At 45.1% G+C, this 64596-nt stretch overlaps 4 protein-coding genes across 4 annotated transcripts; 3 read left to right on the top strand and 1 right to left on the bottom strand.

Annotated features, from left to right (window-relative positions):
* The first annotated feature begins 6120 nt into the window (after nucleotides 1-6120).
* Nucleotides 6121-8468, top strand: LOC120935956 (E3 ubiquitin-protein ligase TRIM11-like). The gene has a single exon (XM_040347989.1). The coding sequence runs from the start codon at nucleotides 6621-6623 to the stop codon at nucleotides 8190-8192; it is 1572 nt and encodes a 523-aa protein (XP_040203923.1). The 5' UTR covers nucleotides 6121-6620; the 3' UTR covers nucleotides 8193-8468.
* A 10131-nt stretch (nucleotides 8469-18599) lies between these two features.
* On the top strand, nucleotides 18600-20301 carry LOC120935264 (E3 ubiquitin-protein ligase TRIM41-like). Its single transcript, XM_040347417.1, has one exon. It carries the CDS (start codon nucleotides 18656-18658, stop codon nucleotides 20222-20224), a length of 1569 nt encoding a protein of 522 aa, XP_040203351.1. The 5' UTR covers nucleotides 18600-18655; the 3' UTR covers nucleotides 20225-20301.
* Nucleotides 20302-34496: 14195 nt separating this feature from the next.
* Nucleotides 34497-36159, top strand: LOC120935263 (E3 ubiquitin-protein ligase TRIM41-like). The gene has a single exon (XM_040347416.1). It carries the CDS (start codon nucleotides 34534-34536, stop codon nucleotides 36082-36084), a length of 1551 nt encoding a protein of 516 aa, XP_040203350.1. The 5' UTR covers nucleotides 34497-34533; the 3' UTR covers nucleotides 36085-36159.
* Nucleotides 36160-56609: 20450 nt separating this feature from the next.
* Nucleotides 56610-58178, bottom strand: LOC120935545 (E3 ubiquitin-protein ligase TRIM41-like). The gene has a single exon (XM_040347595.1). It carries the CDS (start codon nucleotides 58176-58178, stop codon nucleotides 56610-56612), a length of 1569 nt encoding a protein of 522 aa, XP_040203529.1.
* Nucleotides 58179-64596: the final 6418 nt, after the last annotated feature.

Here is a 64596-nt window from a genome sequence, read left to right as displayed (position 1 = left end):
GCAGATCTTGTATTCTAGGTAGTGGATGTCTATCTGGAATAGTCTTCCGGTTTAACTCCCTAAAGTCCACACATAGTCGTAGGCTTCTGTCCTTCTTCCGAACACAAACAACTGGTGACGAGTATGCGGAAGAAGATTTCGTTACCCAACCTTGGTCAAGAAGGTTTTGGACATATTCTTTCACTTCCTGATATAGGGGTTTCGGTATCGAATTGTAGCGTTTCTGGACAGGAGTTTCATCTTTTAGATTTATCTTCAGTTTCAGGTTTGGAATGCTTCCTATGTCTCCCTCATCTTGAGCAAAGACATCTGATTCGTCATATAACATTTGTCTCGCTATCTCTTGTTCTTCTTCTGAGAGATTATCCAAATTGACAGGTGGGTGCCACTTAACAAATTCGTTAGTGGGTAGCTGATTTTCAGCGTCCACTTGATTCAACTGGTTTACATGTAACATTCTTTTCTTCTGGTCAATTCCCTTTTCATTGTCTTTATTTGGAGAAAACGGTAGAATCTCAGCTGCTGGAGAAATGGTACCCAATACTGTTCTGGGTGGAAGGTAGATATCATGTTCAGCACGGTTCAGTATGGGTATCTTCACTAGTTTAGAGAAACCGTTTGGTACATCTACCACTGAAGGAAATAGTTCAAGTCCTTCTTCAACTGGATATTCTGGAAGTGGTTCAAATGGCATGATTCCTCCTTTCGGCCATGCTCTAATTCTGCATTTGACTTCACCAAGCTCGCCTCCTTTGATCTGGAGTCCTTTCTTCCCCACTTTGACCACACGACTATCGGATATTTCTCCTGGGTTAGTTGCTTGACTGACAGCATTGACAATGTTATTCGCTACACTCTGTCTTACTTTCATGGCTTCACTTAGCAAGATAGTCAGGTTTTGGGTGCTGTTTGATCGGTCACGGTTTTCTCTAATCAATTCTTCGATAACATTAAATCCAAGAAGTGGATTGTCGTTACAGCAGTCGCTCACCAGTATTGGCACATGGATGGCTGAGTTTCCATGTCCACTACTTTCGAATTCCAGGAGGACTTCAATCCATCCAATGAATGGAATGATAGAACCATTTGCAGCTGTAATGGATAAGTTGTCATCACAAAGTAAATCTTGTATGTGTCTAATAGTGACACCGGGTAGAAACTTTTCTAACCAGGCCTTCCCGACAATGCTGACCTGAGCTCCTGTGTCCATCAACATGTCAACCGGAACACCATTCATCCGACAAGACAATAGGCATTTTCCTCCAATTAATTGTGCTACGCGTTGTTTGGAGCATCCATTCTCTTTTGGGAGTGTTCTAGTTGATTGGTGGGTGAATACCCTATTTATCTTAGCATGGGACAGATTATTTGAGGTGGTCACTGGTTGTCCCTTTCCCAGTGACCGTCTGTCGTTTCCCGACTGCCTTCTTTTCTTCAAGCAATCAACTGCTCTGTGTCCTGTCCAACCACAGTAGAAACAATGGTAGCAGTTCTGACTCTCTCGTTTGATGCAATCATCACACCTGGGCTTGCAGTGAGCTGTATCTGGAACTTGAACATTGGTTAGTGGCTTAGTCATTCGGTTTTCAACAACAGGAGTTTGCTTCATCATCTTCTCGAGGTTCTTCGTGAGAGCCGAAACCTGTGTTGTTAGTTCCATTAGTGCAGTGTGATTTGCTCTAGCATCTCCCTCAACTCTCTTTTGCACTGTTTCTTTTTCACTATTCCCTGGTGTCTGTGACGAATGAACAGTAAGATGTTTATGTTTAAGTGCACTGTTTAAGCGTCTCTGCCTTTCTGTTTCTTCATCAACTGATCTGGTGACCTGCTCTATGACAAAGTCATCGGTTACTGTCAAATCAGACACGTAAGGCTTGATATCTTGTCTGACATTAGAATTTTTCTCGTTTAGTCCCTGATACAGTGTATGAAGGAATACGCCTTGCACTAGTTTTTTGTCATAGTTAAACTCCAGCCTATCATGTTGTGATGTAGACAGAATTTTTTGTTTTAACCCTGCTAGCCTGTAAACAAATTGTTGTGCTGTCTCTTTTTCTTGCTGTGTAGCATTGCTAAGTTCCTGAAATAACTCAGTACCACTTCGTTCTCTCATATGTGACTTCAAAAACTTTTTCAATTCAACAACAGTAAGATCTTCTTTGTCAGTCAACATATCTTTAAAATGACCAGGTTTGATTATCCTCAACACTGTGCGTATAATTTCAGATTCAGGGAATTTTTCACTTAGACCCTCGTCAATCTGACGGCACACGCTACTGTAACTCATGTCCGAACCATGATCTGAAATTACACCACCATGCATTTTGAATTCCCTACGTGGCAATAAAGCAACAACATCAGTTAATCTCACCACCTCCGATCCCTGTTCAGTCCTTGCAGTCCCACTACTCATTTCTTTAGCAGTGGCTGCAATGTTCACAGTTGGTGTACTTTCCTTATTGAGTTTTAGTTCATCGATCTTGTCTTGGATGATGAGCAGGTAAGACATGCCTTGATCTTCTAACTTCGCCAGCTGATCACTTCTCATGTAGTCTACAATAAATTCAACGAATTCCATTTCGCTTGCACCAGTCACTGATGGAATGTCCACGTCTCTTTCATCATCCAGCGTAATAGCGAGGCTATACAGCTGTTCTTTACTCAGCAGATGAATTTGTTTCCGGATATCCCACATCAGCGCACGACGAGGGGACGCCATCTCTGTTGCACTCTGACAACTTGCACTCACACGGCAGACGACAATCGCGACTCTCCTTGTAGCTCTGCAGTCGACTCACACTCGTCTCGCGTTTCCCTCTCACTGGTACACAGCGAATCCCGGACGAGCCCCCAAAATGTTACCGGTCCCAAAATATAGATTAAGGGAACCGATGATTGTAGACGTACTGATGTGATGTGATCATCTCGGCGGGTACTACAAAAATACACGAACAGGAAAATATATGACCATGCTTCTTTATAATGTGAAATGTGTTTCACTTTTACATAACAATACATACAGTTTTTTATAGTTACATGTTCATAATTGCCAACATAACAGTACAGATTGGACTGAAATACTTTGAAATATAGCTGCAACAATGAATACCATTATATTTTAATAAACATGCATTTTCCTTCTATTTCGTGTTATAGACACTTATCTTTATCTCTATAGCACACTTTAGCTGTGTCATAATGAGAATTATACTGCATTGCTTTATAAATATAAATCCTGAAGCAATTCTCTCTTTTGACCACTAGATGGCGCATCTTGCATAAATGAACAAGCAGTGTATAACCTTTCCATGTGGCTAATAATATAATTTTAACATGTGCTTCTAATATATGTAATTTTGCATAAATCAGGTTGAAATATACCCATATATAACAGTCTAGTGCTTATAATAAACAGTTACTCCGACCAGTACAATAGTCCTAGGGTTTTTCGCTATTTTCACTGCTCTCAACACATGCTGCTTTGAAAGTCTAATTACAACAAAACTATTGCACAAAATCTACTAAAACTTTCTCCTGCAACTGCTCTAGATGTTTAGGAATCTTTCTAGTACAGTTAAGTAAGAATGAGAATGGTTTAAAGTACATACCTACAAAAATACACGAACAGGAAAATATATGACCATGCTTCTTTATGACTAAAATGAGTTTCACTTAGTCACATGGTGCATGTGGCCTTATATAGACTCTGTTCGGGTACCCTCTCTGCCATCTACTGGTTGTTTTATAGAATAGCAGGATATCAAAAAAATAACGATAAAATAAATGAATGTAGGCTATGAGGTGCCTGTTTTGTCTTTCATGTGATACCCCAGCCCGTCACACTGGCCTCAAGGCGGTGATTGGTTTTCGGGGTCCCGTACGCGGCTAGGCTCCCAAAAAGTCTCACACATGTGGTATCCCCGTACTCAGGAGAAGCAGCAGAATGTATTTGGGGTGCAATTCCACATATAACCATGGCAGGTTTGAGCAATATATCATTTAGTGACAACTTTGTGCAAAAAAAAAAAAAAAGTTTGCAATTTTCCTGCAACTTGTGGCAAAATATAAAATATTCCATGGACTCGACATGCCTCTCAGAAAATAGTTTGGAGTGTCTACTTTCCAAAATGGGGTCATTTTGGGGGGTTTGTGCTATCTTGGCATTTTATGGCCTTCGAAACTGTGATAGGTAGTGAGGAGTGAAATGAAAAATTTACGCCATTAGAAATCCTGAAGACGGTGCTTGGTTTTTGGTGTCCTGTACGCGGCTAGGCTCCCAAAAAGTCTCACACATGTGGTATCCCCGTACTCAGGAGAAGCAGCAGAATGCATTTTGGGGTGTAATTCCACATATGCCCATGGCATGTTTGAGAAAACCACAGAGTACTAAAATCCCCCCCCCCCCACCCTAGTCTTCCTACCATCCGGGTCCCCCTGTGTGCCCGGGACCCCTACTACAAGAGGACCAGTGGTACCCCCATATCAGCAATCCTGCTCACACGGAAATGGGAAAGCACACAACGGTCATGCACGTTTATGTAAACGGTGATCCCACCACACATGTGAGGTACCCCCGCGAATGTCAAAGCGAGTGCAGTAGTGTCAGACCTCCTGTGTAACACTAAACTGGTAACCTGTCAAGACTTTTAAATCATTACCTATGGAGATTTTTAGGTACCATATTTTGGTGGCGTTGCATGGGCGTGCGCACTTTTACACTTTTAAAGTGTGACAGGTTCAGAACTTATTTACTCTGCATAACATCATCTTTTATGTTTTTTTTTTTTTAATTGGGTATTATATTGTGTTTGTGTGCACTGAAACTCATTGAAGTGCAAATATAAAAAAAATGCAACAACTACTTGATTCTCTGGGTTCTCTGCTTAAAAATATATATATGTTTGGGGGTTCCAAGTATTTTTCTAGAAAAAAAAAGCAGATTTGTAAAGGTATGAGGCCCCGTACACACGAGAGGATTTATCCGCGGGAACGGTCCTCCGGACCGTTTCCGCGGATAAATCCTCTGGCGGATTTTGATCTGATGGTTGTACTAACCATCAGATCAAAATCCGTGCGGAATTCCCTCCGCGGTGACGTGTCGCGCCGTCACCGCGATGATGACGCGGCGACGTGCGCGACGCTGTAATATAAGGACTTCCATGCATGCGTCGAATCATTACGACGCATGCGAGGGATGGAATCGGACGGATTGATCCGGTGAGTCTGTACAGACCACCGGATCAATCCGCTGGACTGGATTCCAGCGGATCGATTTCTTAGCATGCTAAGAAATTTTTATCCGCTGGAAATCCATCGGCCCGAAAAATATCCGCTGATAAATATCCGCTGGGTTGTACACACCAGCGGATCTATCCGCTGAAACTGATCCGTGGATAAATTCCAGCGGATAGATCCTCTCGTGTGTACGGGGCCTGAGGCCCCATACACACGAGAGGATCCATCTGCTGAAAAATCTCAGCGGATCGGTTTCAGCGGATAGATCCCCTGGTGTGTACGTTCCAGCGGATATTTATCCGCGGATATTTCCGATTTCCAGCAGATAAAAATTTGTAGACATGCTAACAAATCTATCTGCTGGAATCGGCTCCAGCGGATCGATCCGGTGGTCTGTACAGACTCACCGGATCGATCCGTCCGAACCCATCCCTCGCATGCGTCGTAATGATTCGACGCATGCGTGGATATCCTTATATGACAGCGTCGCGCACGTCGCCGCGTCATCATCGCGGCGACGGCGCGACACGTCACCACGATGGGAATTCGGCGCGGATTTTGATCCGATGGTGTGTACACTCCATCGGATCAAAATCCTCAGAGGATTTATCCGTGGATATGGTCCGGCGGACCGTATCCGCGGATCAATCCTATTGTGTGTACCAGGCCTGAGAGAAATGTCAGAACTGGCCTGGACTGGAACTGGTTAAAAGAAAAAAAGTACCAACCCTTATGTACCGCTTCTCACCCGGGTGCCACATGTGGACCTTATGGGGCCTGGGCTCAGGTAGGGGGGGGGCGAGCTGAAGTCTTTTGGGGGGCGCAACTGAAATCTGGAGGGACACAGCCCACCCCAACTATTTTTCTTACTGTTTTGGCAAATATTACACCGCTTGATTGTAGATCTCTTCATCTGCAGAGGGAACAAACAGTATCATGGAAACAATGCTGAAGACCTCACCCACCAGGAAGGTATATATCCTCCCGAACACAAACACAATACTGCGTATATGAATATTCATTACTCACATGAATGCCAAAGGTTCTCGTGCCGCCTACTGGCAGAAGAGAGAACTGACAGCTGGGTTGAATTTCCGAGTAACTGAACAAAGCCACACTACAATCCGCATTGACTGTCTACAGCAAATTAGTTTAAAATTGCCGAGACAATCCTGGTTATGATAGGGCAGTTACAATTTTTTGTTTTGGGGGGGGTTTGCTGACTTTTTCGTTCCTGTTTCAGCCGTGTTGGTGACCTTTGATCTCCTTTCTGCAAATACTGCACACATTCCCAGCCCCACCTTATGCAGGAAATTGCCTAACCAGAGTGACTGGTTTTGGAGAAAAAGAAACTTAGATATTCATTTCCTTCTCTGCTATCAGCGATGGCGTCTTCAGACCTGAGAGCGGAGCTGGATTGTTCCATCTGTCTGAACATTTATACGGATCCCGTCATGTTAAAATGTGGACACAACTTCTGCCAGGTCTGCATTGACCGCGTGTTTGATACCCAGGAGGGGTCTGGAGATTATTCCTGTCCTCAGTGCAGGGAAGAGTTCCAGGAACGACCTTCAATGCAAAGAAATATCACTCTGCGGAACATCACTCAACGTTTCTTGTCTGCTCCGCAAGATTCAGAGAAGTCCGGGATCTTCTGCACTTACTGTATTCACTCCTCTGTACCCGCTGTGAAGTCCTGTCTACTTTGTGAGGCTTCTCTATGTGATGACCATCTGAGAGTCCACAGCAAGTCACCAGAACACGTGATATGTGTCCCCACCAGCACCCCGGAGAACAGGAAGTGCCCCGTCCATAAGAAGATCCTGGAGTATTACTGCACTGAGGACTCTACTTGTATCTGTGTCTCCTGCAGTTTAACTGGAGAACATCGAGGACACCAGGTGGAGACCCTACAAGAGGCCTCTATAAAGAAGAAGAAGAAACTGATTAATAATCTTCAAAAAATTATTACTAAGAGAGAGAAGACAGAAGAAAGAGTCCGGAGTCTGCAGGAACACCGAGGAAAAGTACAAGGAAAAGCAGATGGTGAAACAGAGAGATTTACTGTCCAGTTCAGAGACCTCAGGAGACGTCTGGAAGATCTGGAGGAGAAAGTCCTGGGTGAGATCTCCAGGCAGGCAGAGCAGATTTTAAGTCCAGTCAATGATCTGATTCAGCAGTTGGAATTAAAGATGGAGGATCTGTCCAGGAAGATTGATCACTTAGAAGAGTTGTGCGCCATGACGGATCCATTGACCGTCCTACAGGAACCAGACTCCGGTGACTTGGATGATACTGAGGATGAAAATTTGTGGATTTTTATGTCCCATTACATCCTCATCAGTGGTCTGGATGTGACTAAGGCCACAGATATGTTCCGCACAGGTTTATCTGATATAATACCTGCTATTATTGGGGTAACTGAAGGGATCTACATACAGAAAGCTGTAGACATATTATTGGATGAGGACACAGCTAATAATGATGTATTTATATCATATGATAAGAAGACTGCATCAAGGTCGGGTGGACTCCAGAATCGCCCACATAGTTGGAAGAGATTTAGAGATTATAATCAAGTCTTAGGCAGTCAGAGTTTCTCCTCAGGGAGACATTATTGGGAAGTAGATGTTCAGAGATCCAATAACTGGATCATTGGGATGTGCTACGCAAATATACACAGGTATGGGAAGAATTCTTACATAGGAGACAATAACAAGTCCTGGGGTTTGGACAGGAAGGGTAAAAAGTATAGAGCAGCGCATGACGAGGAAGTGACCGAGCTCCCTTACAATATTCCCACTAACCGAATCCGGGTATACCTGGACTATGAGGCCGGACAGCTCTCCTTCTATGTGTGTGACCCCCTCTGCCACCTCCACACCTTCACCGCCACCTTCACCAAACCCCTCTATGCTGTGTTAGGGGTGTGGCATTCAGATATATCATTATCTTGAAGGGAGGTGCCAAGACAAATAATTCTGACATTTCTCCATCTCCCCCCCCCTTCCTGATCACAGTGATTGGCTGTACTCACCATCCTAAGCCCTGAGGCCACAAATCCATATAGCTCTGCTCAGGGCGCCCGCAGAACTTATTCCAGAGGGGCATCATTTAAAGGTCACTCATGCTCTGCCCTTTTTCAACAATGTCATGGAGGGGAGGGGCTTAGTCTTTATCACTGAGCCCATCACTTGCAGCCTCACTGTGCCCATCCAATGCGGCCTCACTGTGCCCATCAAATGCGGACTCACTGTGCCCATCAAATGCAGCCTCACTGTGTCAATCAATTTCAATCTCCCTGTGCCCATCAATTTCAGCCTTACTGTGCTCATCAAATGCAGCCTTACTGTGCCCGTCAAATGCAGCCTCACTGTGCCCATCAAATGCGGCCTCACTGTGCCCATCAAATGCGGCCTCACTGTGCCCATCAAATGCGGCCTCACTGTGTCAATCAATTTCAATCTCACTGTGCCTATCAATTTCAGCCTCTCTACATTCATCAAATGTAGCCTCACTGTGTCAATCAATTTCAACCTCACTGTGCCCATCAAATGCAGCCTTACTGTGCCCATTAAATGCGGCCTCACTGTATTCATCAAATGGAGCCTCACTGTGACAATCAATTTCAGCCTCACTGTGCCCATCAAAAGCAGCCTTACTGTGCCCATCAAATGCGGCCTTACTGTGCCCATCAAATGCGGACTTACTGTGCCCAACAAATGCAGCCTCACTGTGCCCATCAAATGCGGCCTCACTGTGCCCATCAAATGCGGCCTCACTGTGCCCATCAAATGCAGCCTCACTGTGTCAATCAATTTCAACCTCACTGTGCACATCAAATTCAGCCTCACTGCGCCCATCAAATGCAGCCTTATTGTGCCCATCAAATGTGGCCTCACTGTGCCCATCAAATGCAGCCTCACTGTGCCCATTAAATGCAGCCTCACTGTGCCCATCAATTGCAGCCTCACTATGCCTATCAAATGCAGCCTTACTGTGCCCATCAAATGCAGCCTGAACAGTATGGAGGTGCACAGTAGTGTATATAAAGGGAGTGGATGGTATTAGTATACACAGGAAGGAAGGTGGGTGTATATATAGCTGTATACAGGACAGAGGATGTATATCTGCAGTTACTGATGATGGAGGAAGGTCTCTATATACAGGAAGGAAGATGGGTGTATACAGCTATATATACACCAACCTTCCTTTCTGTATATAGATACCTTCCTCCATCATCAGTAACTGCAGATATGCATCATCTGTCCTGTATACAGCTATATACACCCACCTACCCTCCTGTATATAGAGACCTTCCTCCATCATCAGTGACTGCAGATATACATCATCATCTGCCCTGTATACAGCTATATATACCCACCTTCCCTCCTGTATATAGAGACCTTCCTCCATCATCAGTGACTGCAGATATACATCATCATCTGCCCTGTATACAGCTATATATACCCACCTTCCCTCCTGTATATAGAGACCTTCCTCCATCATCAGTGACTGCAGATATACATCTTCTGTCCTGTATACAGCTATATACACCCACCTACCCTCCTGTATATAGAGACCTTCCTCTAACATCATTGACTGCAGATATGCATCATCTGTCCTGTATACAGCTATATATATACAGGACAGATGATGTATATTTGCAGTCAGTGATGATGGAGGAACACAGGAATATATATATATGTGTGTGTGTGGTGTATATAGCTGTCTACAAGAGGAGGACAGGACAGTTGATATGACCGTTGCAGAGTTCCAGCAATAGCTTCCACTTAGTTTCAACTTTCCAATATGTTCCTAACTTGTCATTACCTGTGGTTCCTCCCTCAGCCACTGCTGATGCCATGCCAGGCCAGGGTGGCACTTGACGTCACTTCAGGGTTTTTTCCTGTGACAAGGGCGTCCCGGGCCTAGGCAGAAACGAGACCTCCTTGCTTCCTCGGACCTCTTCCTCCAGTCCTCTCCTCTGTAAGTGTTTCCTACACGACTCCAGCGCTGGCCGGATCTATATCTCGATTCTCACAGTGACAGTCTGCACACTGGCTCTGCACTGCACAGTAGGAGGGCAGTGACTCACTGGAGGCTGGAGGTGAGCGGAGCCATAGCATCAGATCAGAACATCAGCACCAGCCAACAGACAGCAGTCACTCAGCTCAGCAGAAGTCAGAAAAAAGTCAGGGGCGGCCGCGGCAGACCCTTGCCGATTCGAGGGGGGCAAGTTCCCCCCCTTGCCCCCCCTTGTGGATGCCCATGACCATATTTAGCAGCTTTAGACTTTTGGTCCCAGTAAACTCTTAGGCCCAGATTCTCGTAGAATTACGTTGCTCCTGGGCAGCGTAACGTATGTGATTTACGTTACACCGCCGCAGGTTTACAGCGTTAGTGCCTGATTCTCAGAACACTTAGGCCCCGTACACACGAGAGGATCCATCCGCTGGAATTGATCCGCGGACCGGCTCCAGCGGATAGATCCCCTGGTGTGTACAATCCAGCGGATCTGTTTCCGCGGATTTTTATCCCCTGGGATGGATTTCAAGCGGATAAAAATTTGAAGACATGCTTTAAAATCTATCCGCTTGAATCCATCCCAACGGATTGATCCGCTGGTCTGTACAGACTCACCGGATCAATCCGTCCGAAAGGGATCCCCCGCATGTGTCGTAATGATTCGACGCATGCGTGGAATTCCTTATATGACAGCGTCGCGCATGTCGCCGCGTCATCATCGCGGCGACGGCACGACACGTCATCGCGATGGGATTTCGGCGCGGATTTCGATCCTATGGTGAGTACAGTCCATCGTATCCAAATCCGCGGAAATCCTCGAGAGGATTTATCCGTGGAAACGGTCCGTTGGACCGTATCAGCGGATAAATCCTCTCGTGTGTACTAGGCCTTACCTGTAAACTTGCGGCGGTGTATCGTAAAAGCGCTCGGCGCAAGCCCGCCCAATTCAAATGGGGCGGGCACCATTTAAATTAGGCGCGTTCCCACGCCGAGCGTACTGCGCATGCTCCGTAGGGTAAATTACCCGACGTGCATTGCGCTAAATGACGTCGCACCGATGTCATTTGCTTAGACGTTAACGTAAATAGTGTCCAGCGCCATTCACGGACGTCTTACGCAAACGACGTAGATTTTTTAAATTTCGACGCGGGAACGACGGCCATACTTAACATTGGCTGCGCCTCATAGACCCCAGGGGCAACTTTACGCGTCGGAAAGGCTACGGAAACTACGTAAATTCTCTGCGTCGAGCGCGCGTACATTCGGGAATCGCTGTAATTTGCTAATTTACATAAGCGACGGGGAAAACGACGTCGGCAACACCTAGCGTCGGGAAAAAATATTACATTTAAGATCTGACATCTGATGTCATTTGCGCCTGTCAGATCTAATGGTTATCTATGCGTAACTCATTCTAAGAATCAGTCGCATAGATACCCGGGGCCAGATTAGGACTTACGACGGCGCAAATGGTGTTGCGCCGTCGTAACGCCTTTGAGAATCTGGGCCTTAAGCTTTACAGGTAATGCAATTTTTTGCAGATCCTGCTCGGCTAAATCCCTCTCTGGCAGGTTTCTTGTTGACTCCAACAGTTAGCTCTCTGAACTGTTCATTTGCTATGGACATAATGAGGAAGATCTATTGTCTATTTTATTTTGTATTTCATAATATGGAGCTTACAACCAGAGGAGTGAGCGTATCACCATTTCAATCTATTAGTAGCATCAATTGTCTCTTTTATAATGTATCTTTGATTCTAAAAGATCGCTAATCGAATTTTTTATTATTGTCACTATCTGAATCTAGCAATAATATAATGTATTTCAATGTGTCACAATTTGAATATGTCATTAATAGAATGTATAACAAAGTTTCAGTACTTGAATCTATCAATAATAAAATATATTTACACTTATAAAGAATTGTTATTATAGAGGATCGCTACTTTATTGTATCCCTTATATAAAGTGTGATGATTACAATGTATCACTGTTATAAGTAGGGTTGTCTCGATACCACTTTTTTAGGACTGAGTACAAGTACCAATACTTTTTTTTTATGTACTCGCCGATACCGAATACCGATACTTTTTTTTAAATGTGTCCCCAAATGCAGCCATGTCCCCCGTATAACATCCATGTCCCCAGTATAGCAGCCATGTCCCCCGTATAACAGCCATGTCCCCCGTATAGCAGCCATGTCCCCCGTATAGCAGCCATGTCCCTCGTATAGCAGCCATGTCCCTCGTATAGCAGCCATGTCCCCAGTATAGCAGCCATGTCCCCAGTATAGCAGCCATGTCCCCAGTATAGCAGCCATGTCCCCCGTACAGCAGCCATGTCCCCCGTACAGCAGCCATGTCCCCCGTACAGCAGCCATGTCCCCCGTACAGCAGCCATGTCCCCCGTACAGCAGCCATGTCCCCCGTACAGCAGCCATGTCCCCAGTACAGCAGCCATGTCGCCAGTATAGCAGCCATGTCCCCCGTACAGCAGCCATGTCCCCAGTACAGCAGCCATGTCCCCAGTATAGCAGCCATGTCCCCAGTACATCAGCCATTGTCCCCCTTACAGCAGCCATTGTCCCCCTTACAGCAGCCATTGTCCCCTGTACAGCAGCCATTGTCCCCCGTACAGCAGCCATTGTCCCCCGTACAGCAGCCATTGTCCCCCGTACAGCAGCCATTGTCCCCCGTACCTACTGTTATCACCGCGGTGGGGAACATTACAGACAGCGTTCGTTTGAACAGCTGTTTTCCCCGCTGCGCATAGACACTCCCCCTTGGACGGATCTGTCCAATCGCGAGCAAGGGGGAGTGTCTATGTGCAGAGTCTGTCCTCTATGTATGGAGGACGCTAACCAAGACTTCCTGGTTATCTGTTTATACAATTATGGTATGGCATTTTCCAATTGACCACTAGATGTCACCCTTCACTAGAGAACGCCACATATACATATAATCTGCTGCAAATCCACATAACTAAGAAAGAATCACCGTTCCGGGATAGGCAATATAATAAAACCCCATTTAGAGACCAGAAACCAGAGGAAAAGCATTTTCAAGCTGGGGAAAAGAAAGCCCATATCACATAGGACCAATGTTGTCAAGCATATAAGTTTTCTTTATAATATTTATCCCGTCAGAGACAAAGTCTATATATATTAGATGTTTCACTGTCACAACAGATACATATATATAATTGAACAAGTCACTGCAGCCTCTACTCTATGGAGTGAACCATGTCTACTTCATCTATCGTTTAAGGAAAAGAAAAACTACACTCGGTGTTGAACCCTAGAGGTACAAGTGTTTTTAAGTTTAAAAATCCACATTGTTTCTTTTTGAAGCAGGGTGGTTTCAAAATCACATCTCCACGAAGGCAGGTGATTTCCAAAAGCTCAAAAATGAACTCATTTTGGGCCCCAAACCCCCGGGATGAGCTCCAAAATATAGATACCCTTGACCCCAATACCATCTGTGCTGCCTCCATGAAGCTCTGCAAAATGTATCGCCAGTGGGGACATATCCTCCTTTTTCTTCTTGTATGCCTCATTATTAATGTTTTTAATACTTCTAGACGGGGTTGTCTTTTTGTTTTTCTAATATAGTACTTCTTGCATGGACACCCCAGCATATAAATTACTTTGGAGGTCAAGCAGTTTATAAAAATCATTAATTCGGAATTCCACAAGCAGATTCGGATCATTGAAGGTCGCCGTCCTATCCACAAACTTGCACACCTGACAATGCCCACGGGCAAACATGCCTTTGAGAGGAGGCAAGTCAGTTAACCAATTTTTTGTCCTCTACCTGGTATATTTAGGGTGTACCAGGGTGTCCTTCAAGTTGTGAGCCCGTCTGGAAACCAGTTGGGGGGCGTAGGCCTATGTCGTCAACCAAAGCAAGGGAATTTGGTTAAGATCCCCCAATATTTCATAAAAATACTCCTCACCTGTTCCCATTGGGCCCCATATGTCGTAATTATTCTTAGATCCTCCTTACATCAGGGTCCCCAGAGCCCCCGTCCTTACATCAGAGTCCCCAGAGAGCCTCCCAAGAGCCTCCCCTTACATCAGGGTCCCCAGAGAGCCCCCCTTACATCAGGGTCCCCAGAGGGCCCCCTTTACATTAGGGTCCCCAGAGGCCCCCTCGTTACATTCGGATCCCCCCATACATCAGGGCCCCCAGAGAGCCCCCCATACATACATCAGGGTCCACAGAGCCCCCCCTTACATCACGCTCCCCAGAGAGCCCCCTTTACATCGGGGTCCCCAGAGAGCCCCCCTTACATCAGGGTCCCCAGAGGCCCCCTCCTTATATCAGGATGCCCAGAGATCCCCCCATACATCAGGGCCCCCAGAGAGCCCTCCATACATCAGGGTCCCCAGAGGGCCCCTCCTTACTTCAGGCTCCCCAGAGAGCCCCCCGTACATCAGGGTCTCCAGAGAGCCCCCCTTACATCAGGGTCCCCAGAGAGCCCCCCTTACATCAGGGTCCCCAGAGAGCCCCCTTACATTAGGCTCCCCAGAGAGCCCCCCGTACATCAGGGTCCCCAGAGAGCCTCCCCTACACCAGGGTCCCTAGAGAGCCTCCCCTTACATTAGGGTCCCCAGAGAGCCTCCCTACTTAAATCAAGGTCCCCAGAGAGCCTCCCTTACATCAGGGTCCCCAGAGAGCTCCCCTTACATCAGGGTCCCCAGACTTAAACACTCCCCCCAGAGGTTCCCCTTTACCTGGCTGTCTGTGCACCTCCAACCCCCAGCACAGGGGACGTGGGAGGTGGCGATCGGCAGCTCTATGGTGCCTGTTTAACCGTGGGATCTCCCTGGGGCTTGTAGTTCTCTTCCTGAGTCTGTACAGTGGTGAGGGGAGGGGCCTCTGACCCGGGCACCTATCGGCAACAGTGTACAAAGCAGAGCGACTCACTTATACACTGAAGAGTGAAACTTCAGAGGCCCCTCCCCTCTCCACTGTATACACCCTGGAGGAGAACTACAAGCCCCAGGGAGATCCCGCGCCATAGAGCTGCCGACTCCCACCTCCCCCCACTTCATCCCAAACTGAAGGTGCAGGGGAAGATGTCTGGTCTTGACCCCCCCCCCCCCCCCACAGCGGCAGAACAGCAGGGCCCAGCCACAAATGCGACTGCAGCGACCCTGGAAGTTCTGCCAGCATCCCCTTAGATCTGGACGTGATGAGAAAGAGGAGAAGGAAGAAAGACACAGTGGGGGTTATTTACGAAAGGCAAATACACTTGGCACTGGGGTGATCACATGTCCCGGATTGCCCGGGACAGTCCCGCATTTTGCAGGTCTGTCCCAGGTCCCGGAACACCTTTATTCCAGGACAATATAGTGTCCCGAAATACAGTGGGGATCCGAGCTGTCACTGGAGATGAGGCTGAGGGGCCGCCCGCTGTGTGTTAACTCCCCCAAAAGTGAAGGACTACAGGTCCCAGCATGAACCCCTCAGAGCTGAAGATGTGATACCCCCCTTCCGCCCCAACTAGTGAAGAACTCTGGTCCCAGCATGAACCCCTCAGAGCTGAGGATGTGATACCCCCCTTCCGCCCCAACTAGTGAAGAACTCTGTTCCCAGCATGAACCCCTCAGAGCTGAGGATGTGATACCCCCCTTCCGCCCCAACTAGTGAAGAACTACAGGTCCCAGCATCAATCCGTGAAATCTATGGGGGTCACACCCTTAAATCTCAGGGGTTCATGCTGGGAATTGTCATCCTTCAATTTCTTTTGGGGGGGGGGGTCACATCCTTAGATATTAGGGGTTCATGCTGGGACTTGTAATAGATTTTTTTGGGGGGGGGGGAGTCACATCCTTAGATATCAGAGGTTCATGCTGGAACTTGCAGTCCTTCACTTTGGGGTATATAACCCCCCCCCCCAAAGTGAAGGACTAGAGGTTCCAGCATGAACCCCACAGAGATGAAGATGTGACACCCCGCGCCCTCCAACTAATGAAGTACTACAGGTGCCAGCATGAACCCGTGAAATCTGTGGGGGTCACACCCTTAAATCTCAGGGGTTCATGCTGGGACTTGTAGTCCTTAAATTTGGGGGCATGTGACCCCCCCCCCTAAAGTGAAGGACTACAGGTCCCAGCATGTACCCCTCATAGCTAAAGATATTACGCCCCCTCCAACTAGTGAAGAACTACAGGTTCCAGCATGAACCCCACAGAGCTGAAGATATGACACACACACACACAACTAGTGAAGAACTACAGGTCCCAGCATGAACCATGAAATCTGTGGGGTCACACCCTTAAACCTCAGGGGTTCATGCTGGGACTTGTAGTCCTTAAATTTTGGGGCATGTGCCCCCCCCCCCCCCAAAGTGAAGGACTACAGGTCCCAGCATGTACCCCTCATAGCTAAAGATATGACACCCCCTCCAACTAGTGAAGAACTACAGGTCCCAGCATAAACCTGTGAAATCTATGGGGGTCACACCCTCAAATCTCAGGGGTTCATGCTGGGACTTGTAGTCCTTAAATTTGGGGCATGTGACCCCCCCAAAGTGAAGGACTACAGGTTCCAGCATGTACCCCTCATAGCTAAAGATATGACACCCCCGCCCCCTCCAACTAGTAAAGAACTACAGGTTCCAGCACGAACCCCACAGAGCTGAAGATATGACACACACACACACACACACCCCCAACTAGTGAAGAACTACAGGTCCCAGCATGAACCGTGCAATCTGTGGGGTCACATCCTTAAACCTCAGGGGTTCACGCTGGGACTTGTAGTCTATAAATTTTGGGGCATGTTATCCCCCCAAAGAGAAGGACTATTGGTTCCAGCATGTACCCCTCATAGCTAAAGATATGACACCCCCGCCCCCTCCAACTAGTGAAGAACTACAGGTGCCAGCATGACCCCGTGAAATCTATGGGGGTCACACCCTTAAATCTCAGGGGTTCACCTTGGGAATTGTCATCCTTCAATTTTATTTTTGGGGGGAGGGGTCACATCCTTAGATATCAGAGGTTCATGCTGGGACTTGCAGTCCTTCACTTTGGGGTATATAACCCCCCCAAAGTGCAAAGTGAAGGACTACAGGTTCCACCATGAACCCCACAGAGCTGAAGATGTGACACCCTGCGCCCTCCAACTAGTGAAGAACTACAGGTGCCAGCATGACCCCGTGAAATCTATGGGTGTCACACCCTTAAATCTCAGGGGTTCACGTTGGGAATTGTCATCCTTCAATTTTGTTGGGGGGGGGGGAGTCACATCCTTAGATATTAGGGGTTCATGCTGGGATTTGTAATCCATCTTTTTTGGGGGGGGGGGGGTCACATCCTTAGATATTAGGGGATTAGGGGTTCATGCTGGGACTTGTAATCCATCTTTTTTTTGGGGGGGGGTCACATCCTTAGATATTAGGGGATTAGGGGTTCATGCTGGGACTTGTAATCCATCTTTTGGGGGGGGGGGGTCACATCCTTAGATATTAGGGGATTAGGGGTTCATGCTGGGACTTGTAATCCATCTTTTTTGGGGGGGGGGGGGGTCACATTCTTAGATATTAAGGGATTAGGGGTTCATGCTGGGACTTGTAATCCATCTTTTGGGGGGGAGTCACATCCTTAGATATTAGGGGTTCATGCTGGGACTTGTAATCCATCTTTTTTGGGGGGGGGGTCACATCCTTAGATATCAGAGGTTCATGCTGGGACTTGCAGTCCTTCCCTTTGGGGTATATAACCCCCCCAAAGTGAAGGACTAGAGGTTCCAGCATGAACCCCACAGAGATGAAGATGTGACACCCCGCGCCCTCCAACTAGTGAAGAACTAGTATTTAGTATATTTATATACTATATAACTATATTTATTAATTAAAAAACAAATCAACAACACAGAGATACACAAACAAACAATTTTCTAACTGTTGTGTCTAACAAAGCAAATATCACGCCGCCTTCTTGTAGATCTCTTCATCTGCAGAGGGAACAAAAGAGAGACCAGCATTATCACGGAAACAATGCTGAAGACCTCACCCACCAGGAAGGGGTTAATCCTCCTGAACACAAACACAATACAGTACTGCGTATAGGAATATTCATTGCTGAACATGTCATAGGCACCGGCGCCACCTACTGGCAGGAGGGAGAACTGACAGCCGGGATTCACTTCCGGGTCACTGAATAAAGCTTGACTACGAATTTGCATTGCCTTGGTTACAGTTTATGATAGGGAGGCTACATTTGTTTTGTTTTTGGTGGGAAGAGTGCTGTTTTTTCTCACTTCTGTTTCAGCCCTGTTGCTCTCCTTTGTGCAAGCACTGAGCACATTCCCAGCCTCCCCAAATGCAGGAAATTGCCTGAGAAAAAGGAACTTTGATATTCATTTCTCTCTCTGCTGTCAGCGATGGCGTCCTCAGACCTGAGAGAGGAGCTGGATTGTTCCATCTGCCTGAACATGTATACGGATCCCGTCATGTTGAAATGCGGACACAACTTCTGCCGGGTCTGCATTGACCGCGTGTTTGATTCCCAAGAGGGGTCCGGAGATTATTTCTGCCCTCAGTGCCGGAAAGAGTTCCAGGAGAGACCTTCACCGCACAGAAATATCACTCTGCGGAACATCACAGAGCGTTTCCTGTCTTCTCCACCACCAGAACCAGAGAAGTCCGGGATCTTCTGCACTTACTGTATTCACTCCTCTGTACCCGCTGTGAAGTCCTGTCTACTTTGTGAGGCTTCTCTATGTGATGACCATCTGAGAGTCCACAGCAAGTCACCAGAACACGTCATATGTGTCCCCACCAGCACCCCGGAGAACAGGAAGTGCCCCGTCCATAAGAAGATCCTGGAGTTATACTGCACCGAGGACTCTACTTGTATCTGTATCTCCTGCAGTTTAACTGGAGAACATCGAGGACACCAGGTGGAGACCCTACAAGAGGCCTCTATAAAGAAGAAGAAGAAACTGATCAATAATCTTCAGAAACTGATTACTAAGAGAGGGAAGAAAGAAGATAGAGTCCGGAGGCTCCAGAAATATCTGGGAAAAGTACAAGGAAAAGTGGAAGGAGAAACAGAGAGAGTCACTGGCCTGTTCAGAGAGCTCAGGAAACGTCTGGAAGATCTGGAGGAGAAAGTCCTGAGTGAGATCTCCAGGCAGGCAGAGCGGATCCTACCCCCAATCAATGATCTGATTCAGCAGTTCGAATTAAAGACGGAGGATCTGTCCCGGAAATTACGTCACTTTGAGGAGCTGTGCGCCATGGCCGATCCGTTGACTGTCCTTCAGGAACCAGACTCAGGTGACTTGGGTGATACCGAGGATGGAGATGACGAGGACAAAGAGAAACATCACAAACTCTGCCGTGAGGGAGGGGCTCTGGATGGGATCTCGCATGTACTCCACTCTGGTTTCCCGGATGTAATAAGTGGTGTCATTGAGGGGATCTTTATACCGAAAGCCGTAAACATGTTATTGGATGAGGACACGGCTCATAATTTTGTATCTATCTCCGATGATAAGAAGTCCGCATCCAAGGCGACAAATAATCAGAATCGGCCAGATACCGAGGAGAGATTTGTGGATTTTTATCAAGTTTTAGGCAACCGGAGCTTCTCCTCAGGGAGACATTATTGGGAGGTGGATGTCCGTTATTCCAATAACTGGATCATCGGGATGTGTTATGACTGTATCTACAGGGACAAGAATGACTCCATTATTGGAAGGAATGACGTGTCCTGGGGTTTGGACAGGAAGGGTGAAAAGTATATAGCATCGCATGACGATAATGGGACCAAAATTTCTGTTGATGTTCCAGTGAAAAGAGTCCAGGTATACCTGGATTATGAGGCCGGGCAGATCTCCTTCTATATGTGTGACCCCCTCTGCCACCTCCACACCTTCACCACCACCTTCACCGAGCCCCTCTATGCTGTGTTGGGTGTTTGCGATTCACGTATAACATTGGTTTGAAGGAAGATGTGATAAATCCTGCTTAGAACAGGGTCCCCAGAGAGCCCCCTCCTTACATCAGGGTCCCCAGCGAGGCCCCTCCTTACATCAGGGTCCCCAGAGAGGCCCCTCCTTACATCAGGGTCCCCAGAGAGCCCCTTCCTTACATCAGGGTCCCCAGAGAGGCCCCCTCCTTACATCAGGGTCCCAAGAGAGGCCCCTCCTTACATCAGGGTCCCCAGAGAGGCCCCTCCTTACATCGGGGTCCCCAGCGAGGCCCCTCCTTACATCAGGGTCCCAAGAGAGGCCCCTCCTTACACCAGGGTCCCCAGAGAGGCCCCTCCTTACATCAGGGTCCCCAGAGAGGCCCCTCCTTACATCAGGGTCCCCAGCAAGGCCCCTCCGTACATCAGGGTCCCCAGCGAGGCCCCTCCTTACATCAGGGTCCCAAGAGAGGCCCCTCCTTACATCAGGGTCCCAAGAGAGGCCCCTCCTTACATCAGGGTCCCCAGAGAGGCCCCTCCTTACATCAGGGTCCCCAGCGAGGCCCCTCCTTACATCAGGGTCCCCAGCGAGGCCCCTCCTTACATCAGGGTCCCAAGAGAGGCCCCTCCTTACATCAAGGTCCCCAGAGAGCCCCCTCCTTACATCAGGGTCCCCAGAGTGCCTCCCTACATACAATACATCAAGGTCCCCAGAGAGTCTCCCTACTTACATCAAGGTCCCAAGAGAGCCCCCTATTTACAAGAGGGTCCCCAGAGAGCCTCACTACTTACATCAAGGTCCCCAGAGGGCCCCCCCTTTACATTAGTGTCCCCAGAGAGCCCCTCCCTTACATTAGTGTCCCCAGAGGGCCCCCCTCTTACATTAGTGTCCCCAGAGAAACTCCCCCTTACATTGGTGTCCCCGAGAAACTCCCCCTTACATTGGTGTCCCCAGAGGGCCCTTCCTTACATTAGTGTCCCCAGGCACTGGAGACATCATTCGGAATGGGAGACATAGGCCTGCGCACAGGGTGTGCCAGATGTGCCCAGGCACACCCTAATCACCCTGTGCAGCATAAATTCCCCCTACTGCCCTGGGGGCCACCAACCCATAGAGCTCTGCCCACTGACACAACGCTTAGCCGTTGGCTCCCATCAAACCCATAAGCATAGTAATACAATTTTGTGTGGATCCTGCTTGGCTAAATCCCTCTCTGGTAGTTTTCTCATTGAGTTCCCAGCTCCGCCCACCCCCTGCACATATAAGAAGGAAGATCCATTGTCTCTTTTTAATTTATATTAAGGAGTTTGCAACAGGAGGAGTGAGACTGTCGCCATTTGCTGAAAAAGGAACACTAGTATAAAGTGTTTCTGTTATGCATTTTTTATTATAAAGGGTTTTCTCCCTTTAATTTTTTTTACTATTACAATGTTTCTGTAGTTACTTTAGTTGCCTGGCTGCGGGTGCAGGAATAGCGGCGGTTCCTGCACCAGAGATGCCACTCATTCTTAATGGCACCTCCATGCATCTAAACCTGCACGTGAAAATCGCATGGTACTATGGCACTGCAGCTTCTTTTTGAAAATGGTGCAAAAAACTTTTTTATTTGTTTTGTGTGTGACATGCGGGCACAGCAGCCAAATGAGGGGGTGGGGTGAGTATAGGACTAAGCCCACCAATAGAAACAGAGGAAACGCACCCTCCTCTAGCACAATGATTGCTGATCTCATAGAGCAGTGATGGCGAACCTTGGCACCCCAGATGTTTTGGAACTACATTTCCCATGATGCTCATGTACTCTGCAGTGCAGTGGAGCATTGTGGGATATGTAGTTCCAAAACATCTGGGGTGCCAAGGTTCACCATCACTGTCATAGACGTTACAACTTATATATCAGGGCTCATCGCAATCAATGTCCAGGCCCAGCCCACCCTATAGAACCCCTTCCATGGAGAAGAGCAATTTTTTACTAGGGGTCGGTTTATTCAAGACTATCTTTCTCTATAGTTAAGATAAAAAAGTAACAAATACAGTGGAACCTCGGATTACGAGTATAATCCATTCCAAGAGAATGCTCGTAATCCAAAGTACTCGCATATCAAAGCGAGTTTCCCCATAGAAGTCAATGGAAACCAAAATAATTTGTTCCGCATTGACTTCTATGGCATGCAATACTGCATGTGGCCAGAAGTGGGGGGCGCCAGAGAGCCTTGGAAATACCCGGGACAGCTAGGCTCGGGAATGGAGTATTTCCGAACGGCTCTGATTGGCTCTGGCGCCCCCGCACCTCTGGCCAAATGCGGTAATGCACACCGCAGAGGCCTGAATCCTGCTCTTTGTGTGAGACTGAACTGAGTCAGGATTTTAGGAAAAAAAAAATGCTTGTATTGCGAAACGCTCGTTAAACGCGTTACTCGCAATCTGTATGGAATTTTAGGACAAACAAGGCTTTTTTTTTTTGGTGATATTGTTCTGCAAAAATGATTTTATGTTTTAATGTAATCCATAGACTAAAAAGTAACAAAACTGGACAAAAAAAAAAACACGCTGTTTTTCTATTTTGATTAGTTTAGTTTTAAAAATATATATATATATTGGTATTGTACATAAAAAGATGTACATTTTATTCTATTATTTTTTTTTAAAGTTCCTATCTGAACAATGATAATAAACAATGTTACTTTGTATCTCTCCGTCTCACGTCTGATCAATGTTTATAAACAATGTTACTTTGTACATTGGCGGAACTATAGGGGTCGCTGCAGTCGCACTTGCCGTTCTGCCGCTGTGGCATCTCCCCCAGCACCTCTGGCTGGTGGTTTAGAATGCAGTGGGGGGAGGTGGCGATCGGCAGCTCTATGGTGCCTGTGGGTGAGGGGATCTCCCTGGGGCTTGTAGTTCTCTCTTCCCGAGTGTCAGTGTAAACAGTGGAGAGGGGAGGGGCCTCTGACCCGGGCGGGTATCAGTTTCTCTTTCAGTGAGTTGCTCTGCTTGTACACTGTTGCTGATACATTCCGGGTCAGAGACCCCTCCCCTCTCCACTGTATACACTCGGGAGAAGAACTACAAGCCCCAGGAAGATCCCCCTGCTAGAGCTGCCGATTGTCGCATCCCACCTCCACCAGACAGGTACACGGAAACCTCTGAAAATGGTGGAGGCTGTCTGGGACCCTGATGTAAGAGGGTGGGCTCTTTGGGGACACTAATGTAGGTTGAGGTTCTCTGGGGACCCTGATGTAAAGGGGGCTCTCTGGGGACTCTGATGTAAGGGGGAATCTCTGGGGACTCTGATGTAAGTAGGGAGGCTCTCTGGGGACCCTGATGTAAGGGGGGCTCTCTGGGGACCCTGATGTAAGGGGGGCTCTCTGGGGACCCTGATGTAAGGGGGAGGCTCTCTGGGGACCCTGATGTAAGGGAAGGCTCTCTGGGGACCCTGATGTAAGGGGGAATCTCTGGGGACCCTGATGTAAGTAAGGAGGCTCTCTGGGGACCCTAATGTAAGTAGGGAGGCTCTCTGGGGACCCTGATGTAAGGAGGGGCTCTCTGGGGACCCTAATATAAGTAGGACGGCTCTCTGGGGACCCTGATGTAAGGGAAGGCTCTCTGGGGACCCTGATGTAAGGGGGAATCTCTGGGGACCCTGATGTAAGTAGGGAGGCTCTCTGGGGACCCTAATGTAAGTAGGGAGGCTCTCTGGGGACCCTGATGTAAGGAGGGGCTCTCTGGGGACCCTAATATAAGTAGGACGGCTCTCTGGGTGCCCTGATGTAAGTAGGGAGGCTCTCTGGGGACCCTGATGTAAGGGGGGGCTCTCTGGGGACCCTAATGTAAGGGGGGACTCTCTGGGGACCCTAATGTAAGGGGGGACTCTCTGGGGACCCTAATGTAAGGGGGGCTCTCTGGGACCCTGATGTAAGTAGGGAGGCTCTCTGGGGACCCTGATGTAAGGGGGGGCTCTCTGGGGACCCTGATGTAAGTAAGGAGGCTCTCTGGGGACCCTGATGTAAGGGGGGGCTCTCTGGGGACCCTGATGTAAGTAGGGAGGCTCTCTGGGGACCCTGATGTAAGGGGGGCTCTCTGGGGACCCTAATATAAGTAGGGAGGCTCTCTGGGGACCCTGATATAAGTAGGGAGGCTCTCTGGGGACCCTGATATAAGTAGGGAGGCTCTCTGGGGACCCTGATATAAGTAGGGGCTCTCTGGGGACCCTGATGTAAAGGGGCTCTCTGGGGACCCTGATGTAAGGGGGGCTCTCTGGGGACCCTGATGTAAGGGGGGCTCTCTGGGGACCCTGACGTTGGGATTTTTTTGTGTGGAAACAAATGATTTTTGAAGCGTGAGAAGTCGGGAATAACACAAAAAATTAAACTGCGCATGAGCGTGTGGAAACGTAACCCCGGAAGAACAACAAAGATCTTTCCTCTGGAACCTTCCTCCATAAATGGTACTTGATAAAGAGGAATGGCAGGAAGGAGCAGTGGACGGGGGGTCATTGTAGAGTAGATACCACTTGGCACCCAATATACTTTTATATAATAGAATTATGGGGGAAAGAACGGGAACCGTATTGTAGAAGACACCTGAGGTCACCGCATGGAGAGACAAGGTGCCGGGAAGACTTTAAAATGAATTCCCTTTAATGCCAGAAACCAGGAATGCCGTAGAATATGCAAATTTCCTAGATACGCCGATTCACAAACGTACGTACGGCCGGTGCAATTTATTTACGTCGTTTACGTTAAGCTTTTTCGGCGTAAGGTTGCTCCTGCTTTTAGGAGGCGCAGCCAATGTTAAGTATGGACGTCGTTCCCGCTTCGAAATTTTTTACGTCGTTTGCGTAAGTCGTTCGCGAATAGGGCTGGACGTAATTTACGTTCACGTCAAAACCAATACGTCGTTGCGCCGTACTTGGGAGCAATGCACACTGGGATATGTACACAGACGGCCCATGCGCCGTTCGTAAAACACGTCAATCACGTCAGGTCATCACACATTAACATAAAACACGCCCCCCTTCCACATTTGAATTACGCGGGCTTATGGCGGCCCCATTTACGCTACGCCGCCGCAACTTACGGAGCAAGTGCTTTGTGAATACTGCACTTGCTCCTGTAAGTTACGGCGGCGTAGCGTCAATACGATACGCTGCGCCGCTGTAAGAAGAAGCGCAGGTACCTGAATCTACCCCACTACGGACACTTTGGGTTGGATGGAAACCAGTGATTGGAATGGTAATGGGTTTTTCAGGTAGAAAGGTGTGCAGATCAAATCACTTATCATCCAAAAGCAGCAAAAAAAAAAAAAAAAAAGTTCTTTCTAGAATGAAAAGTCATCATCATTCGTTACTCTAAAGCACTATTTAACCACGTGAAGACCGGGACCTTTTCTGACAACTTTTGTTTCATGTAAAAATAATTTTTTTTTTTTTGCTAAAAAAAAAAAAAATCACTTACACCCCTAAACTTCTAAAATGATATATTTTTATTTTAGCAGAGACCCTTTTTTAGCAGAGACAATTTTTTATGTCACACAGTATTTGCACAGTGGTTTTTCAAACACAGTTTTTTTTATGAGCCTCCCTACTTATATCGGGGTCCCCAGAGAGCCCCCCCTACATTAGGGTCCCCAGAGAGCCTCCCCTTACATCAGGGTCCCCAGAGAGCCTCCCCTTACATCAGGGTCCCAGGGAGCTTCCCCTCACATCAGGGTCCCCAGAGAGCCCCCCCTACATTAGGGTCCCCAGAGAGCCTCCCCTTACATCAGGGTCCCCAGAGAGCCTCCCCTTACATCAGGGTCCCAGGGAGCTTCCCCTTACATCAGGGTCCCCAGAGAGCCCCTCCTTACATCAGGGTCCCCAGAGAGCCTCCCCTTACATCAGGGTCCCAGGGAGCTTCCCCTTACATCAGGGTCCCCAGAGAGCCTCCCTACTTACATCAAGGTCCCCAGAGAGCCCCTCATTACATCAGGGATCCCCCTTAAATCAGGGTCCCCAGAGCCCCCATTACATCAGGGTCCCCAGAGAGCCACCCCCTACATCAGGGTCCCCAGAGCCCCGCTCAATACATGAGGGTCCCCAGAGAGCCCCTCCTTACATCAGGTGGATCCCTAGGGACCCTGATGTAAGGAGGGGCTCTCTGGGGACCCTGATGTAAGGAGGGGCTCTCTGGGGACCCTGATGTAAGGGGGGATCCCTAGGGACCCTGATGTAAGAAGGGGCTTTCTGGGGACCCTGATGTAAGGAGGGGCTCTCTGGGGACCCTGTTGTAAGGAGGGGCTCTCTGGGGACCCTGATGTAAGTAGGGAGGCTCTCTGGGGACCTTGATGTAAGTAGGGGGGCTCTCTGGGGATCCTAATGTACTGGGGACCCTGATGTAAGGGTGGCTCTCTGGGGACCTTGGTGTAGGGGGAGGCTCTCTGGGGACCCTAATATAAGTGCGGGATCTCGGGGGACCCTGATGTGAGTAGGGAGGCTCTCTGGAGACCCTGATGTAAGGAGGGGCTCTCTGGGCACCCTGATGTAAGGAGGGGACTTTCTGGGGACCCTGATGTAAGGAGGGGCTCTCTGGGCACCCTGATGTAAGGAGGGGACTTTCTGGGGACCCTGATGTAAGGAGGGGACTTTCTGGGGACCCTGATGTAAGTATGGAGGCTCTCTGGGGACCATGATGTAAGGAGGGGACTTTCTGGGGACCCTGATGTAAGTATGGAGGCTCTCTGGGGACCCTGATGTAAGGGGGCTCTCTGGGGACCCTGATGTAAGGAGAGGCTCTCTGGGGATGCTAATTTAAGTAGGGAGGCTTGAAAAAAAAATTGTGTTTGAAAAACCACTGCGCAAATACTGTGTGACATAAAAAACTGCAGCGATCGCCATTTTATTCTCTAGGGTTTCTGCTAAAATACAAATATATAATTTTATAAGTTTAGGGGTGTAAGTGATTTTTTTTTTTAGCAATAAAAAAAAATGTATTTTTACATGAAGCAAAAGTGTCAGAACAAGTCCCGGTCTTCACGTGGTTAAATAGTGCTTTAGAGTAATGAATGATGATGACTTCTCATTCTACTATAGAAAGAACTTTTTTTCTTTTTTTTTTTGCTGCTTTTGGATGATAATTGATTTGATCTGCACACCTTTCTACCTGAAAACCCATTACCATTCCAATCACTGGTTTCCATCCAACCCAAAGTGTCCGTATTGTCTGCAGGTCCCCTGTGGTGAGATATTAGAAGACAATTTGTATGCAGGTTCCTCCAATCTGAATCTGTGTAGGGGCCCTATTGTACAAACCATCCCAGGGGCCCCCCGTGTCCCCCCCACAATCTAGTTTCTAGACAGACCCGTGTATTTCATCTCATTCCTGGTTTCTGGCATTAAAGGGAATTCATTTTAAACTCTTCCCGGCACCTTGTCTCTCCATGCGGTGACCTCAGGTGTCTTCTACAATACGGTTCCCGTTCTTTCCCTATAATTCTATTATATAAACGTATATTGGGTGCCAAGTGGTATCTACTCTACAATGACCACCCCCCCCCTCCCCTGTCCACTCCTCCTTCCTGCCATTCCTCTTTATCAAGTACCATTTATGGAGGAAGGTTCCAGAGGAAAGATCTTTGTTGTTCTTCCGGGGGTTACGTTTCCACAATTTTTTTGTGTTATTCCCGACTTTCTCGCGCTTCAAAAATCATTTGTTTCCACCAAAAAATTCCCAACGTTACTCTTTGAGATGTATTTGCCATAAATCTCTGCATTTCAAGAATCCATATGAGCCCACCAACATTCAGAAAGTCGAACGATCAAGAGTTATGATCAAATATTTGAGCAATTTTTCTACCCATCTACGGCCCCTCCCTGCCACCTTTATTAGGCTTTCTGGAGAGATCGGAGAATGAAGGATCACCGCCGATCAATATACGGATGTACCTCCAGTGGCGGCTGGTGCTCAAAATTTTTGAAAAAAAACAAAAAAACATCAAAGCGCAGCCACTGTGCCCATCAAACGCAGCCACTGTACCCATAAATTGCTGCCAGTGTGCTCTTCAATTGCCACCACTGTGCCCATCAATTGCTGCCAGTGTGCCCAATCAATTTCTGCCAGTGTGCCCATCAACTGCGACCACTGTGCCCAATCAATTTCTGCCAGTGTGGAACCCTTCAGGTATAACACAGTGTGTCCATCAATTGCCACCAATGTGCCCAATCAATTGCAGCCAGTGTGCCCCATCAATTGCCGCCAGTGTGCCCATCTATTGCCGCCAGTGTGCCCCATCACTTGCCGCCAGTGTGCCCCATCACTTGCCGCCAGTGTGCCCCATCAGTTGCCTCCAGTGTGCCCCATCAATTGCCGCTACTGTGCCCCATAAATTGCTGCCAGTGTGCCCATAAATTGCTGCCAGTGTGCCCCATCAATTGCCACCAGTGTGCCCCATCACTTGCCGCCAGTGTGCCCATCAATTGCTGCCAGTGTGCCCCATCAATTGCCGATACTGTGCCCCATCAATTGCTGCCAGTGTGCCCCATCACTTGCCGCCAGTGTGCCCCATCAATTGCCGCTACTGTGCCCCATAAATTGCTGCCAGTGTGCCCAATAATTGCTGCCAGTGTTCCCCATCAATTGCCGCTACTGTGCCCCATAAATTGCTGCCAGTGTGCCCATAAATTGCTGCCAGTGTGCCCCATCACTTGCCGCCAGTGTGCCCAATAATTGCCGCCAGTGTGCCCAATAATTGTCGCCAGTGTCCCCCATCAATTGCCGCTACTGTGCCCCATCAAATGCTGCCAGTGTGCCCCCCTGCCCGGAACTTACTTGTCTCGGCACTCTGGGGACCCTGATGTAAGTAGGGAGGCTCTCTGGGGACCCTGATGTAAAGGGGCTCTCTGGGGGCCCTGATGTAAGGGGGCTCTCTGGGGGCCCTAATGTAAGGGGGCTCTCTGGGGGCCCTGATGTAAGGGGGCTCTCTGGGGACCCTCATGTAAGGAGAGGCTCTCTGTGGACCCTGATGTAAGGAGAGGCTCTCTGGGGACCCTGATGTAAGGGGGCTCTCTGGGGGCCCTGATGTAAGGGGGCTCTCTGGGGGCCCTGATGTAAGGGGGCTCTCTGGGGACCCTCATGTAAGGGGGGCTCTCTGGGGACCCTCATGTAAGGAGAGGCTCTCTGTGGACCCTGATGTATTGAGAGGGGCTCTTGGGACCCTAATATAAGTAGGGAGGCTCTCTGGGGACTCTGTTGTAAGGGGGCTCTCTGGGGGCCCTGATGTAAGGAGGGGCTTTCTGGGGACCCTGGTGTAAGGGGGCTCTCTGGGGGCCCTGATGTAAGGGAGGCTCTCTGGGGGCCCTGATGTAAGGAGGGGCTGTCTGGGGACCCTGATGTAAGGGAGGCTCTCTGGGGGCCCTGATGTAAGGAGGGGCTGTCTGGGGACCCTGATGTAAGGGAGGCTCTCTGGGGACCCTGATGTAGGGGGAGGCTCTCTGATGTATTGAGAGGGGCTCTTGGGACCCTAATATAAATAGGGAGGCTCTCTGGGGACCCTGATGTAAGGGGGGATCTCTGAGGATCCTGATATAAGGAGGGGCTCTCTGGGGACCCTGATGTAAGGGGGGCACTCTGGGGACCCTGATGTAAGGGGAGGCTCTCTGGGGAACCTAATGTAAGGGGGAATCTCTGGGGACCCTGATGTAAGTATTTTGAAAAACCACTGCACAAATACTGTGTGACATAAAAAACTGCAGCGATCGCCATTTTATTCTTAGGGTCTTTGCTAAAATAAAAATATATAATTTTATAAGTTTAGGGGTGTAAGTGATTTTTTTTTTAGCAAAAAAAAAAATGTATTTTTCCACGAAGCAAACGTGTCAGAACAAGTCCCGGTCCTCACGTGGTTAAATAGTGCTTTAGAGTAATGAATGATGATGACTTTTCATTCTAGAAGGAACTTCTTTTTTTTTTGTGCTGCATTTGGATGATAAGTGATTTGATCTGCACACCTTTCTACCTGAAAACCCATTACCATTCCAATCACTGGTTTCCATCCAACCCAAAGTGTCCGTATTGTCTGCAGGTCCCCTGTGGTGAGACATTAGAAGACAATTTGCATGCTTCTTATACCTGTGTAGGGCCCTATTGTACAAACCATCCCAGGGGCCCCTTGTCCACCAATTACCGCCAGTGTGCCAATCAATTGCTGCCAGTGTGCCCTATCAATTGCCGCCAGTGTGCCCCATTACTTGCTTGCCGCCAGTGTGCCCCATCACTTGAGAACAGTGTGCCCATCAATTGCCGCCAGTGTGCCCCATCACTTGCCGCCAGTGTGCCCATCAATTTCCGCCAGTGTGCCCATCAATTGCCACCACTGTGCCCATCAATTGCCACCACTGTGCCCAATCAATTGCCACCACTGTGCCCAATCAATTGCTGCCAGTGTGCCCCATCAATTGCCGCCAGTGTGCCCCATCAATTTCTGCTAGTGTGCAACATCACTTGCCACCACTGTGCCCATCAATTGCCACCACCGTGCCCAATCAATTGTCACCACTATGCCCAATCAATTGCTGCCAGTGTACCCCATCAATTGCCGCCACTGTGCCCCATCACTTGCCGCCAGTGTGCCCCATCAATTGCCGCTACTGTGCCCCATTAAATGCCGGTGCACCTGATTGGATGAGAGGTGGGTCAGTGTTAGGGAAGCAATTTATTCGCTCCCCTAACACAACGCTGTGTAAACAGGGAACGCACAGCATTGCGCCCGCTGTTTACCAATTTGGAGGCCTATTATGCCTAGTACACACGATAGGATTTATCCGCGGATACGGTCCTCCGGACCGTTTCCGCGGATAAATCCTCGGAGGATTTTGATCCGATGGAGTGTACACACCATCGGATCGAAATCCGCGCCAAATTCCCATCGCGATGACGTGTCGCGCCGTCGCCGCGATGATGACGCGGCAACGTGCGCGACGCTGTCATATAAGGAATTCCACGCATGCGTCGAATCATTACGACGCATGCGAGGGATGGGTTCGGACGGATCGATCCGGTGAGTCTGTACAGACCACCGGATCGATCCGCTGGAGCCGATTCCAGCGGATAGATTTCTTAGCATGCTAAGAAATTTTTATCCGCTGGAAATCGGTCGGCCCGAAATATATCCGCGGATAAATATCCGCTGGATCGTACACACCAGCGGATCTATCCGCTGAAACCGATCCGCGGATCAATTTCAGCGGATCGATCCTCTCGTGTGTACGGGGCCTCAGAGTCAACGGCTCTAATCAGGCGCTGCCAAAAACACCCCCGCCGCTGTAATTCAGATGCCCGGCGCCCCACAAGGGGGCGGACGCCTGAATAGGGGGCGGCAGCGGTGACAATAGATAGATTCATGCAATGCATGAATCTATCTATGGTGATAGACAGGTGCAGGAGAGATGTAATAAATAAATTATAATATAGAAAATATATAAATATATATATATATATATATATATATATAAAAATGTAAAGTACTACCATGCTCACGCACAAATGGGAACGCTCGTGTAGGTCCCGCAAGCATATGTCAACGGCGATCACACCGAGCGCAATACTTCTAGCATCAGACCTCTGGGCAGTGTAACGCTGAACTGGTAACCTGTAACGTTTTTAAATTATCACCTATGGAGATTTTTAAGTTGATTAAAAAAATAAAAATAAAAAGGACAGTGTAATTTTTCTTCAAATTAAATAATAAAATATTAAATAAATGAATAAATATTAATGAAATAAAATTAAAAAATTTAATAAATTATAATATAAAAAATGTATATAAAAAAAATGTAAAGCACTACCATGCTCAAGTACAAATGGGAACGCTGGTGTGGGTCAACGGCGATCGCATTGAGCGCGATACTACTAGCATCAGACCTCCTGTGTAACGCTGAACTGGTAACCTGTAAAAGTTTTTAAATTGTCACCTATGGGGATTTTTAGGTTCCTGTAGTTTCTCGACCCTTCCACAGGCGCGCGCAATTTTAAAGAGTGACATAACATCATCTTTCATATTTTAAATATATAAAGTGATCTGGCGCAATAATATATTAACACAAAAAAAAAAAAATATTAGAACTTCCAAAAAGATTAATAAATATCCAAAATGTGTGTTATAAAAGTGGATATAAAAAATTATTAATTTAACGTGTATAATCAAAAAACTGTATATCAAAAAAAAATTATATATATATATATATATATATATATATATATATATATATACACACAAAACTCTTCGAGCAAAAGTCCAAGGGGCAGATCCACAACAGGATTACGCCGGCGTATATATTGCATTTTTTTACGTCGTTTTCGTTCGGCTTTTTCCGGCGTATAGTTAAAGGTGCTGTTATGAGGCGTACTCAATGTTAAGTATGGCCGTCGTTCCCGCGTACAATTTTGAAATTTTGATGTTGTTTGCGTAAGTCGTTCGCGAATAGGGATTTGCGTAGAATGACGTCACCGTCGGAAGCATTGGCTTTTTCCGGGTTAATTTCGAGCATGCGCACTGGGATACCCCCACGGACGGCGCATGCGCAGTTAAAAAAAACGTTGCTTACGTCGGGTCACCACGTATTAACATAAAACACGCCCCCATTGCATCCATTTGAATTCCGCGCCCTTACGCCGCCAGAGATACACTACGCCGCCGTAACTTAAGGCGCAAATTCTTTGTGAATTCGAAATAAAAAAATAAGTTGCGGTGGCGTAGTGTATCTTAGATACGCTGCGTCCCGGCGGAAGATTACGCCCAGGTACGTGGATCTGCCCCCAAATCTATATTTGCTTGAAGAGTTTTGTGTATATATATATATATATTTTATATATATATATATATATATATATATATACAGTTTTTGCATTATACACGATAATTATTATTTATCTTTTTATACCCACTTTTATAACACACATTTTGGATTTTTATTCATATTTTTGGAATATTTAGTGTTTTTACTGTTAATATCCCTTTATATATTTATACTTATTTTGTGTATTGTGAACACTACTAGATTTTCCTGCATGTTTTGAGTCATTATTATTTTATTTTTTTTCTGTTACTTTGTAACATTATAAACATTTACTCCTAGTAGCGTGAAGGACACCTTTATTTTTTCTTTTATTTTTTACCCAGAAAGTTGGGTATTATATTGTGTTTGTATGCAATTAAATTCATTTAAAGTGCATTTGTATTTATTTTATTTTATTTATTTAATTTTTTTCTAAAAATCTGCACAAATATCCTGCGACTTTCAAAAAAATATAGGGCCAGATCCACGTAGCGCATCGTAATTTTAGTCCGGCGTAGCGTATCGTAGTAACGCTATGCCGCCGCAACTTTGAGAGGCAAGTGCTGTATTCATAAAGCACTTGCCTCTAAAGTTACGGCGGCGTAGCGTAAATCTGCCGGCGTAAGGGCGCGGAATTCAAATGATAAAGATGTGGGCGTGTTTTATGTTAATTTTACTTGACCCAATGTAAATTACGTTTTTTCTGAACGGCGCATGCGCCGTCCGTGGGGGTATCTCAGTGCGCATGCTCCAAATTAACCCGCAACAAGCCAATGCTTTCGACGTGAACGTCATTCTATGCAAAGCCCTATTCGCAAACGTTTTACGCAAACCACGTACACGACGGAAAATTTGACGCTGGCCCGACGTCCATACTTAACATTGCGTACGCCACCATATAGCAGCTTTAACTATACGCCGGAAAAAGCCGAACGCAAACGACGTAAAAAAAATGCGCCGGCCGGATGTACGTTCGTGGATCGCCGTAACTAGCTAATTTGCATACTCTACGCGGAATTCTACGGAAACGACACCTAGCGTCCCGCAGAAAAAATGCACCTAAGATCCGACGGCGTACTAAGACGTACGTCAGTCGGATCGAGCCCCCATTCAGTCGTATCTTGTTTTGTGGATACAAAACAAAGATACGTCGGAGCATCCTAGAAGTTACGCGGCGTATCAATAGATACGCCGACGTAACTTCTTTGTGGATCTGGGCCATAATGTTTAGGGGTTCTTAGTAATTTTATAGCAAAAAATAACAAATAAAAAAATGCAGATTTTTACACGTAACTGAGACGTGTCAGACTTGGCCTGGGGGGGTTTAAAGAGGACCACTCCTGGCTCCATTGTTTTGTTTGTTTTTGGGTGGGACCTTTGATTTATTTTTTTCAATGGTCTTTCAGCTGTGTTTTGTTACATTTACATCTCCTTTGTGCTCTCATTGGCCACATTCTTGTCCTGTGGAGGAACCTCCCTCACTTGACAACTGGTTTTGGAGTATAAGGAACTTGGTTCATTTCTGTCTCCTCTATCAGCGATGGCGTCCTCAGACCTGAGAGCGGAGCTGGATTGCACCGTCTGCCTGAACCTTTATATGGATCCCGTCATGTTGAAATGTGGACACAACTTCTGCCGGGTCTGCATTGATCGTGTGTTTGATACCCAAGAGGAGTCCGAAGATTATTCCTGTCCTCAGTGCAGGGAAGAGTTCCGGGAGAGACCTCCACTGCAAAGAAATATCACTCTGCGGAACATCACTCAACATTTCCTGTCTGCTCCACCACCAGATCCAGAGAAGTCCGGGATCTTCTGCACTTATTGTATTCACTCTCCTGTACCCGCTGTGAAGTCCTGTCTACTTTGTGAGGCTTCTCTATGTGATGACCATCTGAGAGTCCACAGCAAGTCACCAGAACACGTGTTATGTGTCCCCACCAGCACCCCGGAGAACAGGAAGTGCCCCGTCCATAAGAAGATCCTGGAGTATTACTGCCCCGAGGACTCTACTGCTATCTGTGCCTCCTGTGCTATAACTGGAGAACATCGGGGACACCAGGTGGAGACATTGGAAGAGGCCTTCATAAAGAAGAAGAAGAAACTGACATATAATCTGGAGAAACTGATTACTAAGAGAGAGAAGACAGAAGAAAGAGTCCGGAGTCTGCAGGAACACAAGAGAAGAATACCAAGAGAAATAGAGAGAGCCACTGCCCTGTTCAGAGAGCTCAGGAGACATCTGGGAGACCTGGAGAAGGAAGTCCTGGGTGAGATCTCCATGGCGGAGCAGATCTTAAGCCCAGTCAATGATCTGATCCAGCAGTTGGAGGTAAAGATGGAGGAGCTGTCCCGAAAGCTGCATCCTTTACAAGAGATGTGGCCCATGACGGATCCATTGACCGTCCTACAGGAACCAGACACAAGTGACTTGTGTGATACCGAGGATGGAGAAGATGAGGACAGAGAGATAGATGAGAAACTCCTTCATGGTGGAAGGGATCTGGATGGGGTCTCACATATGATCAGCACAGGATTATCAGATATAATAAGTCGTTTAACTGGGGGTATCGTTCTACAGAAAGCTGACATTTTATTGGATGAGGACACGGCCCATACTGATCTATCTATCTCATATGACAAGAAGACCGCAACCAAGGCAGGTCCATACCAGCCTCTCCGATATACAGAGGCGAGATTTGTGGATTGTAATCAAGTTTTAGGCAGTCAGAGTTTCTCCTCGGGGAGACATTACTGGGAAGTAGATCTCCAGAGATCCAAAAACTGGATGATCGGGATGTGTTACGCCAGTATAGAGAGGAGTGGCGTAAACTCCTTGGTTGGAAGGAATGACGTGTCCTGGGGTTTGGGCAGCAAGGGTACAAAATATAAAGCAGTACATGATAAAAAGGAGACCTTGCTCAGTTATATTGTTCCTGGTAAGAGAGTCCGGGTATATCTGGATTATGAGGCCGGACAGATCTCCTTCTATATGGGGGCCCCCCTCCGCCACCTCCACACCTTCACCGCCACCTTCACCGAGCCCCTCTATGCTGTGTTGGGTGTATGCCATTCATATATATCATTGGACTGAAGGGGGATGTGATAATCTGTCTAGACACCAATCACATTATTCTGAATGGGGGAATATTGGGAATGTATCATTCTAACCAGCGTGATTATGATTGTTATTGTCATTAGCACTATTATTATTATTAGTAATAGGAATAAGTAATATTATTATTATTACTACTACTACAACTATTATTATTACTATTATGCTATTATTTTTTCTATTTTGTTTATTTACTGTTTTTTTTTTAATGTTTTAATACATTTTATGCTTTAAAAAAATCATAATTTTTTTGTTATTGTCTTTAGTACTATCATTATTATTAGTAATAGTAATTCGTAGTATTATTATTATGACTTTTATTACTGATTATTATTACTATTATGCTATTATTTTTTCTATTTTGTTTATTTACTGTGCTTTTGTTTTATGTTTTAATACATTTTATGATTTAAAAAATCAAAGCATAAGTTTATTGTTATTGTCTTTAGTACTATCATTATTATTAGTAATAGTAATTAGTAATATTATTATTACTACTATTATTATTTCTATTATGCTATTGTTTTTTTTTTTTTTTGTTTATTTACTGATTTAAAAAAAAAATGTTTTAATACATTTTATGATTTAAAAAATCACAAGGTATGGTATGGTTCAATATATACACATACCAGTTTCGAGCGTTTTTACCCATTGTTTTTTAAAATGTTTTAATACATTTTATGATTTTAAAAAATCATACGTTTATTGTTATTATCATTAGTACTATCAATATTATTAGTAATAGTAATTAGTAATATTATTATTATTACGACTACTACCACTACTACTATTTTTATTATTTTTATTATGCTATTATTTTTTTCTATTTTGTTTATTTACTGATTTTTTTAAAAAATGTTTTAATACATTTTATGATTTAAAAAATCATAAGGTGTGGTATGGTTCAATATATACACTTACCAGTTTCGAGCGTTTTTACCCATTGTTTTTTAAAATGTTTTAATACATTTTATGATTAAAAAAATCATAAGTTTATTGTTATTATCATTAGTACTATCATTATTATCAGTAATAGCAATTAGTAATATTATTATTATTACGACTATTACCACTACTACTATTTTTATTATGCTATTATTTTTTTCTATTTTGTTTATTTACTGATTTTTTTAAAAAATGTTTTAATACATTTTATGATTTAAAAAATCACAAGGTATGGTATGGTTCAATATATACACATACCAGTTTCGAGCGTTTTTACCCATTTAAATTTTTTTTTTAATACATTTTATGATTTAAAAAATCCTAAGTTTATTGTTATTGTCAGTACTATCATTATTATTAGTAATAGTAATTAGTAATATTATTACTACTACTACTACTATTATTATTATGATATTATTTTTTTCTACTTTATTTACAGATTTTTAAAAAAATGTTTTAATACATTTTATGATTTAAAAAAAATCACAATTACTAGATATAGGCATAGATTACTATGTCACCCACAATCCATCATTTCAATAATAGTGATGATGAGATTATTATTATTATTATTATTATTATTATTACAAATTTTATGCCATTATTCTTTCTATTTTTTTATTTACTTATTTATAAAAAAATTAAATCCATTTTACGATTGTACAATCAGAGATTGTATAAAAAATGGTTTAATATATACACATAATAGTTTTGAGAGTCTTTACCCAATTTTTTATTTTCTCATTCTAATTAGGTCAGCATATTACCCACAATGTATAATTTCAATAATGGTGATGCTGATGATGATTATTATTATTATTATTATTATTATTATTATTATTATTATTCTGTATACTTTTCATGAGCCCTAACGAAGCAAATGTCGAAATGCATTAACACATGAAGATTTACCATACCAATATTTAATTATTGGTGTATGATTATGCACAGTGCACTGGTTGTGTTTATTTGCTGTTGTTGTTTTTACTAATTTAGAGACGTACATGTTGTATGATCTTTTTAAACAATTGTTGCCAAATAAAACTATTTTTTTAATACATCAAGATCCTTGTCTGGCCTGTACAGTCCGATTTCCACTTTGTTCTTTTTTTTCTTTTTATTATTATATCTTTTTATATATTTTTTTCTTTTCCCCCATTTTATGTATAGTTCAATATATACACATACCAGTTTTAAGAGATTTTACCCAATTTTTTTCTCATTGGGTTACCATATCACCCACAATGCATCATTTCAATAATAGTGGTTATTATTTTTACTATTTTTTTTTTATTATGCTATTATTGTTTTTTATTTACCTCTTAAAAAAAAAAATTTAAATCCATTTTACAATTGTACAATCAGATTACCTATATAAAAGGTATGGTTCAATATATACACATATCAGTTTCGAGAGTTTTTACCCAATTTTCTTTTTTCATTCTCATTCGGTTACCATATCACCCACAATGCATCATTTCAATAATAGCGATGATGATGAATTATTATTATTATTACTACTACTGCTATTATTTTTTCTATTTTACTTTTTTTATTATTATTTGTTTTTTACGATTGTACAATCAGATCATATGAGGTATGGTTCAATATATACACATATAGGGCCAGATCCACGTAGCGCGGCGCTTTTTTACGTCCGGCGTAGCGTATCTCAGATACACTACGCCGCCGAAACTTACAGGGTATTTCCCGTATCCACAAAGAATTTGCGCCGTAAGTTACGGCGGCGTAGTGTAAATGTGTCGGCGTAAGGGCGCGCAATTCAAATCACTAAGTTGTGGGCGTGTTTTATGTTAATACGTCTTGACCCGACGTAAATGACGTTTTTTTTGAAGGGCGAATGCGCCGTCCATGGGGGTATCCCAGTGCGCATGCTCCAAATTAACCCGCAACAAGCCAATGCTTTCGACGTGAACGTAATTCTACGCAAAGCCCTATTCGCGAACGTTTTACGCAAACGACGGAAAATTCGACGCTGGCCCGACGTCCATACTTAACATTGGCTACGCCTTATATAGCAGGGGTTACTTTATGCCGGAAAAAGCCTTACGGAAACAATGTAAAAAAATGCGCCGGCCGGACGTACGTTTGTGGATTGGCGTATCTAGCTAATTTGCATACTCTACGCAGAAATCAACGGAAGCGCCACCTAAACAACGGAAAATTTGACGCTGGCCCGACGTCCATACTTGACATTGCGTACACCTCATAGAGGCAGGGGTAACTATACGCCGGAAAAAGCCTTACGCCAAGGACGTAAAAAAATGCGCCGGGCGGACTTACGTTCTCAGAATCGGCGTATCTAGCTAATTTGCATACTCTATGCGGAAATCAACGGAAGCGCCACCTAGCGGCCAGCGTAAAAATGCACCTTAGATCCGACAGTGTACTAAGACGTACGCCTGTCGGATCTAGCCGAGATGCCGTTGTATCTTGTTTTGTGGATACAAAACAAAGATACGAGGCGGGAAATTTTAAATTACGCGGCGTATCAAGAGATACGCCGGCGTAATATCTTTGTGGATCTGCCCCATAGGGTTTCGAGAGTTTTTCTACTTTTTTTTTCTCATTAGGTTACCACTAGGGATGAGCCCAATGTTGAACTCGAACAACGGGTGTTTGCCTGTTCGCCGAATAGCGAACATTATGCGGTGTTTGCGGCAAATTTAAAAGCCGCGGAACACCATTTAAAAGTCTATAGGAGATTAACATGAAAAATCTAAAGTGCTCATTTTAAAGGTTAATATGCAAGGTTATTATGCAGGCCATAGCAGTACCGCTTTTGGCCTGAGGTGAGGGGGCGCCGGAGCTGAGCTGAACGTCGCTGATCTCAGCCGATCGGCTCTGTTGGAAATGCACGGAAAGGCCCAAGTCTTTCCGAGGTTTGCCGAGGTCAGCAGAAGTGTCCTCGGGCCTTTTTCGGCCGTTTCCGAGGCTCTCCGGTGCCCCCACCTCTGGTTGCATGCGGTATTGACTTGTGACTTGACTTGTATTGACTGGTGTATGGCTCAGGAACAGGAAGGCAGGGCCGGCTCAGTGATGGGGGTGGGGGTTACCAATCTCTGATTCCTTCTTCAATGACAGGTCCTCTTTACCCGTCCCACTGGCCAGTGAAAGGTTCAGAGGGCGGATCAGGCTCAGTGATGAAGGGGGCGTGGTTACCAGTCTCTAATCCCCTCCCCCTTGACAGGTCCTCTTTCCGCCTCCCACTGATTGGTATATGGTTTAGGGACAGAAGGGCAAAGCAGGCTCAGGGACATGGCACGGAGGTTACAATTAACATACCAGTCTGGCTCCTGCCACGCCGTCACTATCCAGTGGGGACAGGGGGGCTGCTTTCTGGGCACTATGGGCCAGATTCACATACATTTGCGGCCGTGTAACGTAACCCGTTTACGTTACACCGCCGCAAGTTTCCAGTTTTAGTGCCCGATCCACAAAGCACTTACCTGGAAACTTGCGGCGGTGTATCGTAAATACGTCCGGCGCAAGGCGGGCCAATTCAAATGGGCGTGTGCCATTTAAATTAGGCGCGCTCCCGCGCCGGACCTACTGCGCATGCTCCGTTTCGCAATTTCCCGTCGCGCTTTGCGCGCAGTGACGTCATTTTTTCGAACGGCGACGCGCATAGCGTAATTCCGTATTCCCGGACGGCTTACGCAAACGACGTGAATTTTTAAATTTAGACGCGGGAACGACGGCCATGAGGCGATTCAGTTCGCATGTGCCGCAGTTCGCATGTGCCGCAGTTCGCATGTGCCGCGCTATATAAGTTTTTCATTCATTCATTCATTTATACAGCAATACGATTGCTGTGTAAAGTTAAGGCACCAAAAACGACGACTAACTTTGCGACGGGAAACTAGACTAGCGGCGACGTAGCGAACGCGAAAATCCGTCGTGGATCGCCGTAACTCCTAATTTGCATACCCGACGCTGGTTTACGACGCGAACTCCCCCCAGCGGCGGCCGCGGTACTGCATCCTAAGATCCGACAGTGTAAAACAATTACACCTGTCGGATCTTATGGATATCTGTGTGTAACTGATTCTATGAATCAGTCGCATAGATAGAAACAGAGATACGACGGCGTATCAGGAGAAACGGCGTCGTATCTCTTTTGTGAATCTGGCCCTATGGATTTTGGCACAGGGGAGCCGCATGGGCCCCCTGGAGCATGGGGCTGGGTCACAATTGAGACCCCTGAGCAGGGATGGACTGGCCATGGGGACTACAGGGAGTTTCCCGGTGGGCCGATGGCTCAGTGGGCCATTTTTTAAAACAGAGATGCTGCTTGGAGGACTTTTTTTAACGCCCTGGCAGTGCCCCAGTGTGAAAGCACTCAGGCTTTCACACTGGGACTGCAGCGGAAGTGTTTTTCAGTCGCTTTACAGGCACCCAAAAGTGCCTAAAAAACGCCTCAGTGTAAAAAGGGGTCCTACACTCACCCCCTCTCTTTTACACTCACTCTCTTTTTCTTACACTCACCCCCTCTCCCTCAACCCTCCCTCTCTCTCTCTCTCTCTCTTATTCCCCTCTCTCTCACCCTCTCATGATATACAATAATGTATGTAGGGGCCTTTTGGTGGGCGTGATTTTTCGGGGGGGGGGGGGGGGGGCAGCATTTTATTGAATTAAAGTGGGCCGGTCTGAATGAAGTCCAGGGCCGAATTTTTGTCCCAGTCCAGCCCTGCCCCTGAGACCCCTATAGCTACGCCCCTGGGTCTCTTCATAAATACATCCATACACATACATACATGATGAAATGAAAATATATGAATATAACTAATACAAAAATATATAGAAAAAAGGGGTTTATACTCAAATGGAAATTACATGAAAAAATAAAAGATAAAAAATGAAAAAAAAATTGAAAAGTATAAAAATGACACTAATACGTTATTACAAACATAGGGCCAGATTCACAAAGGGGATACGCCGTCGTATCTTTCAGAGTATCTATGCGGCTGATTCATAGAATCAGTTACGCATAGATATCCCTAAGATCTGACAGGTGTAATTGTTTTACACTGTCGGATCTTAAGATGCAATACCGCGGCCGCCGCAGGGGGGAGTTTGCGTCGTAAACCAGCGTCGGGTATGCAAATTAGGAATTACGGCGATCCACAATGGCTTTTAGCGTTCGCTACGTCGCCGCTAGTCTAGTTTCCCGTCGCAAATTTAGTCGTCGTTTTGGGTGCCCTAACTTTAGTCAGCAATCGTATTGCTGTCTAAAGTATGGCCGTCGTTCACGTAACACGTCCGGGAATACGGAAGTACGCTACGCGCGTCGCCGTTTGAAAAAATGACGTCAAGGCGCGCAAAGCACGACGGGAATTGCGAAACGGAGCATGCGCAGTAGGTCCGGCGCGGGAGCGCGCCTAATTTAAATGGCACACGCCCATTTGAATTGGCCCGCCTTGCGCCGGCGTAGTTTTCATCGCAAGTGCTTTGTGAATCAGGCACTTGAGATGAAAACTTGCAGCGGTGTAACGTATCTACGATACGTTACGCCGCCGCGATTCTACGTGAATCTGGCCCATAGATACAAATCAAAATCTGAATTGAACCCTTTTGGGTATCAAGTCGATGTGTCCAGCCCACGTGTCTTTTCCTCAGCGCCAATTCTCTATTACCACCCCGTCTGTTTTTTTTTGACACACCATCAATGGCCATAAATCTAAGCTGAGAAACCTGTATGTCCTGTCTCCATAAAACGTCTAGCCAATGGTTTTTGTAATAACGTATCAGGCCTCGTACACACGACAGAGAAACTCGACGTGCCAAGCCCGTCGAGTTCCTCGTCGAGTTCCTTGTTGAACTTGTCGAGAAGCTCGGCAGGCTTGCTTTGCGTACACACGTAACATACCAAAATCTTGTCGTTCTCCGGCGCGATGACGCTCACGACGTATGACGCGACTATAAAGGGGAGGTTTGATTTTGTTGGCGCCACCCTTGGGGCTCCTTTTGCTGATTCCGTGTTTACGCGTGTTAGTAAAAGTTTGGTGAGTGACGATTCGTGCTTTTCAGTCTTTGTGCTTTCAGATTGATCTCTGCCGTTCAGTTTGTACTTGTGTGGGTCGTATCTAGGCAATCGAGACGTGCGGTCAGGTCGTATTGTTTTACATTGCGGTCCTGTCCCCGCGTTTTTCATTGTCAGGGTCGTTCTTCATAGGTCTTGCTGTTCTTCACTGCGGTCTGTTTAGTGCAATTCTGATTTGTCGTTCGTAACTAGCCTTGTAGCCATGTTGCAGGCACCTAGTCGTCGCCGACTTCGTGCTAAGCATCTTCTGTCTATAGGTCTGTTTGTTTATGACCTAGACAATGAGGAGTTCATGAACAGGAGGAGGACGCGTTCATGGACCAAGAATTGGTTGCTCCGTAGGAACCAATTCTCTCACATGCCTTTGCTGCGGGAGCTTCAGGAAAATAATCCTGTTGATTACAGGAATTTCCTGAGGATGTCTGATCCCGTCTTTCAGCACCTGTTGGCTTTGGTGTCCCCCTATATTACCAGGCAGGACACCGTTATGCGGGAAGCCATCAGTGCTGAGCAGAGGCTAGTTGCCACCCTCCGTTATCTGGCAACTGGGAGAAGCCTTCAGGACTTAAAGTTCTCCACGGGCATCTCCCCCCAGGCTCTGGGCCTCATCATTCCTGACACCTGCTCTGCCATCATCCAGGTTCTGCAGGAGGAATATATGAGGGTAAGTTTTCTCCTTTAATATCACATTTTATGTCTATAATGTATGCTAATGTCTTGTAGTTATCTCCTCCTTCCCTAATTACCATGTCTGGAATATGCTGTGAATGTCCCCTTTGCCCCCATGCATGATGTAAACTTTGATGCCCCTTTTTTGGCCTACATGCATATTTTCCATCACTTACCTCCCCAGCATGCTATCCTGGGCCCCAACCTACCTAGTCTAGTCACTTCCCAATGTATTGTGTTATATCCATTGTAATGTCCCCCCCCTCCCCTCCAAAATGTGTTGTAAAGTCTATGTTCCCCAATATTTTTTTTTTTTTATTTAAATTTTAGGACTCCCAAACTCATCTAGCCCTCCCCTCCAAAATGTGTTGTAAAGTCTATGTTCCCCAATATTTTTTTTTTTTTTATTTAAATTTTAGGACTCCCAAACTCATCTAGCCCTCCCCTCCAAAATGTGTTGTAAAGTCTATGTTCCCCAATATTTTTTTTTTTTTTATTTAAATTTTAGGACTCCCAAACTCATCTAGCCCTCCCCTCCAAAATGTGTTGTAAAGTCTATGTTCACCAATAATCAAAATTAATTTTTTTTTAGTACTCCCAAACTCATCTAGCCCTCCCCCAAACTTGGGCATTGGCCCATCAGAGGGGGTGTTTAATGTGTTAATTGGCTAAATATATTTAGATATAATATGCTAGTTCCCAGAAATGTTATAATGCTTATAATGTCTTTGTATAATCTGCTTGCAAGGTTATGTGGCTAATTTTTTCTTTTTTTCTTCCCCAGCTTCCGTCCACACCACAGGAGTGGCAGTCTGTGGCTTTGGACTTCCAGACCCGATGGAACTTCCCCAACTGCGGGGGAGCCATCGACGGGAAGCACGTCCGCATCGTGCCTCCACCCCGTTCAGGATCCCAGTTCTTTAATTATAAGGGGTTCAACAGTATTGTGCTGATGGCGGTGGTGTCAGCACAGTATGAATTCCTTTTTGTGGATGTCGGGATGAATGGACGGGTATCGGATGGGGGAGCCTTCAGGCAGACGGAGTTCGCGCTTCGCCTTCAGGATGATGATCTGTCATTGCCACCGGATGACCAGAATGTAGAAGGCCTGCCATTTGTTTTCCTGGCTGATGAAGCGTTTGCCCTGGGACCCCATCTTATGAGGCCATTCCCTCAGCGCACCCTCACCCCAGAGAGGAGTGTCTTTAATTTCCGGCTGGGCCGAGCACGTAGAGTGGTTGAGAACGCTTTCGGCATCATGGCCAGCCGGTTCCGCCTTTTCCTCACCTCTCTCCACATGGCGGAATATAAGTGGAATACAATTATTTTTGCCTGCTGCATTCTCCACAATTTTTTGCGGAGACAATCTCCAAATTATATGGCCCTGGTTGGGCCCGAGGCACAACTTTTGGCTCCATCAGAAACTTTGGCGGGCCTTGAAGCTGGCCACACAGGACTGCCCCCCCATAGTGCCCGTGAAGTCCGGGACAAATACATGGACTATTTCATGGGTAGGGGGGCAATACCATCTCAATCAAATTTGCCATAATTGTAGCTTTCAAAAAAATAAATCATAATCTTTTTTCTAAACTTGTTATGTCTTGCTTGTGTTGTTTGGAGTTCTTTACTAAGTGTAACTAAGTGTATTTTCATTATCAACTAGCAAACATTTCCCAGGTGACCCCCAAACCAAACACATAGAAAATTTTACGTATTTTAGGAAAAACACCACACACTTTTTTGAGGTTCAAAAGCTCTTTATTTTCTTAATTTATTTATTTTTATTTTTTCATAAATACCCTACAAAAATGTTTGGTATATTTTCTCATACAATATACAATCATTTTTGTATTTTTTTTGGTCATTTTTCTCATACAATATACAATCATTTTTGTATTATTTTTGGTCATTTTTCTCATACAATATACAATCATTTTTGTATTTATTTTGGTCATTTTTCTCATACAATATACAATCATTTTTGTATTTTTGTGGGTGATTTTTCTCATACAATATACAATCATTTTTGTATTTTTGTGGGTGATTTTTCTCATACAATATACAATCATTTTTGTAATTTTGTGGGTGATTTTTCTCATACAATATACAATCATTTTTGTAATTTTGTGGGTGATTTTTCTCATACAATATACAATCATTTTTGTATTTTTGTGGGTGATTTTTCTCATACAATATACAATCATTTTTGTATTTTTGTGGGTGATTTTTCTCATACAATATACAATCATTTTTGTATTTTTGTGGGTGATTTTTCTCATACAATATACAATCATTTTTGTATTTTTGTGGGTGATTTTTCTCATACAATATACAATCATTTTTGTATTTTTGTGGGTGATTTTTCTCATACAATATACAATCATTTTTGTATTTTTGTGGGTGATTTTTCTCATACAATATACAATCATTTTTGTATTTTTGTGGGTGATTTTTCTCATACAATATACAATCATTTTTGTAATTTTTTTTTTTTTTTTTTTATTAAATAAAGTATAAAATCTGGTTTTATTATTTTTTTTTTTTTTTTATTAAATAAAGTATAAAATCTGGTTTTATTAGTTTTTTGTTTTTTTTTTATTAAATAAAGTATAAAATCTGGTTTTATTAGTTTTTTGGTTTTTTTTTATTAAATAAAGTATAAAATCTGGTTTTATTATTTTTTTTTTTTTTTTTATTATTAAATAAAGTCTAAAATCTGGTTTTATTTTTTTTTTGGTTTTTTTTTTATTAAATAAAGTCTAAAATCTGGTTTTATTATTTTTTTTTTTTTTTTTTATTAAATAAACTTCAAAATCTGCTATTTAAATTTTTTTTTGGTATTTTTTTCAGATTCAGACTCTCCCCAAAACATCCAATAAATTTTTTAATTTAGTTTCCACCCTCCTTGCTCTTTCATTATTTTTTCTGTTGGCCAAATGTATCTCCTCCACCTCTTCTCTGCAGGCCCATATTTCCGAGATCAGCATCTGTTTTGTATGCCTGTCCAAGCCACCACCTGATCCTGAAATGTGGGACAAAACAATTTATTTAAATTAGGCAGGCCTACATCTACATTACCTGAAGCTGGGTTAGTTATATGTTACTTTACCTGATGTGGTGGCAGGCTGCGCATCATCACCATCCCTCGGGGGTGTGGCTTGCTGGACTTCTTGCTCCCGTGTTGAAGCTTCATGACGCCCTACGAGAATGAAGAAAATGGAAACAGGATTTTTATAGCTTATAGGCCTGAAAGAGGAATATGATTAACTTTATAAAATTTCTGGGACTATTGATGTTTAGAAAAACCCCTCAGGGCAAAACACAGGATTGAAGGCATTCACAAAGATCCTGACAAATCTTGTAGCTTTGGTCTACTTTTAAACATGTAAGCCAACAAAGTATACACTGGATCACCTCAGCTCTGTGTGAAGCCCAAAATGGGTTATTAAAGGGGACAACAATTATGCAAATGAGTCCACATGTGTCACCGACTGCTGAGCAGACTCTCCTTTTACTGTATATTTAATTATTAAAAAAAGATTTGTGGTTTTAATAGCACATCTACATAATTTTCACGATTGATCTCACCACAATTTTCAAAAAATGTCATAATTTGTAGGATTTAAAACACAATATTTAGTCGTTCCGAATGGACGTCCAGTTTGACGACAAATTATTGTGCCTAAAAAAATATTACAGTACAACCTGAAATAAAAAACACATGGCGCGGAACAAATCTTACAAAATATATAACAAACTTACTTCTTCTAATCACTCTCCTGATCCTCTTCATTTGTTCCGGCTCCCGTTTTTTGAGGTCACACCACCTTTTCCGGATCTGCTCCTTGGACCTTTTCACTCCAAATTTGCGATGGAGACTCCTCCTCACCTTCTCCATTATTGCGGCCTTGACCTTGTTCGGGTACTTATATGGCCCATGCCTCCCATCGTAGTCCTCTGCTTTGAGGATGAGGACCATCTCCACCATTTCCTCAAAGGTCATGTTGGAGGCCTTACAACGGATTCGCCGTGCTGCCATATTCTCCAACATGTGCTTCCAACAAAAAAAAGATGGAAAAGGGGCGGGGAAAATACGATACCATGAACGTCAGGGGCGGGGAGACGTGCGTAAAGTCCCACATGCGCGTGTATAAAGGGCTACCACGTGAGTAAAAGGGGCGTTCACAGTTTGTGGAAGACGGCGGAGATAACGATCGGGTCAAAGACCGGTATGTAACTACATTTTACATGTTTTTCTTGATTGAATGATTTTGTGGCCTACATCTTAGGTTCAGAAATTACAACATAGCCAGTTTGAAATTTGAAGGTAATGGTCCGCTATAGTGCCGTCGTACGTAAACAACGCTTTGATTATGCATTTTGATCCAACTACTGTTGTGTGGGCAATCTCGGTTCTCATCAGGATGTCTTCTAAAAACAAGTCGGTTTAAACATGATGCAAATGGTCGCTTTTATGTCTTGACCAAACTATATCGGAGTGCTTTTATCTAACTAACGTTTCATACACAAATGAGGATGAGATCTGGCTTATTAGTTCGACACAACTGGTCATCTGTTTCCTAGGAACTGACCCAACATGATCTGCTGCCAATTCCACCTTGTCGTTTTTGCGACGGAAGATAAGGGGCGGGGGGGAAACATAAATTTTTTTTAAGCATGGGCGGATGTCGTGTGCGGAGTGTATATAAGGCTCGAACACATGTAGCGTCCATACGACCGGGTTGCGTAAGAAAGACGTTTGAACGACAAGCGTGTAGGTATGCTTCGAACTTGGGACAGCAGTGGCATATTCAGGAAAGACAGACATTTAAAGGAGCACTAAGCCAAAATTGTTTGGGGCAGAAATAACTAACTTTACATTATATCAGTCTTGATTTCATGTCCTCATTGTCCCTTTTTGCTTTTAAGCAGCTGTAATCATTTGCATAAATCATCACTTCCTGGTTCTGCTCCCTCTCAAATTTATCAGGGGAGCTTGTCACTGTGGTCTAAGCTGTGTGTCTAAAAATCAACCAAAACAATGCTACTAATTTTTGAAATTAAAATATGCCCTGCTTTTATTTTTTTTGGGTTCTGTGTGTCTCTTTACTTCACAGAAACAATAACTAAATTTAAAACCAAAAGTGAAACTAGAGGCACATTATATGTATGCACTTGTATGTCTCTAGACACTGTAAACAGTAATTTCCTCCAAAAATATAGTTATCCATTAGTGACCCTTTAAGGGCTAGCTTGTGAGAAAGAGTAATTGACTTTCTAGATTGTGTAGTGACATTATTTTTTTATCCTTGGTTTTGGACAGGAAAAGATGAATCTCTTTAACCGACCCGACTTCTTGGAGATCTTCATTGATAGGTGGCAAGAACTTCCTGTTCTGTGGGCCACCAAAGACCCCATCTCTCGAAATAGAGAATTGCGCAAAACTGCACTGGAGAGCCTGCTCCCACTTGTGCGGAGACAGGTGGGGTTTGATGTGACAACTGACCAGTTGGAGGTCAAAATTGGGACCTTGAGAGGCACCTACAGGAAGGCACGCAACAAGGTCTTGGCTTCGATGAGGTCTGGAGCTGGAGCAGGGCGGGTATTTAAACCCAAGTTGTGGTACTACAGCAAACTGAGCTTCCTGGATGAACACCTGGAGGTTAGGGAGTCACTTTCTAGCCTTCGCCCCAGAAGCCACAGAAGCTCCAGCCTTCCCTCCAGCCAACCTGCTGCTCCCTCTGCAGAAGAACCCTCTCAGCAGCCTTCCATCCTGGATGAAGATCCAGATTTGCCCAGCTGGAGCCAGGTATATAGTACTTTCAATGTGCAAATATGTGGTGTTCAAATGTTGTTAAAGAGATGTAAATTAAGATATTAAAGGTAAATAAAAATTAGATCTAAAAGTGTTATTCCTAAAATTTGTCAGTATTGGCCATGAATTTTTGTGGTGTGATTGACCATAAAACATGGGTCAGAATGATTGGCTTAGCTAAGTCGTGACCAAAAAAAATGCAACAGTCAGGAGCTTAAATAAATAAACCAAAAATGTTAAAAAAATAGTAAAACTTTACTTTTTTTCCATACACAGGACGAGACCAGGCAGCAGGAGGATCAGGAAAATGCCAGGCAGGAGGAGGACAGGGTGAGTGGCTTGGAGGAGGCTGCAGGCCCAAGTATCTTGGACGTGTTGGCAGGCCCAAGTATCAGTAACGTGGTGGCAGGCCCAAGTGGAGCGGATGAGGTGGCAGGCCCAAGTGGGTTGCACGAGGTTGCTGGGCCAAGCACGAGATGCCAGGTGTCTCCTCTTCGTCTGCGTCCGAGAAGGCAGGTGAGGGATACAAGGGTGCGTGACGCCTCACTAGCCCTCATTCGGGATGCCCATGCAACCCTGCAACAGCCTCCCACTGCTCAGGAGGGATTTGTCACAGTTGTTTTGGCCAAAATGTCAGAAATGACATTAGACCAACGCCTCCTCTTTGAGGGCCTCCTCATCACCCTGGCAAATCAGGGGGTGAGGGGTCTTCTCACAGAGGACACTGTGATTTGCCGCCATCCCCATCCTCACACACCACATAACTCCCAAGCTCCCCCACCTTCTTCTTCTTCTCATGCTCCTTCTCAAGCTCCCCCACCTTCTTCTTCTTCTTCTTTTTCTCATGCTCCTTCTCAAGCTCCCCCACCTTCTTCTTCTTCTTCTCCTGCTCCTTCTCAAGCTCCCCCACCTTCTTCTTCCTCTTCTTCTCCTGCTCCTTCTGAACATTCTTCTTCCTCTTCTTCTCCTGCTCCATCTGAACATTCTTCTTCCTCTTCTTCTCCTGCTCCATCTGAACATTCTTCTTCCTCTTCTTCTCCTGCTCCATCTGAACATTCTGCTTCCTCTTCTTCTTCTACTACTCCTCCTCCTTCTACTGCTCCTCCTCCTTCTACTCCTCCTCCTTCTACTCCTCCTCCTTCTACTGCTCCTCCTCCTTCTACTGCTCCTCCTCCTTCTACTGCTCCTCCTCCTTCTACTCCTCCTCCTTCTACTCCTCCTCCTTCTACTGCTCCTCCTTCTACTGCTCCTCCTCCTTCTACTCCTCCTTCTACTGCTCCTCCTCCTTCTACTCCTCCTCCTTCTACTGCTCCTCCTCCTTCTACTGCTCCTCCTCCTCCTCCACCTCCTCCTCCACCACCGTCGGCTACTCATCCTCCACCACCTTCGTCTACTCCTCCTCCTGGCATGAGTACTACCCCTGTGGCACCACCTCCAGCCAGGCATAAGAGGAAGGCTGCTGAGAAGGCTGCAGAGAAGGTGAAAGAGCAGGCTGCAGGGAAGCCACCAAGGAAGGCCTTGAAGAAATCAAGAAAGTGACTCCCTTACTTCCATGTGGTGTACCAGAGTTCAGGCTGCTGTAGTACCACAACCTGGTGACATCTGCCTGCCCTGCTCCAGTTTCTGACCTCGGGGAGTCCAAGACCTTGATGCGTGACTTCCTGAATGAACCTCTCAAGTCCCCATTTTGGCCTCCAACTGATCACCAGTCACATCAGGCCACACCTGGCTGTGCACAAATGGCAGCAAGCTCTCCAGTGCTGACTTTTGCATATCAAATTTTTTTTTATTACCAAAATAAATGGTACATTTTTTTTTTACAGTTCATACTTGTCCTTGTATTTTTTTACATTTCAATTTTGCAAGTGAGAAGGCAGGTTCTTATTTTGTAAAAATTGGATATAAGGTGTAATTTGAAAGGGACACATGAGATAAGACAAAGCAATAAGGTTTCTATGGGGGGAACTTGACATTACAAAAAATAAAAGGATTAGCATTTTTTAAAAATTAAAAAATAAGGTGATTAAAAGCAGGATTTAAAACACACGACCAAAATAAGGTGACAATAAAAAAAAAAAAAAATATTGAGTCCAGTAAGAAAAAGGTTCCACCTAATTTTAAGGAACTCTGTGTGAATATCGTAAAAAAAAAATTATTAGATTGCTGTTTTGTGCCCTTAGGAAAAATTGTGTAAAGCGATGCAAATAAACGATTAAATAATGTTGGAAACGACACGAATGTGCTATCTCCAATCCAAACGCTAGTTTTACCTATGTTGGTCTCCAGTGTCTAAGTTTTTGACAAGTTTCTTAGCATACACACGACCGAGTTTCTCGTTTAAAAAACAGCCCGATGAAGAACTCGTCGAGCCAAAATCCACTGCCATCGAGAAAATAGAGAACCTGCTCTCTATTTGCTCGACGAGTTCCTCGGCGGCTCCATCGGGCCAAAAATGTACACACGACCGAGTTTCTCGACAGAATCCGGCTCTTCACCGAGATTCTCGACGAATTCTGCCGAGAAACTCTGTCGTGTGTACGAGGCCTCAAGTGTTATTTTTATACTTTACATTTTTTTTACGTTTTGTCACTTTTTTTTTTTTCATTTTGTATCTTTTATTTGTTGATGTAATTTCCATTTCAGTATAAACCCCCTTTTTTCTATATATTTTTGTATTGGTTATTTACATATATTTTTATTTCATCGTATATGTATGTGTTTGAATGTATTTATATATATATATATATATATATATATATATATATATATATATATATATATATATATAAAATCTTTTGTCTTCTCTTACATCTGTTTCATATTATATAATTTTAAAAATTATAAAAAAATTAAAAAGTCAATAAATAAAATAGAAAATTAATAGCGTAATAATAATAATCATCATCACTATTATTGAAATGATGCATTAGAATAAGAAAAATAAATGTGCAAAAGCTCTTAAAACTGGTATGTGTATATATTGAACCATACTATACTTCACCATTTTTTTTTTTCAATCGTAAAATGGAGAAAAAAAACGTATATAATAGTAGTAATATAATAATCATCATCATTGCTATTATTGAAATGATGCATTGTGGGTGATTTGGTAACCGAATGAGAATGAGAAAAAAAATCAATATTTTTTAACTTTTTGCTATAATAAATATAATAATAAATATCCCCAAAAAATATAAGAAAAAAAAATATTTCTCAGTTTAGGCCGATACGTATTCTTCTACATATTTTTGGTTACTGTAAAAAAAAAAATTGCAATAAGCGTTTTATTGATTGGTTTGCGCAAACGTTATAGCATCTACAATATAGGGGATAGTTTTATGGCATTTTTATAAAAAAAATTATATCAGCGATTTTTATCGTGACTGCGACATTATGGCGGACACATCAGACACTTTTGGCGCTATTTTGGGACCATTCACATTTTTACAGCGATCAGCGCTATAAAAATGCACTGGTTACTGTGTAAATGTGACTGGCAGTGAAGGGGTTAACACTAGGGGGCGATCAAGGGGTTAAGTGTGTCTTAGGGAGTTATTCTAACTGTAAGGGGGCGTGGCTACGAGTAACACGTCACTGATCGCTGCTCCCGAAGAGAGGGTACAGACGATCAGTGACATGTCACTAGGAAGAACAGGGAGATGTTGTGTTTACACTGACATCTCTCCATTCTTCAGCTCCATGACACGATCGCGGGACAACGGCGGGTCCCGCGGGAACGGGCACGGGGCTCTCGCGCAACTCCATGGCGGCAAATTTAAAGGGACATACCTTACGCCCACTTGCCTGTCCGTGCCGTTCTGTCGACGTATAAGTTTGTGCGGCGGTCGGCAAGTGGTTAAACAGATTAAAAAAAAAAAAAGTAAATAAAAAAAATAGAAAAAAATAATAGAATAATATTTACATTAATAATAATCACTGCTATTATTGAAAGGATACATTTGTGGGTGAAATGGTAACCTAGTGAGAATGAGATAAAAATAGTGTTAAAACACACAAAACTAGTATGTGTGTATATATTACATGTAACTATGTAAACTATGGCCCAGATTCAAGAAGCACTTGCGCCCGCGCAACCATAGTTGCGCGGCGCAAGTGCTTACTTGCTCCGGTGTAACGAATGCCCCTGATTCAGGAACCTCGTTACACCGACTGCAGCCTAGGATGTGATAAACATAAGCCTCCTTATGCCTTCACATCCCAGGCTGCATTCTTGCGTTGGCCGCTAGGGGGCGCGGCCTTTGTGATCGGCGTGTAGTATGCAAATTGCATACTACCACCGATTCACAAAAGTTGCGCGGGCCCTGTGCACGCAAGGTACGGAGTTTCCGTACGGCGCCTTTAGCATAAGGTTGCTCCTGCTAATAGCAGACGCAGCCAATGCTAAAGTATAGCTGCGCCTCCCGCTCGCGACGTTCAAATTTAACGTCGTTTACGTAAGTGAACCGTGAATGGCGCTGGACGCCATTCACGTTCACTTACAAGCAAATGACGTCCTTGCGACGTCATTTGCCGCAATGCACGTCGGGAAAGTTTCCCGACGGAGCATGCGCTGTTCGCTCGGCGCGGGAGCGCGCCTAATTTAAATGATTCCCGCCCCCGGCGGGATCATTTACATTAGGCAGCCTTGCGCCCGGCTGCTTAGCATATTGCCCGCGCAATTTACGGAGCAACTGCTCCGTGAATCGCGGGCAAAGCGCAATATTTGCGTGGGCGCAGAGAAAAAAATTTGCTCTTTGCCCACGCAAATATTGCGCGATTCTACTTGAATCTGGGCCACTATATATACTGGCCCGGATTCAGGTAGATTTGCCCCTTATTTGCGGAGGCGCAGGGCAGCGTTTTATTTACTGCGCTACCCGCGATTCACGGAGCAATAGCTCCGTAAATTGCGTGTGCGCTGTGTAAACTTGCCCTGCGTAGGAGCTCCTAATGTAAATGATCCCGTAGGGGGCGGGAATCATTTAAATTAGGCGCGCTCCCGCGCCGAGCGTAGAGCGCATGCTCCGTCGGGAAACTTTCCCGACGTGCATTGCGGCAAATGACGTCGCAAGGACGTCATTTGCTTCAAAGTGAACGTGAATGGCGTCCGGCGCCATTCACGAATCACTTACGCAAACGACGTAGATTTCAAATATCGCGATGCGGGAACGACGGGTATCCTTTAGCATTGGCTGCGCGTGCTATTAGGATGTGCAAGTTAGGATGAAGGAAAAAAGGTGGGACAGCCGCACTCCAAAAAAAATCCTCCTTTAATTAAAAATCACAAAATACATGCCACAGCAAAAAACAGCACAACAAAAGAAAAGCTGACGTTTCGCACTATGCCTTAGTGCTTCTTCATAGCTAGTGTGTAAACAGTAAAATGAGTGAATATATACCTTACAACCCAATGAGTGGGAGGGGGCTCTGGAAACAATTAAGTTAAATGTGCAACCTTACGCGAAACCCGACGTACGCAAACTACGTAAATTGCGTACGCAGGGCTCGCGCAACGTTGTGAATCGGTGTTAGTATGCAATATGCATACTATACACTGAGCACAATGGGAGCGCCCCCTAGCGGTCATCGCTAGAATGCAGCCTAAATATGCGTGGCATAAGAGCCTTATGCCACGCAGATTTTAGGCTGCAGTCGGCGTTACGATGTTCCTGAATCAGGAGCATTCGTAACGCCGGGGCAAGTAAGCAATTGCGCTGTGTAACCTATGGTTACACAGGCGCAATTGCTTCTTGAATCTGGGCCACTGTGTATATGTATATATATATATATATATATATATATATATATATATATATATATATATATATTAAACCATACCTTGTGCAATCTAATTGTAAAATCGTAAAAAAAAAAAAAAAAAAGTAAAAGTAAAAACTAAAATAATAGTAGTAATAATAATAGTAATAAAAATAATAATCATCGTTATGATTGAAATGATGCATTGTGGGAGATAAGATAAACAAATGAAAGAATAAAAATTGGGTAAAATCTCTCAAAACTGCTGTATATATTGAACCATACCTTATGATTTTTTTTTTTTTTTTTAATAGTAAAATGAATTAAAAAACATATATTAGAAAATAAGTGAATAATAAAAAAAAAACAATTGAAGAAAAAATATTAGCATATTAGTATTAATAATAATAATATTTCTAATAATAATACTAACAACAATAATAATCATAATTGTTAAAATTATAAATTCTCGGTACAATGGGGGTAATCCACAAAGATCCGGCGTAACGTAAATATTTTCCCATTTAAGTTACACTGCCTTAAAATTTCTACCTAAGTGCCCGATCCACAAAGCACTTACCTAGAAATTTTTGGCTGTGTAACTTAAATTCCGCCGGCGCAAGGCGTTCCTGTTTTCATGGGGGCGATTCCCATTTAAATTAGGCGCGCTCCCACGCCGGCCGTACTGCGCATGCTCGTGACGTCATTTTCCCGACGTGCATAGCGCGAAATTACGTTACGCCGAGCTTTGTGGATCGCGACGGGTCAATAAAGTTGCGTCGGGGAAAAAAAAAGATACGGCGGGAAAAAAAAAAGATACGGCGGGAAAAAAAAAATTCAAAAAACAAAAAAAAAATCGCGTTGCTGGACAGAAGGGTCTGCTTTTACAAGGTGTAAACAGTTTACACTTTGTAAAAGCAGCCCTAATTTTGCGCTTGCAAACTAAAACTTACGGAGAAAAAACGAAGCGTAAAAGCTTTGTGGATCTCCGTAAGTGCTAATTTGCATACCCGAGGCGGCATTTCGACGCAAAATGCCCCCAGCGGCGGATGCGGTACTGCATCCTAAGATCCGGCAGTGTAAGTCCCTTACACATGCCGGATCTTCTGCCTAACTATGGAAAACTGATTTTGTGGATCAGTTCCATAGTTAGGACCAGGGATACGACGGCGTAACAGCAGTTACGCCGGCGTATCCCTTTTGAGGATCTGGCCCATTATTCCCCCATTCAGAATAATGTCATCACATCTCCCTTCAATCCAATGATATCTGTGCACACCAAACACCCAACACGGCATAGAGGGGCTCGGTGAAGGTGGCGGTGAAGGTGTGGAGGTGGCAGAGGGGGGCCCCCATATAGAAGGAGATCTGTCCGGCCTCATAATCCAGATATACCCGGACTCTCTTACCAGGAACAATATAACTCAGCACGGTCTCCTTTTTATCATGTACTACTTTATATTTTGGACCCTTCCTGCCCAAACCCCAGGACACGTCATTCCTCCCAACCAAGGAGTTTACGCCACTCCTCTCTATACTGGCGTAACACATCCCGATAATCCAGTTATTGGATCTCTGGAGATCTACTTCCCAGTAATGTCTCCCTGAGGAGAAACTCTGACTGCCTAAAACTTGATTATAATTCTTAAATCTCTTCTCAGTTATCGGGCCAGGCTTGTATGGACCTGTGTTGGTTGCCGACTTCTTGTCATATGAGATAGTTACATTGGTATGAACCGTGTCCTCATCCAATAATATGTCTACAGCTTTCTTTATGAAGGTCCCTCCAATTACACCACTTATTATATTCGATAAACCTGTGCTGATCATATGTGAGACCCCATCCACGTCCAGATCCCCTCCATCATGGAGGAGTTTCTCATGTCTCTCTTTGTCCTTCTCATCTCCATCCTCGGTATCACACAAGTGACATGTGTCTGGTTCCTGTAGGACGGTCAACGGATCCATCATGGCGCACAGCTCCTCTAAGGGATGAATCCTTCTGGACAGATCCTCCATCTTTGACTCCAACTTCTGGATCAGATCGTTGACTGGGCGTAAGATCCGCTTTGCAGGCCTGGAGATCTCACCCAGGACTTTCTTCTCCAGATCTTCCAGACGTCTCCTGAAGTCTCTGAACAGGCCAGTGACTCTCTCTGTTTCTCCATCTGCTTTGCCTTGTACACTTCCCAGGTGTTCCTGCAGACTCCGGACTCTTTCTTCTGTATCCTCTCTCTTAGTAATCAGTTTCTCCAGATTATATGTCAGTTTCTTCTTCTTCTTTATGAAGGTCTCTTCCAAGGTCTCCACCTGGTGTCCCCGATGTTCTCCGAATATAATGCAGAAGACACAGATAGCAGCAGAGTCCTCGGTGCAGTAATACTCCAGGATCTTCTTATGGACGGGGCACTTCCTGTTCTCCGGGGTGCTGGTGGGGACACATAACACGTGTTCTGGTGACTTGATGTGGACTCTCAGATGGTCACCACATAGAGAAGCCTCACAATGCAGACAGGACTTCACAGCGGGTACAGAGGAGTGAATACAGTAAGTACAGGAGATCCCGGACTTCTCTGGATCTGGTGGAGACAGGAAACGTTGAGTGATGTCTTGCAGTAATATATTTCTGTACGGTAAAGGCCGGTTCTGGAACTCTTCCTTGCACTGAGGACAGGAATAACCTCCAGACCCCTCCTGGGTATCAAACACACGGTCAATGCAGACCCGGCAGAAGTTGTGTCCACATCTCAACAGAACAGGATCCATATAAATGTTCAGACAGACAGGACAATCCAGCTCCGCTCTCAGGTCTGAGGACGCCATCGCTGATAGAAGATTGAGAAAAGAAAGTTCCTTAATCTCCAAAACCAGTTGTCCAGTAAGGAAAGTTCCTCCATAGGACGAGGCTAAGAATGTGGCCAGTGAGAGCACAAATCAAATGTAAAGGTCACAAAACACAGCTGAAAGACCATTGAAAAGAAATAATCAATGGTCCCACCCAAAAACAAACCAAACAATGGACACTCAGCCAGAACTGGTTCTCTTTAACCACTCCCCCCCCCCCCCCCCAGGCCAATTCTGACATTTGTCACGTACGTGTAAAAATCTGCTTTTTTTTTCGCTAGAAAATTACTTACAACCCCTAAACATTATATATATATAGGGGCAGATCCACATACAAATAGATGGGATACGTATGTGAGATACGCTACGCCGCTGTAACTTACTTTTGGCCGGTTCGAATCCCCAAAGAATTTGCGCCGTAAGTTACGGCGGCGTAGTCTATCTCTGGCGGCGTAAGGGCGCGGAATTCAAATCGGCTATTAGGGGGCGTGTTTCATTTAAATGAAGCACGTCCCCGCGCCGAATGAACTGCACATGCGCCGTCCCTAAATTTCCCGCCGTGCATTGCGCTAAATGACGTCGCAAGGACATCATTTTTTTTAACATAGACGTGAATTACGTCCATCCCTATTCACGGACGACTTACGGAAAAAAAAAAAATTCAAATTAAACGCGGGAACGACGGCCATAATTTACATAGCTAGTCTAACTATACATGACGAAATAGCAGCTTTAACTATAAGCCGAAAAAACCGACTAGAGACGCCGTAAAAAAATGCGATGGCCGCTCGTACGTTCGTGGATTGTCAGAAATAGCTAATTTGCATACCCGACGCGGAAAACGACGTGGACGCCACCCAGCGGACGCCGAAGAATTGCATCTTAGATCCGAAGGCGTACGAAGACGTACATCTGTCGGATCTAACCCAGAAGCCGTCGTATCTTGTTTTGAGGATTCAAAACAACGATACGACGCAGGAAATTTGAAAGTACGCCGGCGTATCAGTAGATACACCGGCGTACTCACTCTGTGGATCTGCCCCATATTTTTTAACCAGGCCCCTTTTTGCGATTCGGCACTGTGTCGCTTTAACTGACAACTGCGCGGTTGTGCGACGTGGCTCCCAAACAAAATTTACATCCTTTTTTCCCCACAAATAGAGCTTTTAATTGGTGGTATTTGATCACCTCTGTGGTTATTATTTTTTGCGCTATAAACAAAAATAGAGCGACAATTTTGAAAAAAAAACAATATTTTTGCTATAATAAATATCCCAAAAATATATATAGAAAAAAAAAAATGTCCTCAGTTTAGGCCGATACGTATTCTTCTACCTATTTTTGGTAAAAAAAAAATCTCAATAAGCGTTTATCGATTGGTTTGCGCAAAAGTTATAGCGTCTACAAAATAGGGGATAGTTTTATTGCATTTTTATTAATAATTATTTTTTACTACTAATGGCGGCGATCAGCGATTTTTATCATGACTGCAACATTATGGCGGACACATCGGACACTTTTGACACATTTTTGGGACCATTGTCATTTTTACAGCGAACAGTGCTATAAAAATGCACTGGTTACTGTGAAAATTACACTGGCAGTGAAGCGGTTAACCTGTAGGGGGCGCTGAAGGGGTTAAGTGTGCCCTAGTGTGTGATTCTTACTGTAGGGGGGCGTGGCTGGACGTGTGACGTCATTGATCGACGTTCCCTATGACGATCAGTGACAAGCCACGGAGAAGAACTGGAAAGGTTTGTTTACACTCACCTCTCCCCGTTCTTCAGCTCCTGTGACCCGATCGCGGGACAGTGGGTGCGGTCACGGAGCTTCGGACCGGTTCGCGAGCGCGCCGGTGGCGGCATGCTCGTGACCCACGGCTGGGTTCTTAAAGGGGACGTACATGTACGCCCTTGTGCCCAGCCGTGCCATTCTCTTGACGTATATCGTCGTGCGGCGGTCCGCAAGCGGTTAAGCAGGGACCCTGGAGATTAGAATGGTGGGTGTTGCAATTTTTTATGTTGTGCAGATTTTTATGAAAAAATTATTATTGCATCCAAACACAATATAACACCCAGTTTTTTGGTAAAATATAAAAGACGATGTTATGGCGAGTAAACCGATACCTAACATGTATCTCTTTAAAATTAGCGCACGCCTGTGGAAGGGCGACAAACTACGGTACCTAAAAATTTCCATAGGTGACAATTTTAAAGCTTTTTATAGGTTATCAGTTTAGCGTTACACAGGAGGTCTGGTGCTAGAAGTATTGCGCTCGGTGCGATTGCCGTTGACATATGTTTGCGGGACCTACACCAGCGTTCCTATTTCTGCGTGAACATGGGGGGAGGGATGGGGTGCTTTACATTTTTATTATGTTATAATTTTTTTATTATTATTATTTTTAAAGCAGAGACCCTAGAGAATAAAAACGGTGGGTGTTGCAATCTTTTATGTCACACGGTATTTGCTCAGCGGTTTTTCAAGCACAATTTTTTTTTATAAAAAAAAATTACACTTAAATAAATTTTAATGCACAAAAAAAATAATAAATTATAATACCCAATTGTTTGCTAATCACTTCAGCCCCATCCCTCTCTGCTTGCGCTCAGAAGCGTACACATATGTAAGTCGCGCCCGCATATGTAAACCGTGTTTGCACCACACATGTGAGGTATCGCTGAGAACGTTACAGCGAGGGCAATAAGTCTAGCGCTAGACCTCCTCTGTAACTCTAAACTGGTAACCTGTAAAAAAAAAATGAATGTAAGCGTCACGCCTATGGAGATTTTTAGGTATCATAGTTTGTCGCCATTCAGTGACACTCACTTGAGAGAGAGAGGGGGGTGAGAGAGAGAGGGGTGAGAGAGGTGTGTTAGAGAGAGAGAGGTGTCAGAAAGGGGGTGAGATAGAGAGGGGGTCAGAGAGGTGGGAGAGAGAGAGGAGTCAGAGAGGTGGGTGAGAGAGAGAGAGAGAGAGAAGGGGTCAGAGAGGGGTGTGAGATAGAGAGGGGTCAAAGAGGGTTGTGAGATAGAGAGAGGGGGTCAGAGAGGTGGGTGAGAGAGGGGTGTGAGATAGAGAGAGGGGTCAGAGAGGGGTGTGAGATAGATAGAAGGGTGTGAGATAGAGAGAGGGGTCAGAGAGGGGTGTGAGATAGAGAGAGGGGTCCGAAAGGGGGGTGAAATAGAGAGAGGGATCAGAGAGGGGTGTGAGATAGATAGAGGGGTAGGAGAGAGATAGGGGGGTCAGAGAGGTGGGTGAGAGAGAGAGAGAGGGATCAGAGAGGTGAGTGAGAGGGAGAGGGGTCAGAGAGGTGGGTGAGAGAGAGAGAGGGGTCAGAGAGGTGGGTGAGAGAGATAGAGGGGTCAGAGAGGGGTGTGAGAGAGAGAGAGAGAGGGGTGTCAGATAGAGAGAGGGGTCAGAGAGGGATGTGAGATAGAGAGAGGGGTCAGAAAGGGGGGTGAGATAGAGAGAGGGGTCTGAGAGGGGTGTGAGATAGAGAGAGGGGTCTGAGAGGGGTGTGAGATAGAGAGAGGGGGGTCAGAAAGGGGGTTGAGATAGAGAGAGGGGGTCAGAGAGGTGGGTGATAGAGAGAGAGAGAGAGGGGTCAGAGAGGGGTGTGAGATAGAGAGGGGTCAGAGAGGGTTGTGAGATAGAGAGAGGGGGTCAGAGAGGTGGGTGAGAGAGGGGTCAGAGAGGGGTGTGAGATAGAGAGAGGGGTCAGAGAGGGGTGTGAGATAGATAGAGGGGTGTGAGATAGAGAGAGGGGTCAGAGAGGGGTGTGAGATAGAGAGAGGGGTCAGAGAGGGGTGTGAGATAGAGAGAGGGGTCAGAAAGGGGGGTGAGATAGAGAGAGGGGTCAGAGAGGTGGGTGAGAGAGAGAGAGGGGTCAGAGAGGTGGGTGAGAGAGAGAGAGGGGTCAGAGAGGGGTGTGAGAAAGAGATAGAGGGGAGTCAGAAAGGGGGGTAAGAGAGAGAGGGCTCAGAGGGGGTGAGATAGAGAGAGATGGGTCAGAGAGGGGGGGTGAGAGAGAAAGAGGGGTCAGAGAGGTGGGTGAAAGAGGGGTGAGAGAGAGAAGAGTCAGAGAGGTGGGTGAGAGAGAGAGAGGGGTCAGAGAGGTGGATGAGAGAGAGAGAGAGGGGTCAGAGAGGTGGGTGAGAGAGATAGAGGGGTCAGAGAGGTGGGTGAGAGAGATAGAGGGGTCAGAGAGGTGGGTGAGAGAGATAGAGGGGGTCAGAGAGGGGTGTGAGATAGAGAGGGGGGTCAGAGGGGGTGAGATAGAGAGCGATGGGTCAGAGGGGGAGTTGAGAGAGGGGTCAGAGAGGAGGGTGAGAGAGAAAGAGAGGGGTCAGAGTGGAGGTGAGAGAGAGACGGGTGAGAGAGAGAGGGTGTGTGTGAGAGAGAGTGGTCAGAGGGGGGTGAGAGGGGGGTTCAGAGAGAGAGAGAGATGCCCATTACCTTCCATAGGACATTCATGCTGGCCAACAGCGTGCAGGGCCCATTCTCTTTCTGGGTGAGGTGCTCCGCCATTACCGGTCCAGGGCTTCCCATGACAAGGGGGTCAAGGGTCAGCTGCTTTGGGCCACTCAACAATGATTGGGCCCTGACAACTGCCCCTTTTGCCTTGTGTTAAAGACGGCCCTGGTTAAGGCTTATAGCATCCTCCGAACTCCTAGTAAACCACTTCAAAACCGCAAACGTATACACTATATTGCCAAAAGTATTGGGACACCCCTCCAAATCATTAGTTTCAGGTGTTCCAATCAGATGGATTCTTCAAACATTTGTGAAAGAATGGCTCGCTCAGGAGCTCAGTGAATTCAAGGGTGGTACAGTGATAGGTTGCCACCTGTGCAATAAGTCCATCCGTGAAATTTCCTTGCTACTAAATATTCCACGCTCAACTGTCAGTGGTATGATAACAAAATGGAAGCAACTGGGAGCAACAGCAACTCAGCCACAAAGTTGTAGGCCACGTAAAATGATAGAGCGGGGTCAGCACACGCTGAAGCTCATAGTGCGCAGAAGTAACCACCTATCTGCCTGCACCTCCTGCGGGTGCCTGATCCGCCTGTCCTCTGGCCCGCTGGGAATGGAGAGGATGGAGGAGGGATCCAGGCTCTGGGTGGCGCCGCAGTGCCAGGTGAGGAGACCTCCAAACTTTGTGTGGCCTTCAGATTAGCACAACGATGCGTAGAGAGCTTCATGAAATGGGTTTCCATGGCCAAGCAGCTGAATCCAAGCCTTACATCACCAAGTTCAATGCAAAGCGTCGGATGCCGTGGTGTAAATCGCGCCGCCACCGGACTCTAGAGCAGTGGAGACGCATTCTCTGGAGTGGCGAATCACGCTTCTCTATCTGGCAATCTTCTCTATCTGGATATCTAATATACGCTACGCCGACGTCGCGCAGAGAGGCAAGCACCGAATTCACAAAGCACTTGCCCCCCAAACTGCGCTGGGTTCCCTCGGCGTAAGCCGACGTAGGTGGAAGTGGGCGTGAGCCATGCTAATGAGGCGTGACCCCATGCAAATGATGGGCCAAGCGTCATAGAAGTACTTAAAACAAACAGCGCATGCGCCGTCCCGTGGCCGCATCCCAGTGCGCATGCTCAGAATCACTTCGAGACAACTGCCTAAGATACGTCGTATCGCTGCCTACGACGTGAACGTTACCTACGCCTAGTCATATTCACGTACAACGTAAACGATAAAAGATACGACGGCTTGTGTTCCCTGGTCCATACGTTTGCATGAGTTGCGCCTCCTATATGGGGAATAACTTAACGCCGGACGAACGACTTACGCAAAACGCGTATATGATGCGCCGGGCGCAACTACGTTTGTGAATCGGCGTATTTCCCTCATTTGCATATGTGCATAGAAAATCTATGGAAGCGGCAAATGCGCCCGGTGTAACTATGTGCCCACGCTACGCCGGCGTAGGCAAGTTACGTCGGTCGTAGGAAGCCTATTTTCAGGCGTATCTCAGATTGTGGGTACGGTGCACATATACGACGGCGAATAGTTACACTTACGCGGCGTATCTTGAAATACGTCGGCGTAAGTGCTTTGTGAATCCAGGCCATTATATATATATATATTGTAAGAAAATGTTTGTATTTATTAATCTTCTCATATATAAATAAATAAATATATATATATATATATATATATATATATATATATATATATATATATATATATATATATATATATATATATATATATATATATATATGTATATATATTTATTTATATATGAGAAAATGAATAAATACAAACATTTTCTTACAATCAATATATATATATATATATATATATATATATATATATATATATATATATATATATATATATATATATATATATATATAAAAATATATCTAAATAAAAA

This window comes from Rana temporaria, chromosome 4 (genome assembly GCF_905171775.1).
Source record: "Rana temporaria chromosome 4, aRanTem1.1, whole genome shotgun sequence".
Classification (NCBI taxonomy): Eukaryota; Metazoa; Chordata; class Amphibia; order Anura; family Ranidae; genus Rana; species Rana temporaria.
The sequence above is the reverse complement of the archived record's forward strand: the minus strand, read 5'-3'. Positions and strand labels throughout refer to the sequence as shown.

Coding starts and splice junctions, on each gene's coding strand:
- LOC120935956 (XM_040347989.1), top strand. CDS start 6,621: ATGGCGTCTTCAGACCTGAGAGCGGAGCTGGATTGTTCCATCTGTCTG.
- LOC120935264 (XM_040347417.1), top strand. CDS start 18,656: ATGGCGTCCTCAGACCTGAGAGAGGAGCTGGATTGTTCCATCTGCCTG.
- LOC120935263 (XM_040347416.1), top strand. CDS start 34,534: ATGGCGTCCTCAGACCTGAGAGCGGAGCTGGATTGCACCGTCTGCCTG.
- LOC120935545 (XM_040347595.1), bottom strand. CDS start 58,178: ATGGCGTCCTCAGACCTGAGAGCGGAGCTGGATTGTCCTGTCTGTCTG.